Source organism: Cajanus cajan, chromosome 3 (genome assembly GCF_000230855.2).
Source record: "Cajanus cajan strain Asha chromosome 3, NIPB_CcT2T_4, whole genome shotgun sequence".
NCBI classification, from domain to species: Eukaryota; Viridiplantae; Streptophyta; class Magnoliopsida; order Fabales; family Fabaceae; genus Cajanus; species Cajanus cajan.
Window position 1 is genome coordinate 79,999,590 of NC_138519.1, and position 60,929 is coordinate 80,060,518.

Below are 60,929 nucleotides of genomic sequence, written 5' to 3' on the forward strand. Positions count from 1 at the left end.
ACTTTCTTTGCAGCTTTCTAATGTTTCATTCCCGGATTACTTTGGTATCTTCCTAACATTCCAGCTGCAAAACTTATATCTGGTCGAGTACAGATCTGAGCATACATGATACTCCCAACAATTGATGCATACAGAATTGCTTCCATTTATTTTCATTCCAAGTCATTTTTAGGACATTGAGTGAGACTAAACTTGTCTCCTTTCTGAATTGGAACAGGCGATGCTGAGCACTTTTCCATCTTGAATCTCTCTAGTACTTTATTGATATATGCTTTTTGAGACAAGCCTAACAGTCCTTGTGATCTATCTTGAAATATTTCTATTCCTATCACATAGCTTGCCTCGCCCATATCTTTCATTTCAAAGTTACTAGAGAGAAACTTCTTAGTCTCATGAAGAAGACCAAGATCATTAGTTGCAAGCAAGATGTCATCAACATATAGAATTAAAAATATAACTTTACTCCCACTGACCTTCAAATATATGCATTGATCAACAATGTTTTCTTTAAATCCAAAGGAAACAATGGTATCATTAAACTTTAAATACCATTGGCGGGAAGCTTGCTTAAGTCCATATATTGATTTCTTTAATTTGCACACCATGTGTTCCTTTCCTTCAACCGAGAACCCCATTGGTTGGTGCATGTAAACATTCTCCTCCAAATTTCTATTTAGAAAGGCGGTTTTCACATCCATTTGATGTAGCTCCAAGTCATAATGGGCTACTAATGCCATGATAATTCTAAAGGAATCTTTTCGTGAGATAAGTGAAAAAGTCTCTTTGTAATCAATGTCATCTTTTTGAGTAAAACCCTTAGCAACAAGTCTAGCCTTGTACCTTTCAAGGTTGCCATCAGAGTCACGTTTAGTCTTAAAGACCCACTTACAACCAACTCTCTTGCAACCTTCTGGCAATTCTACAAGGTCCCAAACATCATTTTGTTCCATGGATTTTAATTCTTTTTTCATGGAATTTAACCACTTTTCATAATTATCACAACTTACAGCTTGTGAAAATGAAACTGGATCATTTTCATTAATACTTGAGTCAGTTTCTAACTCATGTAGATATACCATATAGTCATTTGAAATAGTTGGTCTTTCTCTTTGTGACCTTCTTAATACTATTTCTTGTGGTTGTTCTACAATAGGTTCATTATGAATCATGAGTTCATTATTGTGTTGCTCTTCTTCATTGTTGTTTGACACAATAGTTAGAGGAACACTTACTTTATTGCCAGAGGCATAAGTCAAAGGAACTTGCATTCTAACTTCGTTGACTTTCACTTTCTGTGGAATTGTATTCCCACTGACTTCACCATTTTCAATGAACCTTGCATTTCCAGTTTCAACAAGTCTTATACTATGATTAGGACAGTAAAACATATACCCCTTTGATTTTTCTGGATAACCAATGAAATATCCATTGATTGTTCTTGCATCCAATTTCTTTTCTTGTGGATTATAAATCCTTATTTTTGCTTGACAACCCAAATATGTAGGTGCCTTAAACTAGGTGTCCTACCAGTCCACAGTTCAAAAGGTGTCGTTGAAACTGCCTTACTAGGAACTCTATTTAACAAATACATAGTAGTTTTCAAGGCATATGTAATACCTATTTTTTTTTTTTATTATTAATTATCAATGGCATTTTCTTAAATTTTATAAAGGTATAGGGGTATTCTTGTAATTTTATTACTGATGACATTTTCACAATTTTAAAAAAATTTAAGGGGTGTTTTGGTAACTTGGAACGGGCCGTTCCAAAAGCAAAACGGGCCGTTCCAAGCTTAAAAATTATACTAAATTTTTTTAGTGAGAACGGGCCCAGAACGGGTCGTTCCAAAAGGAGAACAGGCCGTTCTGGTTTTGGAACGAGCCGTTCTGGAGGGAGAACGGGCCGTTCCGGAGGGAGAACGGGCCGTTCTGGATGAGTCTCGGAACGGGCCGTTCTGATTTTAGAACGGGCCGTTCTGCTTTTTGGGAACGGGCCGTTTCGATTTTGGAACGGGCCGTTCCAGTTTAAAAATTTGCGTACATTTGAATGATTCGGAACGGGCCGTTCCGAATTCAATACGGGCCGTTCCGGGTGACTCTGGTTGCCTATAAATAGGGGCCAGGGGGGGTGAAAAAAAAATATACAGAGGGAAGTGAAAATCTTAGAGAGAGAGAAAGAGAAGAGAGAGAGAGAGAAAGAGAAGGGAGAGAGAGAGAAAGAAAAGAAAAGAGGAGAGAGAAAGAGGAATCCAGTAGAGGAGGTTCTGCCAGGGGAGAGAAAAGAGGAGGGAGAAGAGGAGATTCTGCCCGAGTTTCGGTCCTTGCTTAAGGAGAGAGGTGGAGGTTCTGCCCGAGTTTCGGTTCTTGTTTAAGCAAGAAAGAGGAGAAGGTTCTGCCCGAGTTTCAGTTCAGGTTTATCCAAGTAAGGGTAGTGCTTATAAAATTAATCTAGTGTGTATGAGCATGATAGGAATAGTATAATTTTAATATGCTATTTTATGTGGAGATTTTCATTTAACATAATATAATTTGGATCAATTGATGGTTGTTTTGGATATTTAATTATTTATATTATTATTATATTGACAAATTGGCATGGTTATGGTTATGTTTAATTATGGAATATGCTATGTGTATGTGGTTTGGAAAAGTAAATAGGACTTAAAGGAGTAAGGTTATGGTATGGATTAGATCTCTTGGTGAGATCAGGATATAATCTTTGGAAAAATATGGAATTTGGGAATCCCATGGTGAGGATTCCAATGTGAAACTTTTCCAAAGGTTATATAATAAACCACTTCAGATGTTAGGTGGATTCTGAAGTACTCCTCTAAGTATTCTATTTGCTACCGGTATGGGTCTAGGCCGAGTCATACCGATGGATGAGGTGGCCCCACCAGGGTTACGTGACGACGTAATCCAACTGTATATTTTCCATGAGAGGTTAGGCGTGGGACATGGGTTGCTGACATGTTTCACCGTATCAACACTTGGTTTGGATGGTGTTGAGGCCAACATTTGGTTTGGATGTGTTGGTTACATCATGGATTATACAGTGGTGTGACTTTGTTTTGGATATGGAATATGTATACATATGGTATGGATTGTATACATTGGTTATGGATTATTTTATTATCATAAAATATGTATACATTGGCATGGACGTGTATACATTATATTCTGGGTTGGTCTATATTTAGCTTGAAAATGACTTGTTGGTCTGGATAAATACTGTGGATAAATATTTGTTTAATGATATTTTATTATGATGTACTATGATTGGTTTTATATGTGCTAACCCTTATATTTCCATGATGTGGACTGTGATGATCTCACTATGTGGGGGAGCAGATCAGGTATGAGGCTTTGGGATAACAAGGAGTCTTTTGGATAGCTGCTTTGAGAAGTGGCTAGGTTTAGAGCTTGACCAGCACCTAGAGTGTCTTATTTTGATGTTTTCATGACATTTTAATTATATTATCTTTTTGGATTACTGTATAACTTTACTAAGGATGATGACTCTGCTATAGAAGATTATATTATATATTTTGGAAACAATTTATATGTTATTGTATAATTACACTCTAGCGTAGCTGGCTTTTGCTCTATTTTCTTTATTTTATATTATTTTATTTTGGTTGGTTATTGATGTGACGGCCTAGGGTGGGTCGTTACAGCATACATCCACAAATATATGGGTAAAGTTGAATTACTTAACATACTCCTAACCATATCCATTAATGTTCTATTACGCCTTTCTGATACACCATTTTGTTGTGGTGTACCTGACATTTTATATTGAGCAAAAATGTCACGTTTCTGAAGAAGTTTAGCAAATAGACCTGGGTGTTGCCCCATTTCATTATATCTTCCATAATACTCACCACTTCTATTAGATCTTACAACTTTCACCTTTTTGTTTAATTGTCTTTCTACTTCATTCAAGTAAATTTCCAAGACATCGATTGTTTGAGATTTCTCATGCAATAGTTAAACATAACCATAACGTGAATAGTCATCTATAAAGGTAATGAAGTATTTTTCCTTTCCGAAAGAATTGACATCAAAAGGACCACATATATCAGTATGCACAATCTCAAGAAGCTGAGTGCTTCTTGTAGCTCCTTTCTTTGTATGTTTTGTTTGTTTTCCTTTAATACAATTCACACAAATATTTAGATCCGTAAAATCTAGATTTTGAAGAATTTCATTTTTTTTATTAATCTTTCCATTCTTTCTCTAGAAATGTGACCTAAACGTTTATGCCACAAGAAAGCAGAACATTCCCAAGGAAGTTCTCATTCATAGTCATTCTAAAAGACTTAATTGCTGCAATATTTGTCATCTCAATGACATGCTCATACATAGTACATGAACCATCAAACTTCATGGTGGTCAATGTACTCATTAGTGTCTCAGCAAAAGACTTATCAGTTGTTTGAGAGCACTCTCCCATAAATCCCATAAATCTTTAGCACTTTCAGTTTTGGGAAGAGTTGTCTTAATACTGTCAGCAACAGTCATTCTCATGAACATTAGGCAAAATTTGTTAGACTTTTCCCAAACTTTATAATAGGCTTTCTCTTCATCGCTACTAGAATCAATAATAGCAGCACGTTTCTCTTCCAATACAAAGAAAGGAGACCTCTCAAACCCTAGCCATCACGAAAGATAGAGAGAGTAGAAAGAAAAGTTAAAGGGAGTGAAAACTTGGTTCTCTTCAAAAAGATCAAAGTACTCTAAGGATCAAAGGAATTTTTTACTATGGAGAAAGGTACACACTTTCTTATTATTATGTGAGTATCATGAATTTCAAAGATCCTTTAATTTTCTATAATTGATGTATTAGAAAAATCATAGAACTTACATGTGGTATCAGAGCATGGTTTTGAAATTGAATGATTCTCCGTGAATGATATGTGTTGTAAAATTGTATAATTCTCCATGAATGTTATATATATATACATATATAATGATTTTGCAATGATCCAGAAGACATTGTCAAATTAAGAAATTTCAAGCAATTTTTTCCTCACTGGAAGTGAGATAATTGTACAACAATGAAAAATAAAAGAATATTTTTTTCTCACCAGAAGTGAGATAGTTGTGCAACAATGAAAATAAAAGAATATTTTCTCACCCCGAAGTGAGATAATTGTACAACAATGAAAATAAAAGAATATTTTCTTCACCTGAAGTGGGAAAATATTATGAAAAGTGAAAAGAAAAAGGATAGATAAATAAACGAATATTATATTTGATCCATTGAGTACCACCGGAAGTGGAATAATTCTATCAAGATCATTGTTGCAATATTATGTTTAATTTTCCGCTGCATGTTGTTTGTTTTGGATCATGAATGTAATTCTTAATTTTAAATTATGATCAATATATTAAATCTCACATTATCGAAATCCTAATGACAATCGCAAAAGAATTATTTTCACGAAATCGAGTGATTGAAAGAAAGTTTCCTTTTTTTAAATGCATGAATTAATATTTCAAATTGGAAAGAATTGATTTTTTCCTTTTAGTCAAATTTTGGAATTCATGACTGCGCATTTTACCCTTATGTATTTCAACGTAGAAATTAATATTTCAAATTGGAAATAATTAATTTTTCCTTTTAATTAAATTTTGGAATTTGTGACTGTGCATGTTACCTTCATGTATTTCAACGTAGAATTTCAATGTTATCAATTTCTAAAGTATGAAGTTTTATTTTACTTTCTTTTATGAAATTCATGAATGACTTTAAATTGGGACTAGTAAAGTTTTTATTTACTTGGAATTAATTGTATGATGAATTTGTTAGTCACCAAAGTGGTCAGATTTTATATTTATTTAATTCCAAATTAATGGTGATTTAATTCAATTACCCATAGAATAATGGATGCTAAATAAAATAATTGTTTGTTTATGAGTATATTGAAATTCATTATTATAAGACATTTATGTATCGCCTAAAAGTTGATTAGTTGTTCTCATAATTAATGAATATAATTGTGTGTGACTTATATGTGCTATTAAATTATTTATATACCCAAAGATATTAGATAATTTTAATTGGTGCATGTTTAGTTGCAAAATGATGATTAAATTTATTAGCATCATCATGTTTGTATGTTGTGTGTTGATGTATCACCCAAAGGAGAGCATCAATATACTATTGATTGATGTTTGTATATATTATATGGGTAGCATGTGCTTTATGTCTCAAAACACTCATGTGAAATTTTATTATAAAGTATTTGTTCCTAATTCACTGAATTCTCTTAGAGCGTCTGTTCCAATTTTAATAGGCTTAACTTCTTTGACTGGAATGAGCAAGTCTAATTTCACCTCGGTGTATTGGATTTAGACCTTGCTATATTGGAAGAGAACCAAGATTTCACTCCCTTTGACTTTTCTTTCTACTTTCTCTATCTTTCGTGATGGCTAGGGTTTGAGAGAATACTTTCTGTCAGGGTGTAGACCTTGTCTCACATTAGTGGATATTTATAAGCCCTAAAGATTGCTATTTCCATCAAATAACAATTATTCTCATAAATGTTCGATTAAACCCATTTATGATTTAGTCTTTAGTTATTTAATTATTTATTTATTAGTCCCTTTATATATTACATATTTATCACATGAGACATAATTATCTTACAACCTTCGCTTTCTTGATCAAGTTCATTCAATCATACTCTCTTGACAAAATACCTAAGACCAAAGGCCCAAATGATAAAAAATAATTTTTTTCTCAATTTTATTGAGCAATTACTTGTTATTTCAAGTTCAAATTGATTTTTTTTATTCTTATCGAGCTTTTATTAGCTCATTTTTTTCCCAAATAAAATAAGCATATTGAGATACAAAATGTTTCTTTCTCATAATTATTTGAACTTTCTACGGTCTAGTATGACATGAAAGACTTTTTTTTAATAAATTTTTTATTTTATTTATTTATTTATATTTTAAAAATATTACATTGCAAAATGTATTATCTTTATTTATTAATAACCACTTACATTAATCCAACTTTTTAGTGTACAATAATAACAAAATAAAATTTAAATACATTTTCATGCAAACTACTTAATTTTCATGCAAACTTTTTAGTGAGCTAGGTTAATCCAATTTGAAAACATTGAAGTGCAAAATTTTATTTAACCGTGTTTCGCGAAACCAATTCTTATAATGTTCACAAGTTTTCTAGTGCTCCTAAAATTTAATAAAAGTTAATGGACTGACATAATTGAAATAAATGTAGTACGAGTATTTGTTCAAAAACACTCGCGAGAAAGATGTCATCAAAAAGTAAAAAGCTTTCAAATCCCAAAAGTTGAAAACATAAAGGATGATGATATATACACCTCCATTTTTTTTTATACATACACTTCCTTTTTTAAAAAAATATACTAAATTTCTAAATTATCCTTAATATTATTTGAAATAAAAAAAATTATCCTGAAATTTTTTTTTCGGAGGTGTATTTGTACATAATTATGGAAAGTTCTTTCCGGAATACTAAAATTACTATTCCAGAAATAAATTTCCGTCGAAATAATTCTGGAAAGTACTTTCCGTAACACTAAAATTACTATTGCGGAAAGTTCTTTCCAGAATTATGGTAACAAATACACACACTGTTAATATTCCAGAAAGAATTTTTCGCAATAGTAATTATAGTGTTACGGAAAGTATTTTTCATAATTATTTTGACGGAAAGTTATTTCTAGAATAGTAATTTTCGTATTCTGGAAAGTACTTTTCGTAATTATTCTGACGGAAAGTTATTTTTGGAAGGCTCATGATATATACACTTCCTGTTTTTTTTATATGTACACCTTCTTTATTTTTTTTAAAAAAATTATAAAATATTATATATATTTTTTAATTTTATACCTTTAACTTTCAATTTTCTACTTTTTTCTTTTTTTTCACACATTTTTTTTTTCTCTTTCAATTTTTACATGCTACCAAAATAGGTGAGGTGAAGGAAAGATAACGGGATATATGTAAAAATTGAAAAAAGAAAAAAAGAAGAAAAAAGAAAGATCTGCAAAAAAAAAGTACTAAATTAAATATTGTGAATATAAAATTTAAAAGAAAACAAAAAATTAAAAATATTTTAAAATTTTAATTATTTTCTTTGAAAAGGAGGTGTACTTATAAGGAAAAAAGAGATGTATATATCATCAACCGAACATAAAAGCCTTACGAAGTTTACAACTGATAAATGGGCTTGTTAGTGAAGCCCAAAGACGAGCCCAGCATAGCAACATGGGTAAGCCCAATGTAATTGAAATATCAGAAAAAGGTGGGAAGCATAATAGAAGGTGGAGGGTTAGGGCTTAAGAGTGAACAAGTGGTTCCTTCTTCTACACTCTCTTCTTCTTCTTCTTGTCGAATCGCGATTGTTCTGTCTGCAAGAGAAAGCAGAGATCGAAAATGGCGTTGGCTTTCGACGAGTTCGGAAGGCCTTTCATAATCCTGAAGGAGCAGGAACAGAAGAGTAGACTCAGAGGCTTAGACGCTCAGAAATCAAACATCTCCGCCGGCAAAGCCGTCGCTCGCATCCTCCGAACCTCCCTCGGCCCCAAAGGCATGGACAAGATGCTCCAAAGCCCCGACGGCGACGTCACAATAAGTAAGTTCCACTTCCACACGCGCACACTCGCACGTGCGACTCCATTTCCTCATTTTCGCTCTCTTATTCTGCAGCGAACGATGGCGCCACGATTCTCGAGCAGATGGACGTGGACAACCAAATCGCGAAGCTGATGGTGGAGCTTTCGAGGAGTCAGGACTACGAAATCGGCGACGGCACCACCGGCGTCGTCGTCCTCGCCGGCGCGCTTCTCGAGAAGGCGGAGCGCCTCCTCGAGCGCGGAATTCACCCCATCAGGATCGCCGAGGGTTACGAAATGGCGTCGAGGATCGCCGTCGAACACCTCGAGCGCGTCGCCAACAAGTTCGAGTTTGATGACACCAATTTGGAGCCTCTCATTCAAACTTGCATGACCACCCTCTCCTCAAAGATGTAACTACTCTGATTAATTAATTAATTAATTGCTCGTTGCCCATTACTTGCCTAGTTAACTTGTAACTGCATTTTTTTTTGTTGCTTATGATTTGTTTTTTAATGTTGTAGTGTGAATCGGTGCAAGCGTAGCTTGGCTGAGATCGCTGTGAAGGCGGTTCTCGCTGTTGCTGATCTGGAGAGGAAGGATGTTAATTTGGATCTGATTAAAGTGGAAGGGAAAGTTGGTGGGAAGTTGGAGGATACTGAGTTGATTTATGGCATTGTTGTTGATAAGGATATGAGTCATCCCCAGATGCCTAAGCAGATTGAGGATGCTAAAATTGCTATCCTCACTTGCCCCTTTGAGCCTCCCAAGCCAAAGACTAAGCATAAGGTTGATATCGATACGGTGGAGAAGTTTCAGACGTTGAGGTTGCAGGAACAGAAGTATTTTGATGACATGGTTCAAAAGTGCAAGGTGGGATGGATTTCGTTTAGCTTATTTTAATCTTCTAATTGAAATGCATGTTCAGTTTCTTTACTTTAGCGTGGTGTATAAACCTTTTTGGATTTAAGTTCAAATTAGCCTGCTTGTGACCCGCTAGGCACCCTTTTTGTCTTGCTAGAAATTAGAATGTGTTTGGGTTTATTGGAAGTGACATTGATTTGCAGGATGTGGGTGCAACGCTGGTCATTTGCCAATGGGGTTTTGACGACGAAGCAAATCATCTCCTAATGCACAGGAACTTGCCAGCCGTCAGATGGGTTGGTGGTGTAGAGTTGGAATTGATAGCTATAGCAACAGGTGTGTTTTAATTAAACTATGTACGCTTGGAAAGTTTTTATATTTTCTGTGTAACTGTATATTATGTGGCTTAATTGGCTCTGTATACATTCTTCTATGTCTATTGACAGAGCAATGATCGATTTGTGAATACAGGTGGAAGAATTGTGCCTAGGTTCCAAGAGTTATCTACAGAAAAGTTGGGAAAGGTATAGTTTTGCTCTTGATTTTCTTTTGGGGGTTTTACGAGACATGCATTTCTTTTGCAGTTTGTTGTCATTTTTAAATCACATGCAATTGTGGGGTTTAGTATTTTAAAACATGTAGCAGGGGTAGCATTCTTCTTCCTGTATACTTTGTTGGGGGTGGCATGTTGTGCACAAAAGATTCTCATAATTCTTTTGTTTGTAAATTTGACAGCAAGAAAAGCATCACTAATTTGTGATCTATTTTTTTAGGCTGGTATGGTTCGAGAAAAGTCATTTGGTACAACAAAAGACCGAATGCTATACATTGAACATTGTGCAAACTCAAGGGCTGTAACAATATTCATTCGAGGAGGTAAAGCCATTCTGCTTGATTCCTTCATTTAACTGGTTTTCTTTGAATTTCTTGTAGTTAATTACCTTCTTGGAGGAAGATAATTTTCTATACTTACTGTTGATCAATATTGTATTTATTTCTTTATTTCTTTATTGCTTTGGAGTGAGAATTATGAACCTTTAGGTTATGTTTAGATTGATGGTAAGAAGTGGGAGGTAATGGATTAAAGTGAAATGGAATATAATAGAATAAAATCTGCATTCCATTGTTGGGATATATTATGGTGGAACGGAATAGAATTTTATTCCTGTGCTGGATACTGAATGGAGAACAAATAATTATTTTTTATTGATATATTACCCTTATTTTAAAATACTAAAATGTTGTTTTTAATCGTCATTTGTTTTATTTATCTATAATCCCCACTCCCTGATAAAATAATTTCCTTTTCCTTGTTTCCTATTTAATATCTCCCTTTTGGATAGTTGTCTGTGGTTATTTTATTTATTTATTTATTTTTATCATTCACAATTGGTTTGTTATTTCGATAACATGCTAGGCTGTTATATTTTTTAAGAAAAAATGGGTAGTTTAAAAGAACTCCACAGAATTGTAAATGTCCCTAACTAACACCCATAAACCATAGTGGTAATGAGACACCATTTCAATCTGACGTTTCACCAAACACCTTCCTAACATTTTCAAAACCACCCCAAAACCCTGGAATAATTGTCTAAAAGAGCTGTTTGCACAGCACAATTGGGTATTGCTTGAAACCAGATTTCAAGTTCTGCGCATGCACCAAATCTGTGGCACTTGATTTCATGCACCCTTTCGGCATGTAAGGGTATATGAAGAGGTTTGGTTGTGTGGTTGGGATGTGAAGCATGTGGCATTACTGCAGTAGAGGGTGAAGGTGGAAAGGTAGGTGATAGGATGAAAGCAAAGGCGGTGGTCATGGGGACACAGTATAATCTAGATGTTGGGAGAGTGGATGTGACGTAGTGTGCTGAAGTAGGCTTGGAGTTGCTGGAGATGGTTCAGGTGATTACTATTGCTCAATGACGTTACAGTGATATCATAATTAAAAAGAACAAATCAATTGTGTGCTCTATGCCATACTCTCGAATTTGGGGGTAAGAAACTGATGGGAACACCGAACAGATGGAATAGGTTCCATCACTTACTATTCTATACTGTTGAAGAGAAGGAAAGAGAGGCATGTGAGTAAACAGTAAAAAAATGCACTGCAATGTGTGGTGACCCTTCTATTTATATTTTTAAGTAATGTACATAAAAGCATGTCGGTTTTCCCATACACATACAACTAAGTACTAAACCCTTTATTATAATAACATTTGTTTTTCAATCCAAACAATGGATCTCAAATATTGCTTGGTTTGGCTTTGCAGTTATTAAGTTATGTATTTTTTGTGGAGTTTTTGATATTGACTTTGAAGACTGGTAAGTTGTCTAAGCAAACCTTGACAAATTAATAGTAGCTGTCTTGTTTGGCAGGTAACAAAATGATCATAGAGGAGACAAAGCGCAGCCTTCACGATGCATTGTGTGTGGCTAGGAATCTTATTCGCAATAAGTCTATTGTATATGGTGGTGGTTCAGCTGAGATTGCCTGCTCTATAGCTGTGGAGGCAGCTGCTGATAGATACCCTGGAGTAGAACAGGTATGGATATCATTGAACTCACGTGGTATTAATTTTTATTGCTTGTTAGAATAAACAGTTTTTATATCTTAAGCTAATCTAATGATCCCACCTGTTTAAAGTAGCTATTTAAAGTCACCGTTATTCACTGATAGTGCATTGAGGTGATAGTGTGTTATTTACAATGGATCAAATGTAATATCAATGCTTAAACTAACAATTTCTACGTATGCTTATTGATTACTTTTTCTTCGCTTGCAGTATGCTATTAGAGCATTTGGGGATGCTTTGGAGGCCATCCCAATGGCCCTTGCTGAAAATAGTGGCCTCCAACCGATTGAAACATTATCCGCTGTCAAGGCTCAGCAAATAAAGGTAATAAATCGATCGTGATGATTGTTTTGACCATGTTAAACATCTATTACTTGTATATTATGGCGCTGACCTCAAAACTCTGCCTTCAGGATAATAACCCTCACTTTGGCATTGATTGTAATGATGTTGGCACTAATGACATGCGTGAGCAAAATGTCTTTGAAACTTTGATTGGAAAGCAGCAACAGCTCTTGCTCGCTACTCAAGTTGTCAAGATGATTCTGAAAATTGATGATGTCATTTCCCCATCTGAGTACTGATATTTTTAAAATCATGTTTTACATCAAGATGATGAATTGGCGATAGTATTTTGTTCCATTGATTTTGTTGTAGTCAGAGTTGGTATGTTCACTTGGAATGTAAGATTTTGGCACGGTTTGTATCGGAGTTGGGTGACTTTTCTTTTGTTTAATGCAATTGTCATGCTTTTGATATTTAACATCATGGATGAATTATTTTTTATAGGCCTTTTGCTTTTAACCTCTGTTTGTAGGCCGTGGTTGGAAAATTGTGATCTTACTTTTTAGTCCTATTTTGGGCCCTTTTCAAATGGTTGTTTAATTGGTTGTGCAACTGAGCGATTGTAGGCTAGACGAAAGTGTTTAGGGCTTTAGGAAAACCCTTGATTGTCTTGGAGTTATGGACATTGTGTCCATCGGGAACGTGGTTTATTTATTTATTTATATTTTTAAAAGCATGAAAATTATTTGGGATCGAGTAAATTGGTTAATGAAAGTGAAAATCAGTAAACAATGGCATCCGGTTTAAACATTTTTTTAATCTAATTTTGGTGCATTTTGTTTAGGCCATTGATGTGTAATAAATGTAATACGCAATGCATTACTGTAGCCGAGTGTTTCGGCTCCTGACATGAATGTTCGAAGACTATATGGGGGAATTGTAGTGATTGAAATGCGAATGTAACACCTTTTCAAAGTATAATTTCAAAATGTAACATTTTGCTTCATTGACGTAGAATGGCAGCTTTTACATGTTCAACTTTAAACTATAATCACCCGAAGTCTATTAGAGTGTAGGAAGTGGCGATTTGAGCTATGGAATGTGGAGGCTATTGTAGATTCATTAACTGTGTCAGCAACTGTTACTCTAATATTCAATGTTCGATTTCCAGTTCTACAGCACGGTTCTATCCTTCATTGTCCCTTTATGCGACGGAAGGCACAGCTGATATGTATGTAACATTTTCAATAGGAGAATGGAAATTTTTTAATTGGTTTTCTTGACCCAATCAATACTAATAGTCTAGTGGCATAAGTTGCCCTTCCTGCAACTAAGCACTCCTGCCCCTGCTGTCATTGAAGGAACAAGCATAGGTGGTCGTGCTGCCATGCTTGATGCTCTGTCATACCTAGCAGATGCTCCTGCCCCGGAAGGTGTGAAAAATGCTCCATTCAACATTAGATCCCCTTCAGACATCCAATTCCATTTCTTCCACTCTCTCTCTGATGATTTAAAATGTTTGGTCACCTGAAATCACTCAATGATCACAATTTCAATCACTAATACATCATATTTGTATTGTATCTCAGCAATATTTATTATTAACCAGCCACTAAAGACAATGTGTAGTTCTTTTTTCTTCTCTTTTATGTATCTCTGACCTCTTTGTGGTTTTCATCATCTGGAGCAAGAAATCTATTGCCTTGGCTGTAAATAGTTGGGGATGAACTCCCACCTATTGCGTAATGTTGCCAGTGTGTGTATTCATTGTTCACCACATGGAAGTATCCGAACCTGCATCTGCAAATTGTTTCTTTCCAATGAAACGAATAGCACAAGCTAAACAAGGCTTATATGTATTTTGAAAAGAACAACTTACCTAGGCATTCTCCCCCCAAGCCCTTCTCCAAAATGGTTGAAAGCTATTGTGACTTGCATTTTCTTGTCATTTTTAAATGAATCACTGTGGCCCAAGAGCATGACCTTGTTATGGTGTGTCATGTAATTGTTGGAAATGGTAATGGCCGTTGACCCATGAACGACATCAATTAAGCCATCAAAACAATTTGACAAGGAGCAATGGTCCACCCAAACATGGCTTCCACTAAAGATTGTAATCCCATCACCATCCGATCTTGCACTCAGGCTAACTCTGTTAGGAGAGTCCCTCACGTATCCGCTGCCACCCCTTTTGCAGTCATGGATGTGTATGCCATGAATTATGATATTGGTCTTCTTGTGCACTTTAATGCATGGTCCTCCAGCAATGTGGACAGTGGCTCCTCTTCCATCAATGGTTTTGTAAGAGTTCACGAGGAGATCCATGTGTAGCTTGATCACCATGTCATGCTTGAAAATGATCCACAATGGCTCCTCTTGGATAACACCATATCTCAATGTTCCTGCCTTGGGCTTCACAGGGTGATCACTAGGGTCAGTCACCACATATATTTTACCATCCTTCCCTCCAATCGCATGCTTACCAAAACCAATGCCACAATCTGCTAAACGCTTCCTGTTCTTTTCCCAATTGGGGTCACACCTCCAACAATCATCAATTGGGTTCCCCGTTCCACAAGAAAGATACCTCAAGTTTCTCCTTGAACCATTAATGCTCCTACAGTGAAAAGAAGACTCCTTTCAGTATCATGCATGCTTTAACATGCAAGTGCATACATGTGTGTAATGCGAGAAATTATTTGGTAGTTCTGATTTGTACAGTGACATAGAATCAAAAAATGTTATTAATTTTTTTCTCTCAGTAAATTGGGAAACTTAAATGCATATCTGGCCTATTTAATAATTTCCTGTGTAGTCTTATGAGATCTAGATAGTGAGAATGGAAATCCAATTTTCTCCTATGATAGTCGATGTTCCTACGGAAAAAAAAATACAAATGTGCTGAGGTCGCTACCACATGTTTCACCAAAAAAGATATTTGTGGTCACTAACATGTATTTTTTCTACTCCAAGTGCTGCTTTCGACAATTAATTGTGGTCACTATAACATGCTTCATCACAAAAAGCATGAGGAGAATACTCTGTTTTATTCATTAATGGTAGTGCACCATGGTAATATAAAAAGAGAAATTTTTTCGAAATTATATAAATAATATGCACAATCAGTTTAAAATAATTTGAATATGAAATTTAAGATATATAAAAGAATTTAAAAATCACAGCACTACTCTTTCATATAATTGTTACTTTTTAAATACATAATATCTAAGTTTAACACATGCCGGAAATACTATATATCTCTAAATATTTCTTGTCTGCATTTTCTGGCAATGGACTGTACTAAAATAGTACAAACCAACTGGTAATGCAAGATGTAGTGTATGTGAAAAGAAGAAAAATGAATTAAACAGAAGATACAAGATGTCTGTTTTCCAAAAATAAGAGTTTTTGTAGAATAAGACAGTAATTTTATTTCAAGAGAGAACATTTTTGTAGTGCGATGATCCGATGTATAAAAGATTCCACTGCAAGACTGTAACATATTCCGCAAACAAAGTACTGCATAACATACTTTTGGACTTCCTGGACCACTAATTCAGGGTCTTGAACTGGAGAAGCATAGATCACAGATGGGGCCAGAAGCAAGAACAGGAACATAAATGTGAATGAAAATGCCATAATATCTAGAACTACCTATGGAGGTAAGAATAACAGAAACATTTATAAGGACTAAGGAGGGAAATTATGTAGTTATGACTTGCTCTATATACAAGTGATAGATGATAGAAGTTGAGCTTATATATATATAAGCAGTAATTAAACTAAGAGAGGAAATGATTCTGAATTCCTGATTCAATAAGAAAAGCTTGTTTAATTTCCGGAATTTGTGTTGTGGATTCTGAATGTTGCAAAATTATTTTATAATTTGTACGCTAAATGATCTTTTATGATATTCATGTCACAATGCTCTTATTTGCTGCACGTCCATGAAAGCGTAAATAACGGAATTTATTCTCGTTTACTTGAATGTTTAGTGGTTTTTGGGAGTTATAAATATCTATTGTTTATTGGAAAAAAACACAGAAAGATATTTAATAGTTAATACAGTACAGCTTACACTGAGAAGTGAAGACCAGTGAGTAGAAGCGTTCTTTTTTTCTTCTAAGAATAACACATTGCATGTTTCAACTCAAATTTCTGTATACTCTTCTTATTTCATTTAGTCATCGTTGAATATTAATTTGTTATTGATCGTGTTATATTATTAATTGATAAATAATAATATACATGGTGTTAATTTTAAGGATCATCTAGACCATATTTTTAATAAGCAAGATTTTTTTTTTCAGGAGTCAAGACTATGCACCACATTTGTACCCGTCATATAATTTGATCTTAAAAACGTAAATTTAAAAAGTAACTCTACTAGAAAATTACACTGCCAAGAAAAAAGGTTACATCACACTGAAATTTGAGATATGAATTACAACTGAAGCTGACAGCATCAGAATCTGGCTCTTTCTTTGTCTATCATCCATCAATTATGCTGCATGTTGCATTGGTCGTTAAATGAGGTACAGTTTTGTTTTTTTTGTTGATGATTGATCTATTTCACCATCCTATCATTTTATTTTGATGAATAGTAATATTGGTCCAAGAAAAGTTACATGTTGCTTTCGTGTCAGATGCCTCCGGCTAAACAAACAATTGAACTAATTCGTTGTGACCTTCGTTCTTAGTGAAACGTCCCTATATGCATTTCGTCTTCAACTCATGAGTGAATGAATGTATGTATGAGAATTCCTAGTAATCCTCGTTTGTGAGATATTGCTCTGCATGATTCTGAGTCCCATAGCTGTCTTGTTTGTTGAAGAGCAAACAATTATTGGCTAAAATAGAATTTTGTTTTGTTATTTTTATTTTCTGTTTCAATTTGGTGTCCTAATTTTTTTTTTATTTTTTTATTTTAATCTCCTAAACTTTGTTGGATCAAATCGACCCTTTTGTTCGATTTATCACGCTAATTAAATTAATTTAGTGATACATAACAAGTTTGTGAAGATGTTATATCAGTCAAAATTAATGTTGTTAGTAAAATTTTTTTTGACAAAAATAACTATTTGACTTATTAAGATATTTTAAAGGACTAAAATAAAATAAAATAAAAAACAAAACTGAAACTTAAAATAAAAATAAAGGATCAAAATTATATTTTACTCTATATTATTTTAGTTCATAAAATTGAAAATTATGTCCCATTAGCTTTTAAAATTCAGAAAATATTAAATAAGTTAATAAACTCTTAAATCATACATTTTTTTTTAATTTTAGACAATAATTAATTTACCCTTTTAAAAACTTATTTTACATTATTAGTTTCTAAGGACTAATATTATCATATCATCTAAAGAATTAAAGTGACTCTTTACTCAAATTTATAATTATTAACAAATCATTGTGTTTTTACTTTTTGGGGGCTAAACTGCCGTCTGATTTATCTCAAGAAAAATAAATTATTAAAATTGGCTAATAGCATAATTTTCCAGGAGAATATTGTTAGTAGTGTATGGATTGTTTCACATTATTTTTGTATTTATTTATTGTCATTTTTCTTTCATACTTACTCTCTAATTTTATTTATGAAAAGTTGTTGCCACCAGAAAGACTAAATTTATGTAAAGTTCAACGTCTTCTTTATAAACCATGAAAAGCCGGCGTTGCATATAGTTTATAAATTCTGTGTTTCTTGCCTCTGGCAGAATAAAATGTAACCTTTGATGATCATAAACTAGTGTTTTTGGTGATCGATCATATTATGCATTTATTATTTGAATCCTTTATTGTTTAATGATTTTTTTTTAATTTTATGATTTTTAATAAAATTTAATCCATAAAAGAATGTATTTGAAAAATGTGTTAAAGGATATATTGTTCACCTTTCTTATAAAAAAAATATAGCTAGAAATAAACTTTAGACATAATTTATTTAAAATTTAAAACTAGAGCTCGCTAAGAAGAAAAATTAAAATGGAATTTGAAAACAATGCACCAAGAAGAAAAATTGACCGAAAAGAAGCAAATCAAATTTTCATATAATTGTTCGAAAATGTGGATTAATGTAAAAATACGATACAGTAAAGTGCCATCGTTTAAAAGAACTTAATCATGGCATTATTTTGTAGATGACTATAGAAGAATGACTACACAATCACACTGTAAGCCATCTTTTGTATATGGCCAAACCATTGTGTCTGAAACCCCACTTGTTCATGTGAGCAAATTATTATGTTTAGAGGTTAAGTCATAGGCCCTTTATATATTGAGATGGTTTTTAATAATTATTATGGTCCTGCATGTATAGGATAGGAAATTAGTGCCTAAGTAGGGATGGCCTATAAAAGTGAAGCTAATAGAAAGTAATTAAGGTCATTGATGAGGGTGAAAGCATAGTGTTTATATCTAGGGATAGAAAATGCTCACATTGAACAGTGGTTCTCATCCTAATACTCAATCAACGGAGACTCTCCGCACCTATTGGCTCAACTTCTTCATATCTAAAATGATTTTGTCTATATGCCATTATAGTGTGCTTGATCATTCATGGTTTGATACTAATTCTATTACACAACTTGAACATATCATTTTTCTACTAGATTTTTTTTTCTTGTCATAAGTATAAGGAAAATAATTTTGATATTTTATTATTATTATTATTATTTATTATTATTATTATTATAAAGATGTGATGAAAATTAAACTTAGATCTTTCTACTTCTATTTAAACTCCTTTTTCTCTAATTACTAGACTAATCCTAATGATCTAAATGATTTTGGTCATTAGTATGACAATTGATAACTAACACCTTTAGGAGACATATTGAGAAATTAAAATTGAAAAGTCTTTAGTAAAAATACGAGTAAATGCTCAATTTGATCCTTAAAATGTGGTACAAGTGATCAATAAGTTCTTGAAATTTTTTTTATCATTTGGGTCCTTCAATTTTAACCCCATTATACAAGTTAGTCTTTTCATTATACCTAATTATTGACTCTGTTAGTCTCATGACTAGTATAGTTGATTGTTACATCGACATGGATTACCCCTCTAGTTAACATGCAACAATTATTAATTAAGTAGATTTAGACATGTGATAAATTGAGGTTTAATTTTTAATTTAATTTAAAAATAACTGAAGTGATGTTTAAATGACTCATTTCTTTCCACTCACTTATGTACGAAATGCGAAACTCATTTATATGAGATAGGGGTTTAAGACATTATTGAAGGAGCCAACAACATTAGAGTAAGAAGTAGAGGACAAATGAAAAAAAAATATATATGGTTTCTGGTTGTTTGTGAAATCCTCAACAAAATCATGTTCCACAATAATAAAGACTACCAGTATCACTGAGTTCTTCTTCACTTACACTAGAGTTTTGTGATTAATTAAACATAGTAGAACCATCCATATTCGATTGATGCATCTTTATTTGAGATCTTTCAGAAAGATCACTCATTTTGTTAAATCTCAAATTCAACAATTCAAAGTTTACATTTTTAAATCAATAGTCAGAACAAATAAAGAAATTAAGAATGACGGAGACGAAAAAAAATTCAACTAAAAATCTTATGCAACCTAACAACAACTTTCCATTTTAACTAGAGTACCTGTAGTCAAAATATTTAAACATGATAAAATGTTCGTTGTTGAATTGATCAAAGTATCAAAATCTTGGATTATGTTCTCTATTAGGTGATTAAGAGAGAAAACAACTAATTAGGAAGGGGAATATGTGTCAATTTGATATTTAACGGCCAATTGTTTAAGAAATTAACAAATTTAATAGTTAAGTATAACGGAAAGACTAATTTGCATATTGGAGTTAAAGTTTAGGACTTAAATACCTAAAAAAAATTATTTGAGAAATCTATTAACCACCTCTACTATCTTTAAAGAATTAAATTGAATGTTTAATCTTAAAAAAATACTATTAATATACTTCAACAAAATTTTCAATAAGAGTTTTCTATTATTAATTTTTCTTTACGATACTAGTTTAATAAGACCTTAAGTATTAATAAAAGAGTTTAAGCGATTTTTTTTTTATTTTTATATTTAAGTTATTAGTTATTTTTTAATTGAATTAAAAAATTATTTTTTAATTAGAAACTATTTTATGTAGTTTAATACTGATAAACACATCATTTATAATACATTTATATTGAATATGCATTATTTGTATTGTTTTTTTAATACATTTCCATTACTCAAGATTTTTTTAATGATTTTATATGTACGAATTATTTAGTGACTTTATTAATGATTAGTTTTATTAAAAAAAATTGATTTATTATTTTTAGTTGATCTCTTTTTTAATTATATTTTTTATTTATAAAATTTAAATTTGAGATCCTATTTAAAAACTTAAGATTAGTTTCACATTAAAAAAAAAGAACATGATGTTGGTATTGTATAATCTTTTAATTGTTTATTGTTTCTAATATATATTATTAAAAGAATGAAAAGAAACCCTACCTCAATTTGGGTATAAACAATTTGAACACTTTACAATTTATCTTAGACTCGAAAAAAAATGAATTATTTAAGTTTAACTCATTTATTAAGTGATTTTAATTAAAAGTTTGAGTTTGATTATTAAAAAAAATTTGAAAAAAATAATACACGCATGCATACGACACACCCTATTAAACTTATCCTGACATTATATATACAGTTAGATATTATGAAATAAATTAACGAACACATCGTAAAAAAAGAAAAGTCTAATGTTGTTTGTTGTAGAATTAGAATCAATAAAAGAATTTAAAAAGAAAAGAAAATATGAATCAATAACTTGTGCCATTATAATCATACAGATAGCTGGAAATTATAACAATAAAACAAGTAAGATGCTAAACTAGAATCTGGAGTAAATTTCACCGATCATGAGGACAAAAAATGACAAGTGTATAGTGTGGTATATGCTTAAATGCCAAACCTTCCATTGTGCATTGCAAGGCAAAGCGATCTGAAAATTAATGTTTGGCGGTGACATTTATAGCAACAGTATCTTGACAGAGAGAAAATAAACTTGAACTATTGTCACATTGTATGGGATACTCTAGTGACAGAAAAATTATTTGATGCGTTTGAAACTCATTGGCTTGCATGTGTCATAGGAACATTATTAATCAATCAATCCTTCTAAAAAGTCTAAACATTAGATACTGTGTGTGTCAAATTCAGCAATGCATACACAAGCCATTAAAGATGCTTGTCCCCATGAACCTACATGGTTCCAATTACCAATGAGGATGATAAATCATAAATCTGTTTCCCTTCCACTCCATGTGAGGGGTATCGTCTATGATAAACGCTCCTTCTAACGTGCACATATATGAATATTCATTGATTAATGCTTCCTGTGGAGATTCTTGTTAAAGAATCGATAATAGAGATTTTTTTTTTGTTATAAATTATATTAAGGTGCATTAAAAATTATGGTGAAGTGTATTATAATATTTTTGACTGTTAATTCTTTGATTAATATCTTAGAGATTACTAGTAATAAGCATCAAGTATCTATGTACAATAGGTTAGTTAGGGAAACATGTGTTTGGCTCATAGTTCAGAATTTGAATTGAAGAATGTAGAGTGGAAGGTTCCGTCGTGAGTTCCCACAGTCACGCGCGTGGAGAAAGACGATGCTATCAACCATCGTTTGTGCCTAAGCCCCGCGAGTTTAACCATTTCTGGAAGTGACTCTCTCTGACGCAACAGACGGGAACACAAGAACCATGTACGCAGCCCTCAACTCTGGTGTTAACTGATGCTGTCAACGTCACCATACTGCTACCGACGCTCCAAGAAACACTGCATCATACTCATCACTTTGCAACACATCAACTGTTCGACAAAATGCCCCTGTGAAATCCTACATGAGCTTTGTAATTTGGGATCTAGATCTGTTGCCTAATTATAGACCTGGTTGCTATTAAGTGTTTTCGGTAAGGCTCAAGTGGAACGCGTAATTAGTTACGGAGAAGAAGAGGAAGTGTACGCAAGGTGTTTGACAAAAGATACTGAAACTGCCAGCCTGCTTTCAACTTCACTGGTGCGTCTGGTAAGTTAAGTCTTACCCCCCCTTCTTTTCATCTTCCTCATAAGGCTTCAACAAGGAGGAATGGCGGGTGCTCAAGGAAAGTTTGGAGGACACCTCAGTAAGATTCTGAATAATTCAACATCGTTCTTCTTCACCAATGTGGCGGAAGATCAGGAAATATCAGTGCTGTGGAAAATTTTTCAAAAATGGGGAACGGTAGTAGATGTGTTTATCCCAACAAAACGTGATAAGCAGGGACGGAGGTTTGGTTTTGTACGATTTTCTGACGTCCGTGATGTGGTGGGCTTAGAAAAGAGTCTGAACTCTATTGTTATAGGAGCACGGAGGCTAAAGGTCAACCTCTCTCGTCACTCACGGAGGAAGACAAACCAAGGTCATGTTGATAAGCGGGAGCAAAGTAAAAGGAAACCTGTGCTTGGGAGAGCAAAGCTCATTCAGGGAGCATCGTATGCGGATAAATTGAAAGGAACGAAGAGGTTTGACACTAAGGAGTTGAAGGACAATATTGGTGAACAGGGTTTGGGGGGAAAACAGTGGGTGCGTAAAAAGGAACCGTGGGGTCATCTCCATTTCAAGGTTGATGGTCACGTAATTGAGGAATGTCAGCGATCTTTGGTGGGTAGACGTCATCGCAATATCCAGTTGAAGACGATTTGTCAAGAATTACTACAAGAGGGTTTCCTAGATATCAAGGTGACAACGATGGGTGATGATATGGTACTGGTGGAATCGGATGCGGATGTTCAACTTCAGGATACGGTGTTTATGTATAAAAAGCTTTGGGAAAGGTGGTTTTATGAGGTAGTGGAATGGCATCCAAGGATGGTTTGTGTATGTCGAGAGACATGGGTACGTTGTTATGGCATCCCCCTTCATGCATGGTCGAAGGAATTTTTTATTAAAATGGTTTCATCGATGGGGGATTTCATTCAAGTTGATGAAGATACACGGGAAAGAAGGCGTCTTGATTATGCGCGAATTCTAATCAGTACGACGTATAAGGCGCTGATCAATGACGAGACACGAGTGTTGGTGAATGACTTATGCTTTTCGGTGCGTATCGTTGAGGAACATGGGGGACAATTTATGACAAAAGGATGGATTAGTGATGATAGCACCTCAGAGGATGTCTCCAGTAATCAATCACTTGATTTGGAAGATGTGGAAAATTTCTCTTCTGATGAGGATAGAGGGATGGAGGAGGGTCAACTGGAGTTAATGATTAAAGAAAACAGGAGTGGTGAGGCTACATCGAGGATTGGCAACGATGATAGTGGTGGGAATTGTATTGAGAGGGTAGAGCAAACAGTGAAAGAAGTATCAGAATCCTCTATGGAAGCTACTATAAATAAAGATTTAGTAATGGAATGTTTTAATGCAATTGAAGGGGTGACATTGGATGAGGATGATGAATTGATTAGCAATATGAGTAGGAGGGTGAGTAAAAAGAATGAAGTGCTTAATATAGGGGGTGATGTGATGGGAGATGAGGGAGAGGTGCGATTAGAGGTGGAAATAGAGGTGAATACAGCTACAGTGGAGGTGACTACAACTACCGTTCATCCAGTTGAAGAGGAGAGGTGTATTGAGACAAGGGAAGGGGGGATGTCAATTAACACCCTTCAAGCCAAAACTAATGAGCCAACTGTAAGGAATAATATGAGAAGTGTACTAAAAATAGCAAGAAAGAAAAAGAATAAAAAAAGGGCCTCTCAAGTTTCGTCGTCAATGTCTGGAGATTTTCTGTCTGAAAAGATTGTTGAAGATGGGGTGACATCTAAAGTGGCCTCGTCGACTGAGTCTAAAGGCGTCAACTCAGGGGCAGACCTAGAACGGCGTAATGATGAAGCCATGGCTGATCATATTCTTTCTATCTGTAAGAGTATTGGAATGGAGGTGCGTGGGAATGAAGATGAGGTGCGACAAAAACTTATTTCACTAGAGTTCAGGGATCGTATGGTGGCGATTGCTAAAAGGGGTTCCTCGGTTATGCAATGAAAATTGGTACATTCAATTGTCGTGGTTTAGGGGGTGATGTAAAAAGGCGTCGTATATCTGAGCTAATACGAGCTGAGGAACTTGATTTTATTGCCATACAGGAGTCTAAATTACAGAGGTGTGATCGTGCTGTTTGTGCTCAACTATGGGGATCTTCAGAGTTTGAGTGGCTTGCTTCTCATTCACAAGGTAGGAGTGGCGGTCTACTTTCTATTTGGAACTCTAATCGAGGTAAATTGGTGTTTACGTTTTCTGGTTCTAGTTTCCATGGAGTTTGCTTGCAATGGGGAGATAATGCAAATAGGTGTGTTGTGGTGAATGTTTATTCTCCTTGTCAGTTGGTGGATAAGAGGCGGTTGTGGGAAGCGATTATCATGTCTAAACGTGGTTTTGGGAGTTGTTTATGGTGTATAGTTGGGGATTTTAACACGGTGAGAAGACAAGATGAGAGAAAAGGGGTGAACGATGAATACGGTGTACGGGATATGGAGGAATTCAACTCGTTTATAAGAGATATGGAGTTAATTGATATACCACTAGTTGGGAAGAGATATACTTGGTTTAAAGGTGATGGGTCTATGATGAGTAGGTTGGATAGGGTGTTGATCTCAGAAAGTTGGAGTGCTCAATGGGGTGCTGGATTTGTGGAGGTCATCCCACGTGATGTATCTGATCATTGTCCATTGATTTTGAAACATAAGGTACTAAACTGGGGACCTAAACCGTTTCGTTTTAATAATTGTTGGCTTTCACATAGTGGTATTGAGGATGTGGTCAAGTCTGCATGGGAGAAACAGGTCTCAGGTACATGGGCTGCCCAAAGGTTAAAAGGAAAGCTCCTGAATGTTAAAAATACACTAAAGAAGTGGAATGTCGAAGTCTTTGGTAATGTGGACTCTAAGATAAAAAGTCTGACCAATGAATTAAAGGAGCTGGATGCGAAGAATGAAGATTACTTTCTTACAAACTCAGAAAGGATTAGGCAAAAGGAGCTATTGGATGGTATTTGGTGTACTCGGAGGAATAAACTAAGCTTGTTAGCTCAAAAGGCGAGAGTTCAATGGGGTAAATATGGTGATTTAAATTCCAAATACTTTCATGCTTGCATCAGGGGAAGGCAGCGACGTAACCAGATTATTGCTTTGAAGATAGGCGACCGAATGGTAGAGGAGGTTTATGACATGAAAGAGGGTGTGAGGTCTTATTTTGATGAGCATTTCAAAGCAAGGAGTTGGCTTAGACCACGATTGTCACTTGATGGTTCTCCTGTGTTGTCCAATGCACAAAATGAAAGGTTGGTTGGTGTCTTTACGGAGGAAGAAGTGTGGTGTTTGATTAGGGAGAGCGATGGTGATAAAAGCCCTGGGCCTGATGGGTTTAATTTTGCTTTCTTGAAGAGATTTTGGCCCCTTATCAAAGTGGAGGTGATGGATTTGCTTGCTGAGTTTCATACTTACTTCAAGATTCCAAAGGCTCTTTTGTCTTACTTTGTGGCTTTGGTCCCTAAGGTTCCCTGCCCTCAAGGTATGACTGATTTTCGCCCTATTTCGTTGCTTGGGTGTCTGTATAAAATTATTTCTAAGGTTTTGGCAAATAGATTGCGTGGTATTCTTCCATCAATTATCTCAGAGAATCAGTCTGCATTCATTACTGGTAGACATATGTTGGATAGTGTTTTAGTGGCGAATGAAGCTATTGATTATGCTCAGAAATATAAGAAGTCGATTTTTGTTATGAAGATTGATTATGAAAAGGCATATGACTCTGTGGAGTGGGATTACTTGTTGTATATGCTCAGAGGGTTTGGTTTTGATGAGAGATGGGTAAGGTGGATGGAAGGTTGTGTATGTGGGGGTAGTTTATCAGCACTCGTAAATGGGAGTCCCACGGTCGAAGTAACTATTGGTAGGGGATTAAAGCAGGGAGATCCATTAGCACCATCTTTGTTCCTAATTGCTGTAGAAGGCCTCAGATTGTTGATGACCAGGGCCTTAGATATGAATCTATTTAAGGGATTACAATTGGGTGGAGAAGGTCCATTAATCTCTCTTTTGCAGTTTGCTGATGATACTCTGATAATTGGAGAAGCTACTATGCAGAATTTGTGGTGCTTAAAGGCCATATTGCGATGTTTTGAGTTAATATCTAGTATGAGAATTAACTTCCACAAGAGTAGCGTCGTTGGTATTCACTCCGGGGAAGATTTTACTGAGTTGGCGGCTTCTTTTTTGCATTGTAAGTTGGGTCAACTACCGTTTAAGCATTTGGGATTACCTCTTGGAGCAAACCCTAGGAAGTTGGCTACTTGGAGACCGATATTGGATGGCTTACGTAAACGACTATCCTCTTGGAAGCATAGGTATTTGTCAATTGGGGGGAGGGTAACCTTAATTAATGCAGTTTTGAACGCAATGCCCATCCATTTTTTGTCATTCTTTAAAGCTCCGAACTCGGTGATTAAGGAAATTGTGGCCATCCAACGTGACTTCTTATGGAGAGGTGTCAAAGATGGATCAAAGATACCTTGGGTAAAATGGGAAACGGTATGTAAGTCAAAAGATAAGGGTGGACTAGGAATCAAGGATGTCAGATTGTTCAATTGGGCACTATTGGGGAAGTGGGTGTGGAGGTGTATGATCTCTCCAAGAACGATATGGGCTAAGGTTCTTCAAGGTAGGTATGGGTGCATTGAGTCCTTTCCTAAGACTCCAAATGTGGATAAGAGGGATTCTTGGTGGTGGAAGGATATAGTTTGGGTGCTCCAACAAGGAAATTATTGGTTGGATGAAAAGATTGAACGTTGTATTGGTGATGGGTCTTCAACCAGATTTTGGGAGGATAAGTGGATAGGTGGTTTACGTTTGTTGGATGTCTTTCCTCGTTTGTACTCCTTTGCTTTTGATCCGTTGTCAATGGTGGGTCATAATGGTAATTGGGAGGGATCTACATGGCTGTGGCAGGTTAAATGGAGAAGAGAAACTTTTGTCCATGAAGAAGGAAGTGTGAATACATTAATAGAAATGCTCCAGGAAATTCAAATTTTCTCTTCTAAACAAGATCAATGGAGATGGATTTGTTATAAAGATGGTGTATTTTCAGTGAAAAGTGCGTACTCTTGGCTGCAACACTCGATGGGTGGAGAACTTTCATATTCTTCAGATTTTATTCTAGTCACAAAAAGTCTTTGGAAATGCAAGGCTCCGATCAAGTGCTTGGTGTTCTGTTGGCAGGTATTCATGAATGCATTCCCTTGCAAATCATTGTTACAAGTTCGTGGTGTGGAGGTGGAAAATAACCTTTGCTCTCTTTGCTCTTTATTTATAGAAGACCCTATTCATCTCTTTCTATTGTGCCCAATGGCTTTTAATATTTGGTTATCTGTAGCCAATTGGTTGGAGGTAGAGGTGGTCCTTCCAAATTCCCTAACTTCTCTCTATCTATATTGGACAAATCTTGGTATTTATAAAAAATCCAAGCAGTGTTTTAAAGTGGTCTGGGTGTCTGTAATTTGGTCACTATGGCTTCATCGGAATGGTATAATTTTCCAGCAAGGTGTAATGGATTGCAAGGAAGTGTTGGACAATATTAAAATGCGGTCATGGAAGTGGATTAAAAGTTCTGTCCCTGGTTGTTCTTTTAGTTACTCTAATTGGTATTTTAGCCCACGTTTGTGTATTTCGTAATTTTTTATTAGGTTTTGAAATCTTCTGTAATGGGTTGGAGTACCCCTTGTACTCCTTTTAATCTAATTCTTTTGCTTATCAAAAAAAAAAAAAAAGTATCTATGTACACAGTTATTTTTAATATAAAAATTATATTCTATGACAGAAAATGAAAATAAAACTTATACTTAATAAAAATGCATTCTACAATAATAAAAAAGACTGATATTTTAGCCATTACATTAAAGATAATAATTAATCAAATTGTTTTAAATAATTAGAAAAATTAATAAAATGTATTGAATTTTTTTTTAAGTAATATCTACGTACACAGTTATAAAAATGGTATGATAAAATACAGTATGGTATAACCAGACAACACACAACAGATGAGATAGGGAAAGTATAAGCATTTCATTGAACCTACATTTCTCCATTCTGGTGTTTCATTCATCATTCAATTATATCAACTCATTCGCTTGTGCATTTACATTACTATTTAGTAATGTACGACACCACAAAGTAGATCGTAAACACAAGCCAAGGTTGTCGTCACACGTTAACAAAAAAACAAAACGTCTAAAAGGTTGCCATATACAAAAAAGTTGAATCAGTTTTACCCCACAAAGTAGATACACTTGGCACGCATTATTAGCCTTTATTATTACTATGTAATATTATAATACTGTTTGGGGTTGTGTTTGTTCCTGATTCATCTCAGCAACGCGAACCCTTTCTGCATCTGAGTGATCCAGCTGATGCTGTGATGGAACTCACAAGGGAAGATGGTTTTGCTGCCAAACTTGATGCTCGTGCATAGCTTGAAGATGCACCTGCTCCTGATGCTCTAAAAAACGCACCGTTTAACATCAAATCTCCTGTTGATCTCCAATTCCAATTCTTCCACTTGCTCTCTCCAGCATTCTCCCTCTTTGTCACCTGAAATTAGTTAACAATTTCCATTCTTATATACCACCAACCAAGTGTAACAATGACAATATCCATTTAGATTCTAAAACCAATTATACTCCACAAAAAGTTAATGTCACATAATTTATATCTACTTTAGACGATATGTTCAAAATTTAGGTAGGACTATTATCAATAATAAATCAGAGTATTTCTTAGCCAAAAATTAATGACTATTTTTTTTTATAGTGTTGAGATCTATTTAAGAACTTTATTCCACTTAAAAAATGTTTAATTTTCTATATATACAACAAGAAGTTAATTTCTTGATCACATATTTAAGAGATAAAATTATCTACCAACTAAATTGCATTGTATCAGTTAAACTAGAATGACTTTATAAGGAAAATCTTATTTTTCTCCAACTAACCTCTTTGAAGGTATGGTCATTAGGAGCAAGAAACCTATTGCCTTGGCTATTGATAGTTGGGGCAGCACTCCCCCCTATGGCATACATTTTCCATTGGGTGTAGTCATTGTTCACCACATGGAAGTATCCATGCCTGCATCTGCAAATGTAAAGATGTAAATTCACTTTTGATGATCCAGCATCACATTGAAATATCGGTTACTGTAACTATGGTAAAAACTTAAAGTGAAAAACACTTGTATAGCTAAACTACCCCTAATAAAGTATGATGTGATCTAAAAGAAGATCTATCTTACCTTGGCATTCTCTGCACTAGTCCTTCTCCAAAGTGGTTAAAGGCAATGGTGACTTGCATGTTCTTGTCCCTACTGAAGGTATCACTGTGCCCCAAAAGCATGACCTTGTTATGATGGGTCATGTAGTTGTTGGATATGGTGATGGCAGTGGATCCATGAATGGCATCAATTAACCCATCACGGCAATTGGAGAGAGAGCAATGGTCTACCCAAACATGGCTCCCACCAAAGATTGAGACCCCATCACCATCCGAGAGAGTCCTCCACCCATAGTGTGTAGGGGAGTCCCTCACGTAGGCATTCCCTCCCCTCTTGCAGTCATGGATGTTGATCCCATGAATGATGATGTTGGTCACAAACTGTATGGTAATGCAAGGTCCACCAGCAATGTGCACACTTGCTCCTCTACCATCAATTGTCTTGAAGGAGTTCATCATAAGCTCTTGCTTCAGCTTGATCACCATGTCACGCTTGAAAATGATCCACAATGGCTCCTCTTGGATAACACCATATCTCAATGTCCCTGGCTTGGGGTTCACAGGGTGATCACCAGGGTCAGTCACCACATAAATTTTACCATCCCTCCCTCCAATTGCATGCTTACCAAACCCAATGGAACAATCTGCTAGACGCTTTCTGTTCTTTTCCCAACTGGGGTCACACCTCCAACAATCATCAATAGGGTTCCCAGTCCCACAAGAAAGAAATGCCAAGTTCCTCCTTGAGGCATTAATGCTCCTGCAATAAAAAAAGGACACATGTTTTGTTATGCTCAAATGCATGCAATTATATGTAATAATGTAACTATAAGCATGTTTATGCTTACAAGCGTTTTTAAGATCTTATCTATCGAATAAATTCTTTGTTTTCAATAGAAAAGTTCTGAAAAACTCTTATAAACAAACATGTTTCTTAATAAAAAGATTCTATGTAAACGATCTAAAACAAATGTTGATAATGAGAAAAGTATAGCTGGTTTCCTACTTTTGTACATCTTCGACCACTAATTCGGGATCTTGAAGTGGGGAAGAGCAAATGCAGGAAGGTAGTACAAAAAGTAGAAATAGTAACAGAATTTGAATTTCCATAACTGCTTGATATGCCATCAGAATCAATAACTGAAGAGTAGTACTAATAAGCAAGGAGGATAAAGGAATAGTAAGATTGTGAAGAAAATAAGGACATTTTAGACTATTTATAGGGAACAAACTGGAAAACCGTGCCTCACATGAAATAAAATATTTGGTGCGTAAGACTCGAGATTTCCATGATTTAAGGTAATCACAAATGATCCTTCATACATACATGATTAGTATTCTTCTAAAAATTTTAAGTAAGCTGCCTATTTCTCTGTAATCTGTATTTCCAAACGCTAGCTATAGTTTGTTAATTTTTAAGATCCCCTGGACCACTTCATTGTTTAATGTTGAGTTGAGTCAAATACTCAATTTGTTACAGTGCTCTACGTCTAATCCACTATGCACTATTCGTAATTAAGTGTCTTGGAATGTTGTTTCGAAGTTTAATCACCAATTAACTGTGTGCCGACACTTACAGTTATGTAGATGAAATCTTTGTCGGTAGTTTGCTTCATATGTAGTGAGCTACTCTAATAGTTACAGCAAGCAGACCCCACCTCAGTGACCTTCAACTCATTATCACTTTCAGCTGCATTTGATGTCTATATAGCCGTTGAAGTAGGTTTCTGAAAAAAAAAAAATTGTGGAAACCATTTGTATCTTTTACCGGCCGATCCATCCAAATATCACTACTATAAAAGATAAAGCTCTTCGTCAAAATATTTAACACAACTCAAGACTAAAAAAAACTAACGGTTAATCTAGATCAATCTCATATAACTTGATTTATGCATTCTTAACTTTATACTTTATACACATTACATAAACATCATTAATGACGGGTCATTCCCTTACCAGTTACCAATTAATATCCATGTATTTTATATATCCATCTACACCTATAAGTCTATGACCTATTCCTGTTCCATTTCGCTATAGTGACTTTACTTCCTTCTGCAATTCAACTCTACCATGTATTTATATAGTTTTCTTTTGTTTAGATTTAATTTCTCGAGAAGAAATTATATGCTTTGCAATTATCTTAGGCATTAAACTTTATCAAATGAAAACTGTGCATTTAATTTTCCGTGCCATGATCCATGAGTGGCACGCAAAAGGCTAGACACCTTACCTTATCTAGCAAAGTTATCAGTTATGGATCAGGATAGGGAGGGAAATTAACTGTGACAATCATAAATTTTTTACAAGGAAGAAAATGATGCACTAAATGATCTGACTAGAACACATGCAGAAGCGTGAACTGCGCAGGGAAATGAAATGTGCCGAAATGGAATCTAGCTGATTTTTCCCCTTCTTGTTTCTGACCTTCTGCTTTCAGACTACTGTTCTTTTTAATAATTTTCTATCAATAATAAATAAAAGATGAATACAGTTTCTAGTTGACTATGATAAATTAAACATCAAACATTGCTATCTTTAAATGTAACATGTTAATTTTGTTCAGCCAAAAAAAATATCATACAAGATATTTGTTACTTTTATATATTACAATGAAGTGTTTGCATTCCCAAATTAATGTGAGGTAAAGTTACAAGTTTAATAAGAGCTTGCTTGGAGATAGGTTAAAGCACTTTGACAGTTTTTTTTTTTTTTTTTTTTTTTACTAAAATAAAGAATATTTTTTAATAGAGGAGATCTCAATATCACTGTTACACTTATATTCAAATAAATTCTAACTATGTACCAAACACTTTTACAGTGTCAACTATTCAGAAGAAACTTTATTTGAACTATTTATGGTAATTTGATGCGGGATGACTGCTAGTATAGAGGCTATTTCACTAAATTAATTTATTTATATTTAGTGATAAAAAAAAGGGATAAATAAGAGTGAAATAAAAGAGGTAAGACAGTAGGATTTAAGAGGACACATGGGTGGACCGTACCATCCGTGAATGTGGTGACATGCAGCATAATGCATAGATGAAAAGGCATGTTAGGCCATGTGGGCTGTGTTTCACTTTTGATACTTCTCTAAGTGGGGCCTACTTGTTTAGTGTGAAATCCCTGCCCCTCATTTCTTTGACCTATATCAGCTTCCACAAATTGGGCCAAACTAACTCATTCTGGAGTTTGGGTGACTCACTTTTTCCGTAATACAGTAAGATTCCAATTGGGTGATGGACAACGAAGCTCACCCTTAAATGCTACATCCATTCATGGCCCAAAAAACTTACAAAACAAAAAAAAGGGTTCCAAAGTTGGAAAATGTAACATTGTTCATGAATCATCGTTATCGAAAATATTTGTTTTCGGCTTCTTTCATGTTAACAGAATTATCACGTTGTTTATTATGTTAAAGTAATTGACTTGAGAAAGAAAACAAAATTGTTTGATTTATCATTTAAGTACATATATAGAGTGACAAGAAAGGTATCTTATTACGGAAAGGTTTTCTCTTGTCATACGCTAAATACTCGTCAATTCAATGAGGATACGTTTCAGTTAAATGAAGAAAAGAGCAATTTGATTATTAACTTGCATGGTTGGATTGTATGAGCAAATTAATGTATCCGTGTAATAGTATAATGATGAGTTTGTCATACTATAAGTATAGGGAAATTAGAATAATAATGCATGTGATCCAGATTTGAATTTTTATGGGATGGATGACATTGACTATGATTGATTTTGATTTGGACTACGTATAAACTAAAAGCAAAAAGAAGCAATTGCAATTAATGCGCTCACAAGTCTTTGTACAAAGGCATGCTATGAGTAACGAAAACTTGAGGTAGTTGGTCTTAGTTTCTTGTACTAATCATGTGGTTTGGATGCATGTGTGTTTGATAGATGAATTAAGAAAAGGAAAATTTGTTGTTGATTCAAAGGATTAATGAGGTCGTATAGCACCGTACCCAAGACGTGTACACATCTATGTGATGAGTTTTGTCAAAACGTGCATGTGATGGCATTATTAGATATGGATTAGGATTATATATAACTCGTATAACTTATCATGAGCAAACCATGTGCGCAACTAGCTACCATTCCCATTCGCCATTAATCCATTATGTTACCAAAATCCTATAATATATATTTTTTTTTTCAACTCAATATATTATATTGATGTAGTAGACCAATCGTTGATTGGTGCAGTGGTAGCATGGGGCTGCACTTGGTAGGGAGGTCCGCGGATCGATCCCCCACAACGGCGATTGGGAGGGGCTTAAATACCGTAATCCTTGGACCCGCCCCGAATCCGGATTAGTCGGCCCATTGTGGTTCGGATACCGGGTGGTTATACCAAAAAAAAATATTGATGTAGTAGTTAATCATTACTCACATATTATAAGAATAATTTATTTAACTAAAAACTTAAGTTAAGTTCTTGTCATATATGAAAACTCGTGAAGTTATTAGTAATGACAATATTGTAAATGATATTAATTTATAATCGTTTAGAAAGTACTCGAGAAAAGAAAAGATATTAATTCTTTTATATTGGCACAATTATTACTATAGTTAATGATTAATTATGCATGTCCTGACCCTGCGTACAATTCAATATTCTCATTGATGAACGAAGGTCAATATGAATATGAATATTAGTAGAGTCTCCTCCATGATTATTTTTATTTTCATTTTTTTAGGTCAAACTAAGCTTCTTTTTATAAATTAATTAAATCTACTATTTTTTTCCGTAAGATTTTAAGTTGGTACACATAAGTTTGTTTGAACAAATATTTCATAGATATAAAGCTTGCTTTATCGTATATTTTTATGAAATTAATTTTTGTTGTGTGTGCGATTTTCCATTGATGTCTGCTAGATATCACTCGGTTTTTGTGATGATATGAACAATGATATGGGGGTAATGAATAAGTGAGCAATTATGGCTCATTGAGCATAGATTAAAGTAAACAAGTCCATGATAAATTATTAGATATCATATTATAATATGAACTAATATCATAGCTCTTATATAACTTTCCAATAACCTTTGCTCTTAGCTTTAACAGAGTTCTCTCTCTCTTTTTTTTTTTTTTTTCTAGTGGAATTTAATGCGAGAATATTTATGAATTTATACTTATGTTGCTTGTGAACTAATGTAAAGTCATTAACTAACTGACTTCACGACAAAGATAAATAAATAAATAAATACAAATTGACTTACCGAACATATTACTATATAACGAAAAATATACCATATGCCTTAAGAAAATCATGCGAATAGTAAAGTAAAATTCTCTTTAATGATTGGATCATGTGCTAGCCAATGCAAGTAATTAACATGAGCATGTTTCACTCGTTCAATGAAAAGCTTCAAACTTGCATTATGAAAGAATGCATGCCTCAACGCTTTATATGATTTTATTATTATATAAAAGTTATACGACAAAAAGGTAGAGATGAAAAGAAAAGTGTGGGATAAGACGATTGAAGTGATATAGACAAATAGAAAATTAATATATTATAAAAATCCTTACAAAAAATTTATTCAACGAATAATATAATTCTTGTTAAAATTCAATCGTCGTCATACATAAAGTTAGAAGAAAAAATAATACAGTATTATATTATGCTACTATGGTGCAGAGACTGCATTCTCTATGATGGATTATTTCATGCAAATTGCAAAGTCAAGCCAGAGAAGAAGGAAAGACTTGGGCTATCTCCTTTTCCTTTGCTTAGTGATTATTGGGTCTATACTTTTTATTGGTAAAAGAAATTAAGAATAGCACAATTAAAAATAGTTATTTAAAAAAAAAAAGGCAAAGAGAGGGTAAATTCTCCATTTCTTAAGATTATAAGTTTAGTCATTTATTTTAGAAATTCTCACTTTATTTCCTAACTTTACGAAGTGACGTTTACCTTGGTAAATGCAGATGAAAAATAAAATTAAGATAAAGATTTTTTCTGCTGCAAAATTACATACTAAAGTAAGGATTTTATAAAGTCAAAGTAATCAATGGTTATAGTTTCAAGGAGATCGCTGAAAAGAAGGAATGAATCCCTATTTTAGTCCTTAAAATTATAATTATCTTCTTATACGAGGCATAATTTATTTTAACATGTTATTGTAAAGTGGACTTAGCCAAGTTATAAACTAAAATTTCTTAAATATTTTTAATTCATTTATATATGTCTGTGTTTGTTGGTTTTATTATTATTTGTTTGATAATAAAGGGTCCTAAGCTAGAGGGGGGAAAAAATACACTTGCAAAAATTAACATGATCGAAGAAAGGTAAATAAACCCTTCAAAGGTTGCTCATAATATTAATTAGAGTAGTAAGAAGAGTTTTTTACTCAAATAATATTATTTTATAAAAAAATTATATAAATAGTAACTGTGCAAATTTATTTTCTTAACTAGTTCACGTTTTGGAACGGGCCGTTCTGAAATCAGAACGGACCATTTCGGATTAAAAAATAACACATGGAAAATAAATCAGAACGGGCCGTTCCAAAATCAAAATTAGCACAAAAAAAGTGGAACCAGAATAGCCCGTTCTACTTTCAGAACAGGCCATTCTGACCTAAATTTTCTTTTTCTTCGATTTTCACTTATCAAATATCAAAACTCAGAAACTAAAATCAAATAATTAAATTTATTGAATATTAACATTATATACATATCTAAATAAATTTATTAAAATTCAATACAATAATAAAGATCAATGGTGGCAGAAACTGATTATGTTGTTCTCTAATGTCCATCTCTGTTTTAATCCTGCTGGACTTTGGCCGACCCTTGAAAGTTTGCTTGAGTTCTGGATTTGGCCACAAAGTTGGACTAGTGTAAGTAGGCCAATAATCTTCATATCGGAGCTCTCCAAATGAAATGTTTGACCCGCTGGGAGATTTATAGTAAGGCTAAATGAAATGTGGTATGATTGCGACAAGTTCCAGAAAGGTATACAAATGACAGTCTGGAGAGCTCCAACATGAAGATTACATCCGAGAAAAGTTTGACTTGCTGGGAGATTTACAGTAAGGCTAAATGAAATGTGGTATGATTGCGGCAAGTTCTAGAAAGGTATACGAAGGACAGTTTGGAGAGCTCCGACATGAAGATTACATCTGAGAAAAGTTTGACCCGCTGAAAGATTTACAGTAAGGCTAAATGAAATGTGGTATGATTGCGGTAAATTTCAGAAAGGTATACGAAGGACAGTTTGGAGAGCTTCGACATGAAGATTACATCCGAGAAAAGTTTGACTTGTTGGAAGATTTACAATAAGGCTAAATGAAATGTGGTATGATTTCGACAAGTTCCAAAAAGGTATATGAAGGACAGTTTAGAGCTCCGACATGAAAATTATTGACCTACTTACACTGGTCCAACTTTGTGGCCAAATCTAGAACTCAAGCGAACTTTCAAGGGTCGGCCAAAGTCTAGCAAGATTAAAACAAAGATGGACATTAGAGAACAACATAATCAGTTTCTGCCACCATTGATCTTTATTGTTGTATTGAATTTTAATAAATTTATTTAGATATATTTATAATGTTAATATTCAATAAATTTAATTATTTGATGTTAGTTTCTAAGTTTTGGTATTTGATAAGTGAAAATCGAAAAAAAAAAATTATTTGTAAGTCAGAATAGCCCGTTCTGAAAGTAGAACGGGCCGTTCTGGTTCCACTTTTTATGTGCTAATTTTGATTTTGGAACGGCTTGTTCTGATTTGTTTTTCATATGTTATTTTTTAATCCAGAACAGCTCATTCTGATTTTAGAACGACCCGTTCCGAAACGTGAGCAGTAAATAGTACTAGTTGGGGAAATAAATTTACATAATTTTTATTTAGGTAAATTTTTTTTAAAATGATATTATTTGAGTAAAAAACTCTAGGAAGAATTTGATGGTGGTACCATATTCTAAAGTAAATTCTGGCAAAATTTCAATACAGCTTAATATCCAAAATTGATCCCTATGTGATTAAGCCATGCATTTAGACTTGTTTGTATGCTTAAGGCTACAATCATAAAGGATCTTACTGAATAAAATGTCCACAGAGAAGAGAGAAAAATAGAGAAAATAAGGTGATAAGACATAAAAGAGGAGAGAAATGTATTCTATTGACAAAGTAATGAATGAATTATAAAAAATATTAAAACTGACTAAAATGTTATTTCCCACTGTTTGAAGAGACAAAATGAAATATAATATTTTACATAATTTCATTCACATTACCATTTTACTATACCCAAAAAAAGAAATACATTACCATTAAAATGTGAGTGAATTGAAGCTTCTACATGTTGAGATTGTAGCCGTAGGTGATTTTTTTCTGGCGACCTAAAACAAATTTTGTGTGCAATGTTCACAACGATATGAACATAAGACAAAAGTTAAAAAACAAAAACCGAATTTCATACAGTTTAAAAAAATTAATTAAATATATTTACTTTTCACAATTTCATATAAAATATATATTATATTTCCTAAAATATTATTAATCACAATTTTACATAATATTTTTATTTATTATTTTAAGAGTATTTTTAATTAAAAAGTCGAATGAAATCGACTTTATTAAAATTTGTTTATATTTTAGTAATAAAGTTTCAGCAATGTTTTTTATATGTAAATTTAGGGAGAGTATGAGTTTGTTAGCCTAATAATTTAGTTCCGTGATATGTTGCCCTTCGTTGGTTTAGAAATGATCTAGAGATCCTTATATGTTGTTATCAATTAAGGAGTGAGTTTATGTAAGGATTTTGGTTTACCATTTTTTCCCAATATAAATTGTATTATTTCATGAAGCAAGAATGATAAAAAAAATTATCATTTTGTTAATATGTTATGATTAATATTTTATATCATGATTACTACCTATTTTCTAACTTAGTTTCTTCTTTTTTACTTAATATTTTAGAATTTTAGACATACAAAATGCGCTAAAAAAATGTGCGGTAAAATTTATAGATATTGAACTAGAAAACTTGGACCAAAGTTTTAAGATTAGATATTGAATTATTCTAAACAATATTTTCTTAATATATAAAATTGGATTCACTAGTAAAATTAATTATTATTATAATTTTTTATACTTATATTTGATTACAAAAGAAAATGACGATACCTAATATCTATATGTTACTTTTTTTTTATTATATTGGTATTGGAATAATTATTTTAAATTAGCTCACTGTTTTATAAATACCCATTTGATTAATATTATCAAAGAATGGAACTTAATAAACTAAACAAATTTGTGTTATTTAAGAAAAAAATTATTGTAATTCATATTGTATGTTATTAACATAAACCACCAATATTAATCCATGAATTAGATTTATTGGATCAATTCTCCAATCCACTTATTTTTTGTGTATTTTGATAAATAAAATTATCAATATTAATCTGTCTTGCCACTCAACATGTCCAACCCATCAACTTGGCCGCTCAACTCTCCGGCCGACTTTTCTGTACTTGTTTTATATTTTAAAAAAAAATTATAGTAAATTTATGTTAAATCAATATTTTATTTTATAATTATATATTTTTTAGATATTTATTTTTATTCTATATGAAATAAAAATATATTATTTTAATCACATATTTTTTATTAGTGCATTTTCATGTACTGTCTTTTTATAATAAAAATATATATTATATTGATTTTTTGCATGAAAAATATATTTTCTCTAATCAATTTTATAAATAATAATAAAATTAAATTAAAGTGAAAATATTTCAATTGATTTCCTTTTTAATTTGAGAAGATTAAATGTGAGTTAATTTATCTGCCTATCATTTTAACCTATCAACTTATTAAAATAGATCAATTTGTCAACTAATTATTAAGTGACATGGATTAGAGATTTTTCAATTTATTTATTTTAGTGAGTCAACTTATATCACCCAGTTTCTTTGATGATTTGAACCATTTTATCTTCTTTTATTATTCCTGGTCCATAACAAATATGTTTTTTTTACAGGAAACTAATGTTACATTTGTTAGTGTTTTTAAATATTATTGTATTTAGTTAATTCATAGCATGAAAATGATTGTAGATGATTCATAACACTATTGTGAATTAATATATAGTTTATTTTTATCATGCTTTCTTCATTTATTCCTCTATTATTTGTCGGGAAATCAATATGTAAAATCATCATTTCTATTGTCATTTTTAATTGCTTTCTAAAGAATAATTTGTCTCACGCATCATAAAAATACATGCACGAGTGATTATATTATAGTTAATAAATTTAGTTGAAATAAATATTGTTTATAGATGATAATAACAAATATTATATTTAATTATAAGTTAATGATGTAATTTTAATTTGATATGTTCTCAACAGTTTGTTTATTAATCAAAACATCCATGACTAATTATAACATTGTTTTCTTCAATTTGACTTGCAGAAGCCTTATGGCCAAATTTAAATAAACTAAGGAGACTTAATTCAAGAATAAATGATAAATTATGTAATATCAAAATATTATATATTAATATAATTTATTTTATAAAGTTTATATAATGTCATTTTACACCATCTTTAGCCAAATACATACTACCATTTCTTTTGTATATTTAGACTTCAATTCAGTTTCTAGCATGTTCAACAAATATGATGATTTAAAATGTTATGATAATTTCTTTTTTGTAAATTACTATGACATCTTTATAAAATAATATTTTAGACAAATTATCAAATGGATATTTATTTATTTGTCATATACACATTGGCAAAAGTTAATTAAATTAAATAAATAATTTTTTTCACATATACTTTATTTTTATAAAAAAATGTACATAAAAAATAACTAAAATCACACTCATTATTACAAATTTGAATTCTTACCAATTCCATAAATTAGTCTGACTTTTTTAATTAATGAAAATAATAATAATAATATAATAATATCAAGAATATTATTTATAAGAATTACTAAAAAAGATAAATATAAGAAAATAAACAATTTTATAAAAATATTAAACAAATAATGACAATCATAGCAATATTAATATTTTTATAGTTCACATCTTATTTTAATTTATAATTAGACCATATAAATTACTTAAATTTATTATAACCATTTTGTGAAAATTAAATCAATTGCATAGGCATAATTGAACCATTTTTTTAAATATTTTATATAATTTTAGAGATACTTGAAACTCCAACAGAAATGAAAATAATGACATAATTAAAAGAATTTTTTAAACCACAATTAAAAGAATTAAAATGTTATATTTTTCACTACATTTGAAGCATGAAATATAAAAATATAATTTTTTCATAAATATAATTCAAATGTGTTATAATGATTAACATAATGAAAAAAATATTTATTTATTTAATTTTAATAATAAAAATAAATTGATTAGAAGAATTCAAGTAATTTAAATTTTTATTGTTAAATTAAATTATAAATTTAAATAATGAAAATTCATTACATGGTTTTTCATTCAATCTAGAATTCAAAAAATAAATAAATACATCAATTTATAAATATTGAATATTTAATTAAAATTTATAAAATAAAAATTAGTGTATTTTAAAAATATAAATATAAAAATTCGGGCCAATATTAATAATAAATGTTAAAAATATTGAATAAAAAAAATAAAGAAATGTTAAAAATATTTTCAACATTAAAGTATTTTGAAGAAGAAGAAAAAACTAGGATATCAGTAATTTGTTTCATACCGGCAAATGTAACTAATCTGTGGAAGGGGCATCATTTGTTTAATTTTTTGGTGGGAGTATATCAGTGTTGTTTTGTTGGTCCATTATATATTTGTATTCCGTGAACAAAAAAAAAATTAAGTAGATGGGCCGATCCAAATCGCGTGAGCCCAGTGGGCCGGTGGACTAAAGAGTCAAACTATGGAGATCAAAGAAGATGCTCCTTACTTGTCCAACACTGAAGCTGTTAGTTAGTTAGTTTTTAAGGTTTTTAATGTTTTAAATAAATCTCTTATTTTATAGGGAGCCATTTTTCATTGTATATATGTAACTCTCATGCATTATGCAGCAGTTTAGTTTTTATGTAAACGCTTATATAAGCTTTACATTTTCCTTTGAATAATATACATTCTCTCAGATTAAATATTTGTACGAATATACCTTGATCTCAACAGAAGCCCTATGGTATAACGCTGGTCCTGTGCAACAAAAAGAGAAAGCGCGAGCGAGAGTTCTTGAAGAAGAAGAAAAGAGAAAGGGAAGAAGCAGAAGGAAGGGGAGTGAGTGTGCGAGGGTTTGGGTGTTGAGAATCGAGAATGTTCCGAAACCAGTACGACACGGACGTCACCACATGGAGCCCGGCGGGGCGGCTCTTCCAGGTGGAGTACGCCATGGAGGCGGTGAAGCAGGGCTCGGCGGCGATAGGGCTCCGATCGAAGACTCACGTCGTTCTCGCATGCGTCAACAAGGCCAACTCCGAACTCTCCTCGCACCAGAAGAAGATCTTCAAGGTCGACAACCACATCGGCGTCGCCATCGCCGGCCTCACCGCCGACGGCCGCGTCCTCTCCCGCTACATGCGATCCGAGTGCATTAACTACAACTACACCTACGAGTCTCCTCTCCCCGTCGGCAGGCTCGTCGTTCAGCTCGCCGACAAGGCGCAGGTACATCACCGCACCTAGGGTTTCCGCTTTCCAATTTCTCCATGTCATCGCGTTTATAGTTATTTCAATTGAAACCGGGACTGCGCTTTTAATTTGGATTCTAGGTTGTGCGATTGAATTGTGGCCTTGTTTTCTGTCCGTGATTTCAATGGATGCCACGAGAGCATTTCTGCGATTTAAAACCTTGGTTGTGGTAGGGTTTTGTTGTTGTTACAGATCCTTGATATTGGGAACAATTGCGGACAAATGCAGTTGATATGGCCACAATTGCGGTTGTGGAAACCGGGAAGGCCTGATGTTGAGGCCGTGATTGTGGTTTTTGATGTGTTGCTGATCGATTTCGGTTCTTTGTAATTGGTTGAGTGTGGATTTTCGTTCTCTGATGTGGGGTGAACTTCTGTTTTATTTGAGGATGTTCTTGTATTAGGGAAGAGGTTGGGTGTGATTTAGTGAGCATTGTTGCGGGTTATAAATAGGATGCTGTGGTGGTGTTATAGCAGAGTAGCAGAGCAAAGTGGTGTTAGGCTGCTATGGATTCAGAGTTTCAAATAGCAGTGGTTTCCAATAGCGGCCAATGCAGCCAGAATATTCTGGCTTTTCTCATGCTAGAGCAGTGCTGCCAAGATATAAGCTCCAAAACCCCATATTTTTTAGCAAGTGTCTTTAGTGTAAAATCGTGATTTCTTCCCTATTCTCGAATGCATTTTTTGTTTCAAAAACATAATAGGATTTGAAACCCTTCTTCCTTGACCATTCCATAAAAAAGTTATGGCTGTTTTATACCTCTGTTCCTTCATACTTATGAGGAGTATTTTTTTCATGTTCAATTTTTTCTTCTTATTTTAGATTTCCCAATTCTCATTCTACTTAGTTGTATCCGACTTGTTGTGCTCTTTTTCTATTGATCTCACCATAGTCTCTCATTTTAGGTTCATTATTAATGTACTCCTTATTTCTCCTTGATTGATGTTGATAGTGTGCAAGTATGAATTGTTATTTATCAGAATTTTCATTAATTTTTTTGTTGAGAATTTATATGTGTAGCATAAATTATTTAGTTTACATTATAATATTTAACCTGCTTCCCACAATCTTGCTATAGCATTTTAATAATTGGCTGCAAAGCCTGCAATATTGATACGTGTATATATAATTTTAAATAAATATGCTTCCTCTATTGTGGTTGTGTATATATAATTTTAAATAAATATGCTTCCTCTATTATGGTTGTGTGATGAAAGGCCTTGCCATTTTGGGTCCAGTTTCTGTTTGAAATTTGAATAGCTCATGGCTTTGCCAGGTTTCTGTTTACTGTGAGGAAATCCTGAAGGATGGTAGTATTTTTGGTGACGTCTTTCCAAGTTATGTATTTGTGTCATAGTTAATACGTCATGCAAATCTATGCTGAGATGGCTGTTTCACAAAGTGAAGTGGAATGCGGATTATTGTTATGTTGAAGTTGATGTAACTTGTAAAGGTCCTAGTTGAGTTAGGTTCATGTTATCGAACAGTTTGTGTTCATTCAAGAGATAAATGTATTTTGACCTGGATTCTTCTTACTGGGGTTTACAGATATTTAAGTAGATATAGAAAGTCCGATGAACAACATATTCTGGAGTAGTAACCATCCTTTCCCTCGTTTATTTTATTGGTTTTAGGTTCTTTCAGGTGGTTAGTAGTTACATTATTGGAAACTGATGTTTAGTTCACGATGAGGAAGATATTAGATTAGCTAATCTATATTGTTTTATGATATACAAGTTATACTTGTGTTTTAGTTGTAGAAAATTGAATGAATAGGGTATGGGAGGCAAAGCTTGTGCTTGTAACTGCAGAATTATGTGGCAAAAGAGGGTAGAAAGAAAAATTTATCTGCAAAATTTATTAAAACTGAAAAATGTCTTTCTCATCAGTATTTGTGATGCAATTTTGAGTTGCAGGTTTGCACACAGCGATCATGGAAACGTCCTTATGGGGTTGGTCTTCTGGTTGCTGGATTAGATGAATCTGGGGCTCACCTCTATTACAACTGTCCCAGTGGAAACTATTTTGAATATCAGGCTTTTGCTATTGGATCTCGCTCACAAGCTGCAAAGACATACTTGGAACGTAGGTATGAGAATTTCATGGGCTCTTCACGAGAAGATCTGATCAAAGATGCACTTATCGCAACTAGGGAGTCCTTGCAAGGTGAAAAGCTCAGGAGTTCTGTATGCACTATTGCTGTGGTTGGAGTTGGTGAGCCCTTCCACATTTTGGACCAGGAAACTGTTCAACAATTGATTGATACTTTTGAGATTGTGAAGGAGGAGGAAGTCCCTCCAGCTGAAACTCAACCAGCCACCGAGCAGGATGCTGCTGCAGAACAGGGTTCTGGCGCAGATCAAGGTGGTGCTGCTGGAGAACAAGGTGGTTCTCCTATGGAAATTTGATAATTTAAAATCAAGTGCTAGAGGTGTTGGACAAACTGATTAAACTCTATAATTTTTATGGGTAACATTGTTTCTCAAGTTATGAAAAATACTGGGGTGAACAGTGGCAAATAAAAACAATATCAACGGGACTAAATTAAAAAAAATAAAATAATTTAAATAAACTGTTTTTTTCCTCCCATTCCCGTTTCTCTTTCTCTCCTTAGCAATGTCTCTATGCATACCCCGCACCCATATTAACCCTCCCCCGACTCAACTCATCAAACTCCCAACTCGTTGAACAACCCCAAAATGATGCACCGGAGCACCACCATGTGAATCCTACAATTTTTTAGTTGCATTGCTCTCTGATTCCTCACAGCCAACACTAATATTGTAGGTGTACTCCCGTCCATAGGATCATAGCAACAATAACCAACTAGTAGGAGCACAAATGGAAAGGGAGGGGAATGCATAATTTAGTGATTACAAAGGTGGTGGGTGGTTTAAGAATGTACCCATACAATCCGGGGTTTACGGGTTTGAGGGTCATTTTAGTTTGTGATTTTGGATGGTGTAAAGGTGTTTGATAATGTTTGTGATTATTCCACGCCACTCGATGAGTGGCTTTTTCATGACTCTGTTAAAAGTAAAGATGCTGCTATAATAACCATTTTACTCAACCGTAATAACGATTTTCATATAGAGCATTTTTTGTCTATTAGGTGAAATTTATCAAAATTATGCCCCTTGATGACAAGCGGGGGTGTCATCATGGGAGGGTTAGTATATATTATTCTTGATGGATAATATGCAATTATGATTAAATTTTTCTCTTCAAAAAAAATACGATTAATTTTTTCATTATGCTATATATGAAATTTTATCTGTATCTAATGATTTGTAAAACTTTCACCATTTTTTATTCACATAGTCTCAATAGATTTTAACAATATTGTTTTACTTGCATTACGTAATGATTTAAAGATTCTTATGATTGATAAAGAAAACAACGTCCCCAAATTTCTGATACCTTATTTTTATATACATGTACTGGATTTTTTTTAAAATTTATTTTTTATTATTTTATGATATATACATGCAATTGTTATTCATTATAACACTATTTTTATGCTTATACATACAATTTAAGTTAATTCATAGCATGAAAATGATTGTAGATGATTCATAACACTATTGTGAATTAATATATAGTTTATTTTTATCATGCTTTCTTCATTTATTCCTCTATTATTTGTCGGGAAATCAATATGTAAAATCATCATTTCTATTGTCATTTTTAATTGCTTTCTAAAGAATAATTTGTCTCACGCATCATAAAAATACATGCACGAGTGATTATATTATAGTTAATAAATTTAGTTGAAATAAATATTAAGGTTTATAGATGATAATAACAAATATTATATTTAATTATAAGTTAATGATGTAATTTTAATTTGATATGTTCTCAACAGTTTGTTTATTAATCAAAACATCCATGACTAATTATAACATTGTTTTCTTCAATTTGACTTGCAGAAGCCTTATGGTCAAATTTAAATAAACTAAGGAGACTTAATTCAAGAATAAATGATAAATTATGTAATATCAAAATATTATATATTAATATAATTTATTTTATAAAGTTTATATAATGTCATTTTACACCATCTTTAGTCAAATACATACTACCATTTCTTTTGTATATTTAGACTTCAATTCAGTTTCTAGCGTGTTCAACAAATATGATGATTTAAAATGTTATGATAATTTCTTTTTTGTAAATTACTATGACATCTTTATAAAATAATATTTTAGACAAATTATCAAATGGATATTTATTTATTTGTCATATACACATTGGTAAAAGTTAATTAAATTAAATAAATAATTTTTTTCACATATACTTTACTTTTATAAAAAAATGTACATAAAAAATAACTAAAATCACACTCATTATTACAAATTTGAATTCTTACCAATTCCATAAATTAGTCTGACTTTTTTAATTAATGAAAATAATAATAATAATAATATAATAATATCAAGAATATTATTTATAAGAATTACTAAAAAAGATAAATATAAGAAAATAAACAATTTTATAAAAATATTAAACAAATAATGACAATCATAGCAATATTAATATTTTTATAGTTCACATCTTATTTTAATTTATAATTAGAGCATATAAATTACTTAAATTTATTATAACCATTTTGTGAAAATTAAATCAACTGCGTAAATATTACTGAACCATTTTTTTTAATATTTTATATAATTTTAGAGATACTTGAAAAAATGTACATAAAAAATAACTAAAATCACACTCATTATTACAAATTTGAATTCTTACCAATTCCATAAATTAGTCTGACTTTTTTAATTAATGAAAATAATAATAATAATATAATAATATCAAGAATATTATTTATAAGAATTACTAAAAAAGATAAATATAAGAAAATAAACAATTTTATAAAAATATTAAACAAATAATGACAATCATAGCAATATTAATATTTTTATAGTTCACATCTTATTTTAATTTATAATTAGAGCATATAAATTACTTAAATTTATTATAACCATTTTGTGAAAATTAAATCAACTGCGTAAGTATTACTGAACCATTTTTTTTTTAATATTTTATATAATTTTAGAGATACTTGAAACTCCAACAGAAATGAAAATAATGACATAATTAAAAGAATTTTTTAAACCACAATTAAAAGAATTAAAATGTTATATTTTTCACTACATTTGAAGCATGAAATATAAAAATACATTTTTTTCATAAATATAATTCAAATGTGTTATAATTGATTAGAAGAGTTCAAATAATTTAACTTTTTATTGTTAAATTAAATTACAAATTTAAATAATGAAAATTCATGACATGATTTTTCATTCAATCTATAATTTAAATAATAAATAAATACATCAATTTATAAATATTTAATATTTAATTAAAATTTATAAAATAAAAATTCTTGTCAATATTAATAATAAAATGTTAAAAACATTAATTATAACAAATAAAGAAATGTTAGAAATATTTTCAACATTGAAGCATTTTGAAGAGAGAAAAAAAACTACAATGATAATGTTTAAACAAGGAAATTATGTAAATCTATGTAACCACTATTGAAAATATTAAATACAAAACATTAATTCTAAATAAATTAATAAATTAAACAAACTAACCCACTAAAATTGGTAGAGGAAAAAAAAATATAAATAGCGTACACAGTTTTAAATTCAAATCTTATTAATCTAGTAAACAATTATGGCAATGTAGACTAAAACAAATCTATTGTAACATCAAATTAATTATTTGTTATTATTTTGAATGAAATAAAAATGTTTCTAAAAAGAAAAACTATTGTCACATAATGTTAGTGAATCTCTACATGACAACTAATATAGTATTTAAAAATGTAGTTATGTAAATATCTACTTAAACTGCATAATTTTATAAAATTATTGTATGTGTTGGTGAATCATGACAACTAACACATTATTATTTTTAAAATTAAAAAAAATACATATATATATATATATATAAAAGATTCAAATAATAACTATATAATTTTTATTAACTATCACACTACTCAATAAATTTATATTAAATATAAATTTTGATCATCTAATTATTAAATTAATTACAACTTTATATTATATTTATATCAAATTTGTGTTAAAATTAAACAATTTGAAGATAATTATAATATTTATATTTTAAAATAAATATATTATATTAATTTTATTTTATAAGAATGAAGTATAAAATTAACAAATTAATATAAAATTATATATATATGATTTAAAAATAAAAACTTTTGATATAACAATAAATTTATAAAACATCACATTTAAATCAAAATTATTTAACAATATAATAATAAAAATAACCCTACTAAAAAAAACCACATAATAGAATACAGATAATTCTATAAAATTATAGACACAATGTCATAAGGGATGAAAAAATAAAGTTATGATTATAATTTTCACATTTAAACATTTAAAATGAAAATTAGAGTTTAATTGATAAAAAAAGAAAAAGAAAAAGAATAATTAAGATCAAATATTCTAATCACCATTTGTCTAAAAAAAAAAAAGATGTAATCTATCAAAATTATAAACATGAGACATTCTATTCATGTAAACACCTCTTTAATCTCAAGAAAAAATATTAAAGACCAACTAAAATTAATCATTTTAAAAATTAAAACCAAAGATAAAAAGTGAAATTTATATTAATTATCTAAATAATTTAACTTTAATTATTCAATGTGAAATATTTAATAATTCATTCATCCCTCATTCTATCTATCGAGTTTGTCATCACTATCAAATTTTAAAATCAAACAATGATATATGAATATTTTTTATGCAATTTATTTATAAAAAAAATTGCATATCATCATTTGATTTGAAAACTTAATAATGTCATAAAAAAAATCTTCTTTAAAGTTTGTCTTTAAAACAACTAACACCTATTCTTTATCAAAGTAATACAAAGATTAAATAATCCAAACCATGATGATTTTGATGATAAATGAATGCTAAATTTAACAAACTGTTTCAACTAAACTATAAATGAACCTTCACCAATGTATCAACTATCAACAACCGGATGAAGCCTAAGAGTGATGATATCAACAACCACAGTAGCTAAGGCCCTTGTTAGCTTTTACCTACCTTGGACCTTCAGGATGCATTCTTTGATTATATTTACAAAATAGACAAGGAATTTAAATACTAAATGCTATGCATGACCATAAATTAGATGACAAGCAAAGAATTAAGGCACGAACAATTAACCGAGATCAATTTCAACCCTTTCTGGATTTCCCCTTTCAGTTTGGTTAGCAACAAGCTCAATTCCCAGTTGTCCTTTATCTCCGGCTCCAAATGCATACAGCTTCCCTGATTCAGTGAGGGCAAAGGTATGAGCATTCCAATATATAGAATTTGTCAGACTAATCTGCACCACCCGTTCATTGATCTGTTTCAGTGAGGTAACAAGTTCCGGACTTAACACATTTGCATGTCTGTTACCCTGTACAAATACAATCACATTATAGTTTACTTTATGTGAAGTGAATATAATTTATAATTGAAAATGTTAAAGAATACAAAGCATATAATTTATAACTTCTACAAATTTCAATTATTGTATTCACTTGCTAGAGCTCATGGTGTTATGATTGTGCAAAATCAAAAAATAAGGGAAAGAAAATGTGTCAAACATGTCAAACATTTTAAAAGGCAGAACAAAACAGACCTGTTCATCATTTCCAACAGCATTGTGTCCAAGACTAGCAGATTCTCCACACCCAAATGAATACACATCACCATCATTAGACACTACAAAGGTTGTATAATCTCCTGTGGCAACATGAACAGCTTTGACATTGTTCAATGCTTCCACCACCTTAGGTGCTGATTCACACTCATCATTCCCATGCCCCAAGCAACCATATCGACCCCATCCCCATGTGCAAACACGACCATCCCGCCCCACCACAGCAGCATGCCAAGCACCTGCTGCAACAACCATGGGTTGGAGGTTCAGCAACCCAAACTGTTCAATCAATCTAGGGTACTTTTCATCCGTTCTTGATCCATGTCCAAGCTTGCCCCCCAAGCCACACCCAACAGAATATACTGACCTATAAATTTTAAGAATAAGAATCAGCATATTTATAATTAGAAAAATTGTATTTTCCCTTTGACAGATTAGCATGCTTTAAAGAATTTTCAAATTTATATCATATAATTTAACATTAAGAGTTATTCTTTTAATTTTTTTAAACAAAAAAATAGCAATATGAAAGAAAAACAGAATATAGTTGGAGCTCACATTCCGCTTGGTTGACAAGCCAAACAAAGCAAGTAGCAATATCCAGCAGCAATTTGCACTACAGGTATGTCTTCAAGAGCACCTAATAAAGGGCGAGGTTCCACATCACTTTGATCAGTGTGGTGACCAAGTTTGCCATCACTACCCCACGAAAATGTATAAACCCTGCCTTCTCTCGATAATACAGCTGTGAAGAAATTACCAATTGCAGCTTGAACAACAAATATGTTTTTAAGAGACTCCACTAACTGCGGAGATGTAACCGTTTTAGAACCTTGAACTCCATACTCAGCTTCCCCAAATGAGTCTTTTCCAAATGCATACACCTTTCCTGAATCACTAACCAACATTGTCCTGCCAGCCCCTGCTGTAGCTTGTATAATTCGAATTCCTTGCAAGGTTCTGAAATACAATGCAGTTCCATTAATTATTTAAAATCAACTAGTTTACTTAACAGTGACCCTTAAGTTTACATGGTAAGTTGCAATATGATCCACATGTTCCAACCTTATTGGTCGAGGTCGTGATTCCTCTTCAGTGGTACCATGTCCAAGTTGTCCTGAACTATTGGATCCAAATGAATAAACAATCCCTTTAGATGTCACAGCAATGCTGTGACCAGGACCTGCTATAGCCTGAGACTTCTCCCTCCTGCAACATGCCTCTCCAGCCATCAAATACCTCAGCACCAGCTTCCAAGAACCTCCACACCTTCGCTTCAAATCTTGGCGTTGTTCTGTTGTCATTGGCTTGAAGATGGCTCTCTTCTGGCACATGTCTAGTGCAGCAAGCTCGGATAAGGACAAGTCCAAATCCGGAGCAAAGTTTGCAGGCTGCCTGAAGAAGGAACATGTTGCCTGCAACAGGCACGTCAAATCAAAGCTAGCATTATTTTCACATTGGTTGTTTGGTAATTTTTAAGAACAGTTCACAACTGAAATGGAAGGAGAAATTATTTCATGATTGAGCACCACCATGTGGCTATGATCCTATGGTTCTGGTCATACTCTTCATGATACATAATTGAGTTTTTTAGTTTATATAAGAGTTAATAAAACTCAATTATGTCATGAGGAGATTAATTAGAACCATATTTGTCTGAACCATGTAATAATTTCTCGTGAAATGGAGATAAGCACAGAAAAAGCATAGTGGCACTTGCCTCTAGTTTAGCAAGGTCTTGAGGGTCCAAATTGCATGTTGTGAGGACATGAAGGACAATGGAAGGATTAGCAGACAAGGGAAACTCTCCAGGAGTGGAGTCCCCAAAGCAATGGCGTTGCTGCCTTTGAAATGTTGGAAGTGGAGAGGCAATAATGGCAGTAATTGGCTGATCAGGGATGTTATGGTATTGGATAGTAGGGGTTCCGCTGGTTGTGGCATCCATGGGCACTGCCAAACCTTATGCAGTGCCCAAAACTTTTGCAGAAGGAAAGATCTAAGCTTCTGCTAATTATGAAAATATGTGCAAATTTATTACTACATTAATTGATTTATCTTTTTCTCTAATTTATAGTAACTGAAAAACTCTTCTACTAGTTTGCAAAAGTGTGTACCTCAAAAACACAATTGACTAGCAAATCTCAGGTCTCAAACCTACAAACAAAAACATACTTACATAAACCCATTATGTGACACAAAAAAGGAAATTGAATTATATGACCACTTGTCTTCACTTATTGTGACATTATCAATTATGAGCTACAATCACCGGAAGGCATGCATTTACACCCACAAATCATGATCCTCCTATGAGAGAGGAAGATCAAAAAGACCAAAACAATTAAAAAATCATAACTACCAAATAAAAAAATTTCAGAGCCAAAGAAGGAAATCCACACCGATAGTTGTATAAAATTCTTGATTTAGGTATTAGATGACCCAGATGAAAAAAAAAACATGCAAAACCAGAAAGTAAACAGAATATTTGAAAGTGAATCCAAAGACGAAAACTTTGAGGGGAAGTATGGTATTCATTCCCCCAAACGGTGGGATATTCCAAAACAAAAAGAAAGGAATTTTCCAATTTTGTTATCAAAGTTAAAAATCTCTCTTCACGTGAAGTCATCGCAATTCATCAAGGTGAGATCACCCCAATCAAAACGAATAACCTACCCAGCAAAAAAATCGTCCATGACCAAACACCAAGAAACAGGGCTTGCAATAGGAACCACTCTTGCGATCAATTATTCAAGGGTATGTGAAAAAAAAACTTTTAATTTTTCTTTTGTTTTCGTTGTTTTCTTGTGACTTTCCCAGATCATATAATTGTTTCAACAAGTACACTTGCCGAATACGCAACCAGAAAGGAAAAAAAAAGGTAAAAGAAAAAAGAGAAAAAAGCAAAAAAACAGAGGATTAGGGGGAAGAAGAACACAATCACATGATCAACAAGTTTCCGATGAGTGGCATTATGATCGTCACAGATCGAATGAATAAAAACATGGAAAGGGTGATTACATATAGCAGACACACACGATTCCTGAAATTCAATCTGCATCGGTGGAGGAGAATCCCAGGAGAATAATTTTTCACGTTTATGGGTTTTTGATCGGTTTACGTTGGACAGTGTGTGGTGGGGTGCTTGCAAGGTAAGGAGATTGAGAGAGAGAGAGTTTTGTTGAGAGTGAATGAATGAAATGAAATGAATGATTTTAGCTTTTATCTTCTCTTCTCTATTATATCTACTTTCTTTCTTCTTCTTTTTTTTTTCATATTATTTTAATATATATATTTTTTCTATTTTTTAAAGAGAGTAACTACGGTACCCTCAAAGATCGAGGGGTTTCAATACATTTTTATATGTAAATTTATAAAAGATTTTAAAAAAATTAATTTAATTATAAAATAAATAATTCAAATTATACTTATAAAATAAAAAGTAAGATAAAATTATAAACTTTAAAATTATAAGATTTCAATAATATTATAAAATATTAAAAAAGAAAAAATTAATAAATAGTAGACATAAAAAATTATTAAAATTAAAATATAGAAATTCAAAAATTTAAGACAAAAAGACAAAAAATATACTTAACAAATTATTAAAATTAAAATATAGAAATTCCAAAATTTTAAGTGAAAAGATAAAAATATACTTAAAAAATTATTAAAATTAAACTATTTAAATATATAATAATATTATTACAAATAAATTAGAATATATAAAATAAAAATAAAATGATAAAATAATTTAAAAATTAAAAGAATAAAATATCATAAATATTATTTAAATAAATTATTAAAAATATAAAATATAAAAAACTGTACCGGTACCCTCTCAAATAACATGGGTACTATAGAATTTCTCTTTTTTAAATATGTATATGAAGTGGTGATGACGTGTCGCTCTAACAGTGAAATAGGAAATGCTTGCATCCTAATATTTATATCAGTGTGGGTATCTCACACGTAAGCTAACCCTTTTAGACTTCCTATGCTACAATACAACTATAACCCTGGTTCAGCTCAACTTCAACCAGGTTTGGTAAACCCTAACTTAATATTATTTTAATAAATAAATAAAAACTTAATACTTTATTTTAGTTTCTTTAACAAATAACTATGTTGTGCAACTACTATCTAGATGTTTGTATCACTATATTTTAGTATGTGTAATCTATATATAAAATAAATTATAATAGATAAATGTATTTTTAATAACTAAATCATATTATTGATTAAAATTTATAATATAAAAAATTGATTATGTAAACTTATTTTATATTTATAATGAATAATTTATATTATGATATAAGGTTATTTTTTAAAATATTAATAAATTTTTAAAAACTATTAAACCAATTTCTTTATATAAAATATGAAAGGTTATTTTATGTTTGATTTTCTTTTAATTTTTCTTTGACAAGAAGAATTTTAGAAAATTTTTAAATTTATATCTAATTTAATTTTTATTTATCATATCAAATCAATCTTTACATATTAAATATAAACATTTATACTGTTTGAGAGAGTTTTAGCAAACTTTTTTTTTAGGTTTTTAGGGATTTTTGTTCTTATATAATTTAGTTTTATTTATTATAATTATTTATAAATTAGTTTTAATATTTTTAAAATAAATTATCAATAATTAAGAATTATTTTATATTATGATGTAAATTATTTATCATAACTATAAATATAACTTATATATTTAAATATAATATATATATATATATAATTTACTATAAATTTGAGCTATACACAATAAATATTCATTCTATAAAATGCTTAGACTAAACTAATATTTTTTAAAAGAAAAATAGTTAAAAATAATAATTAAAGATATATAATAATTAAAAATACTATCATTTAAAATTAATATTTTAATTTATATTAACATAATACAAAAAATTTATAGAGCCCATATTGTAACATTCCACCATGATCAATACATTTAATAAATTCATTCCTAGCAATGAAAAATAATTAATATACATAAGATTAATATATTGATATCACCTAAATATATGTATCATGACAGATATGTAAATACAAATCAATTGAAAATACACACATATTATATATAATATCTTTATAGTGATCCACAAATTGTGAAAAATAAAAATTTTAATTTATCAGTCAAACAACATCTATACACCAACTACATCAGGTAATCTAAAAGTCTCAGCTCCACCATCAACCAACATGACCTTAAGACCTGACAACAAACCTTTAGCCTAACCTTGTCATGCTCCCATGTAAACATGGTCATCGTAGTTCAATCACAAGAAAATATGTAAGGTAAACTAGTGTTCAAAAAAACAAGCATATATAAACCAATTATAGAAGGAAAACAATTATACTTTAATCACTAACGTGTAAACCAAACAACATACACCTCATGGCTTACATCATAGCAACACAACATAACACCGCAACATGGCATTCCACACCTTACGAGTAGAGCTGTCAAAACGGGCCAGCCCGGCCCATATGGGCCGGCCCACTTTGGCCCACCTAAAAAAGAGGGTCAACCCAACCCGGCCCACTTTATATTTTTTCAGAATTTTTATGGCCCGGCCCGGCCCACCACGGGTTGGTGGGTCAAACGGGCCAGCCCACCAACCCACCAAAAAAAAAATTAAAATTTCAAATAACATAATAATCATAAAATTAACATTATTAATAGTCATAAATCATAACTCATCATATAAAATTAAATACAAACCATGCTAAAAGTCCAAATAAAAAATATCAATGTTCCATCATACAAAATTAACTACAAACCATAATCAAAGTCCAACTCCAAAATAAAAAGTTTCAATGTCTCATCATACAAAATTAACTACAAACTATAATCAAACTCCAAACTTCAAAATAAAAAGCTTCAATATTTTTTCATACGAAAGTCTTGCAAAATAAACTTAATTAGAATCTTGCACGGAAATGTCAATAACAATTTCTTCTCTTTGCACATCCATTTTATCTCCATCTACAAATAGGGAAAAAAAGTGTTAGGATGAGTTATTGTAAAAATAAATAAGAAATTTTCATTATAAAAATTACCTAATTCTTCAAAACCATGTAACCAATTTTGAGTTAGAATGAGTAACTCTACATTTTCAGGAAGAATGGTAGAGCGATACTTAGTTAGCACTCGAGACCCAAGACTAAAAGCAGATTCACTAGCAACTGTAGTGATTGGAATACTCAGCACATCACAAGCCATCCGAGAGAGGTTTGGATAACGATCATGACGATCCCTCCAATAAGCTAACACATCTAACTTTTCATGAAACTTTGGATCAAGATTTCCTTCCTCCAAATATAGATCCAATTCAGATTTTCCATTAGCAGTAGCATTTTGGCTCAAATAATCAACATATTCCTAAGAGATTACAAAGAAAAATAAATTCAATATTCATTATTCAATGATAATTACTAAATAAAAATGAAATTAAATAAAGTACTTAAAAAAATTATTAACTTACATCAAAGGTATCAAGTACTTGCTCATCATCTGTATATGAAATTGGTTGTGGTGGAAGAAGAGACACATTAGAAGTTGAAGCATTTGACTCATTTGATTTTACTTTTTCATACTCTTCAAACAGTTCATAAATTTTCTTTCTTAAAGCACTAATTTTCTCTTCAGAAGTTGAAGGCTCAATTTTTCTATAAGCAAACTGAATAGCTCTAAACTTCATTCGTGGATCAAGAATAGCACCAATGGCAAGAATCTCACAATAATCATGCCAATACTTTGAAAACTTAGTCATCATTTTTGAAGCCATCTCTTTAATCACTAGATCTTCACACATAACAAATTCACATAACAATTTTTCAATTTTCCAAACTTGCATAAAGTACCGATTAGATGTTGGATAAGTGGAGTCTGATATCAAATTTGTCATGACAAAAAAAGGCTTCAAGAACTCGCACATTCTTGCAGCCCTATTCCACTCATCATCTGATGGGCAATGAACATAATTCCTATCTCAAATAGCCAACAACCAAATGCACGTTTGTATTTAATTGCACTATCAAGCATAACATAAGTGGAATTCCATCTAGTGGGCACATCCATTCTCAAACCCACCTTAGTATCAATACCCCTCACTTGAAGCACACATTCTTTAAAAGCAATCTTTCTAGCTTCTGATCCTCTTACATATTTTATACTCTCTCTAATTTTTTCAAAGCACCACTAGCCACCCCAAAACCCTCTTGAACAATGAGATTTAGTATGTGTGCACTACATCTCACATGAAAATATGAGCCATTACAAATCAAACTATTTTGCAAATTAAATTGTGCTTTCATGAAATTTACCATTGTGTCATTGGCACTTGCATTGTCCAAAGTAATGGAAAACATTTTCCTATCTATCCCCCAATCAAGCAAGATTTCAAAGATTTTTTTTGCCATTTCATGACCACCATGTGGAGGATCTAACTTAGAGAAGGCAAGAATCTTACTATTCAGTTTCCAATTAGAATCAACAAAATGAGCAGTTACACAAATGTATCCTTCCTGAGTTATGCATGTCCAACAGTCAGATGTTAAGCAAATCCTACTATTAGCTTTACGCATTGCATTTTTCACCTTTACTTTTTCTTCATCATGAATCCTCCAAAGGTTAGAAACAGTTGTATTCCTACTAGGAATTCTTAACCCAGGATATAAATACAAAAATAACTCTCTAATCCACTTATACTCAACAAAACTAAATGATAACCCATGTTCAATAATAGCCCTTGAAAGCAAATCTTCAAAATTTTTTTGATCTATTTCTCTAGACCTCAGCTTGCCAGCTTGATCAATTATCATATTTCCAATTTGTGCAGATTTTTGTTTTTGCTTTAAGATGTCACACTTTTGCAAATGACGTAACATGGATGAAGTTCCTATTTTTACACCACCATAAACATATTCATTACCACAATGGTTGCATTTAGCTTTTTCTTTACCATCTTTTACCCCAAGTTTAGTAAAATTATCCCAAACTTTAGATGTGGTTGTTTTAGGCTTCTTAGTTGGCCTAGAATCATCAATATCTTCAATAATAGGAGAAAGTTGTTTATTTAACCCAACATCAATAATTTTCTCATGGGTTTCAGATTCCATTCTGTATATTGAAAGCATTAATAAAAAGGAAGTTACTCATACAATTAAACACCAATATATCACTGGTAATAATATATAGCAAGACATTAATAATATATAACAAGACATTAATAATATATCTATACAATTGAGTTGTAATATAGACCCCAAGCATAAGGTCTTTAAATCGCAAAATATAGACCTTTCCTACGTGATACCAACATTTTCCATCCATGCTAAGACATAATTTTATTTTTCCAAAGTCAATTTTGCAAAGAAAGAACAAAACATAAAATGAAATAAAAGTTCATATGGCAAAAGCACGGGGCACGCATCATCATTTGTTAATTAGAAACCGAAGCAAACATGCTTTTAGTTGAGGAATATACAGCTTCACCACATAATAAAACTATTTTGAAAAATAATAATAATAATAATAAATAGCATAAAAAAAACCAACAAAAAAAGAACTGGTGCTATAATAAAAGATATTATGAATATATTTTTAAACATATATAACTTTGTTTTTGCCATCCTAGCCTTTGAAAATTACTATCTAAAGACTAATTTATATACTAAAAATTAATCTTATTTGTAGTAGCTGGGAGGCATTCAATACGCTATACAACAGATGGCACAAACACGTGTAATTGGCTGTTAATTTTAAATTTGGTGGAAAATAGAAAATATATTTTTATATGTTGCTGCATCTGCATGTGGTTGCAGTGCGCGCGGAAGATGATAGGAGAGGAATCTAACCTAAACGGCTAAACCCCAAATTACAAAGTGAGAAAAAAAAATGAAACACCAAATTTAGCAACAGAGTCAGAGTCGTGAAGAAGGGCACCTTCGTTAAGTTGAAGCAACTTGCAAAGGGAGAGTCAGAGTTAGTGTAGAGGGGCACCAAGATGAAGCAGTGAAGCAGAGAGAGCCTTCGTGAAGCCGAAGCTGAAGGCGAAGTGGCGTGGCCGCGTGGTCCCTTCCTTGCTAGAATAGGGTTTTTAATTTTTCCCCTTTGGGTTGGCTCTCTGTTCGGCTGTTCCTATTTAGTATTTGGGTTGGCTCAGTTGTAATAAAAAAAAATAAGTGGGCTGGTGGGCTGCCCGGCCCACCACGGGTTTAGCCCAAGTGGGCCAGGTAAAAGTGGGCCGGGTTTAAAGTTACCCACTTACCATAAAATTGTTGTTTATTTTGGCCCGGCCCGGCCCGTTTTCAAGGTGGGCCAGGTTGGCCCACAGGCCACGGCCCATTTTGACGGCTCTACTTACGAGTTAAGCAACTTACAAGATAGGATAAATCATATTTCACCACATTAATGTCAATCAACCACATACACAACAAGCATATGAACAATCACCAAAAACAACATCTCATATGTTAACACCTCAATTAATGCATCATCATGTATTCACCTACAAAGATCCTTTATAACATCTGAGCAGTTTAACTGACTTGATCCTACTGAATCAACCTGATCATTTTCACATCTTATGTTTTCGCTAGGTTGACAGTTAAATTGGAATACTAATTCCTATAATCTGATTTCTTGAATGCTATCACTTAGATTAGCAAAATTCAATACTACCGTTAGGTTAGGTATAATATAGTTTGAGTGTGGGTCTACTATGACCTTAACATGCATTAACTAAGTCACATGTGGGATTAACTTGCTAACTATCCTTATAATACTAAGCACCTCTCCATTAATCGATTAAGGGTAGCCTTCGACTTCATACTTTATTTCGATATTGACTAAGAACCTAAAGGAGATGCAATAATCCACTCCAAGAGTTATCACCTACTCAAGGAGGGTTTTCAACAAATGGTCTCCTAGAGTGACACACCAACATCAATATTATAGAATATTCAACTTACAAAAACACTTTCCTCTAATCTTAAGTTAATCAACATGTTTTAATGCTTATAGCATTCTCAACATCAACACCTAAATAATCATCATCTATATGCATTACCCTAGGTCGATGGATATATAGATCTAACAACATCATTCAATACATAGCATACCAATGCATCTAAACCGTAATCATAGAATCATCTATTCATATCATCCTAGATTAATATATATATATATATATATATATATATATATATATATAGAGAGAGAGAGAGAGAGAGAGAGAGAGAGAAAACAACATCATCAATCATCTTACAACATGTAATAGATTTACCAACCACATACATGCATGTTCACCAAGTAATCATATAAATAACAAGTATTTTCAAAACTAATTGCACCTAGTGCCATTAAGGTATGGAGTTTTTTGTCTCACCCACACCTAATGCCATTTAACTCGTGCTCGACATGGTTAAGGTATGAAACACCTGAGACCTCACGTTTGGTGTGGCAAAATCCCATGCTTAGCCCTACGCCAACCTAAAGCGATTCTCTCACCTCTCACTCAATGTCACTCCTTTAGCACTTGACGTCAATCTAAGCAAAAATAATTCTCTCACCTCGCGTTCGACACCACCAATCCTCACCAGATATGAGCAAGATAAAGTGCTTTTTAATGAACCATGCCTGATGCCCTAAGGCATGTCTGGCGTGATAGTGTGTTCTGCACTTGGCAGACTCACGAAGAAGAAGAAGAGACCTTATATATTCCTCTCCTTATGGCTAAATTGGACATTTGTCTATACAGATCATTTAAAACACCTAAAGACTCCTTATATACTCCTCTTCTCATGGTCAAATTGGACCTCTGTCCAGAG

General features: G+C 32.3%; 5 protein-coding genes and 1 long non-coding RNA gene across 9 annotated transcripts; 3 read left to right on the forward strand and 3 right to left on the reverse strand.

The window, feature by feature from the left end:
• Positions 1-2,150: 2,150 nt before the first annotated feature.
• On the forward strand, positions 2,151-4,566 carry LOC145956609 (uncharacterized). The gene is made up of 3 exons (XR_014432849.1): positions 2,151-2,260; positions 2,300-2,421; positions 3,351-4,566. It is a non-coding gene; the product is annotated as an uncharacterized LOC145956609 (long non-coding RNA).
• Positions 4,567-8,320: 3,754 nt separating this feature from the next.
• LOC109798177 (T-complex protein 1 subunit epsilon) lies at positions 8,321-12,817 on the forward strand. The gene is made up of 9 exons (XM_020358431.3): positions 8,321-8,637; positions 8,712-9,030; positions 9,142-9,490; positions 9,685-9,817; positions 9,953-10,005; positions 10,255-10,357; positions 11,858-12,024; positions 12,265-12,378; positions 12,468-12,817. Exons 1-9 carry the CDS (start codon positions 8,439-8,441, stop codon positions 12,636-12,638), a joined length of 1,608 nt encoding a protein of 535 aa, XP_020214020.1. The 5' UTR covers positions 8,321-8,438; the 3' UTR covers positions 12,639-12,817.
• A 534-nt stretch (positions 12,818-13,351) lies between these two features.
• On the reverse strand, positions 13,352-15,978 carry LOC109800671 (putative pectate lyase 5). The gene is made up of 4 exons (XM_020361497.3): positions 15,872-15,978; positions 14,219-14,956; positions 14,001-14,139; positions 13,352-13,866 (listed from the first exon to the last, which is right to left on the reverse strand). The coding sequence occupies exons 1-4, from the start codon at positions 15,976-15,978 to the stop codon at positions 13,642-13,644; spliced, it is 1,209 nt and encodes a 402-aa protein (XP_020217086.1). The 3' UTR covers positions 13,352-13,641.
• A 12,497-nt stretch (positions 15,979-28,475) lies between these two features.
• LOC109796470 (putative pectate lyase 5) lies at positions 28,476-31,004 on the reverse strand. The gene is made up of 4 exons (XM_020356143.3): positions 30,705-31,004; positions 29,721-30,458; positions 29,425-29,563; positions 28,476-29,024 (listed from the first exon to the last, which is right to left on the reverse strand). The coding sequence occupies exons 1-4, from the start codon at positions 30,824-30,826 to the stop codon at positions 28,803-28,805; spliced, it is 1,221 nt and encodes a 406-aa protein (XP_020211732.1). The 5' UTR covers positions 30,827-31,004; the 3' UTR covers positions 28,476-28,802.
• Positions 31,005-41,749: 10,745 nt separating this feature from the next.
• LOC109800646 (proteasome subunit alpha type-1-A) lies at positions 41,750-44,975 on the forward strand. The gene is made up of 2 exons (XM_020361448.3): positions 41,750-42,362; positions 44,303-44,975. The coding sequence occupies exons 1-2, from the start codon at positions 42,012-42,014 to the stop codon at positions 44,792-44,794; spliced, it is 843 nt and encodes a 280-aa protein (XP_020217037.1). The 5' UTR covers positions 41,750-42,011; the 3' UTR covers positions 44,795-44,975.
• A 4,330-nt stretch (positions 44,976-49,305) lies between these two features.
• On the reverse strand, positions 49,306-53,301 carry LOC109792933 (Regulator of chromosome condensation (RCC1) family protein). 4 transcript variants are annotated; one of them, XM_020352414.3, is made up of 7 exons: positions 53,109-53,301; positions 52,205-52,244; positions 51,811-52,094; positions 51,156-51,505; positions 50,649-51,050; positions 50,070-50,457; positions 49,306-49,844 (listed from the first exon to the last, which is right to left on the reverse strand). In XM_020352414.3, exons 3-7 carry the CDS (start codon positions 52,033-52,035, stop codon positions 49,602-49,604), a joined length of 1,608 nt encoding a protein of 535 aa, XP_020208003.1. In that variant the 5' UTR covers positions 52,036-52,094; positions 52,205-52,244; positions 53,109-53,301; the 3' UTR covers positions 49,306-49,601. The 4 variants fall into 4 exon arrangements, with proteins under 4 accessions (XP_020208003.1, XP_020208068.1, XP_020208132.1 ...); XM_020352479.3 differs by having other exon boundaries at positions 51,811-52,097; XM_020352543.3 differs by lacking the exon at positions 52,205-52,244.
• Between the last annotated feature and the right edge of the window lie 7,628 nt (positions 53,302-60,929).

Excerpts from the sequence above, each read along its gene's own strand:
- LOC109798177 (XM_020358431.3), top strand. The coding sequence starts at position 8,439 with ATGGCGTTGGCTTTCGACGAGTTCGGAAGGCCTTTCATAATCCTGAAG. Across the intron at positions 9,818-9,952 it reads ATTGATAGCTATAGCAACAG|GTGGAAGAATTGTGCCTAGG; the intron begins GTGTGTTTTAAT and ends TTGTGAATACAG. Across the intron at positions 10,358-11,857 it reads AACAATATTCATTCGAGGAG|GTAACAAAATGATCATAGAG; the intron begins GTAAAGCCATTC and ends CTTGTTTGGCAG.
- LOC109800671 (XM_020361497.3), bottom strand. The coding sequence starts at position 15,978 with ATGGCATTTTCATTCACATTTATGTTCCTGTTCTTGCTTCTGGCCCCA. Across the intron at positions 14,140-14,218 it reads CTTGGGGGGAGAATGCCTAG|ATGCAGGTTCGGATACTTCC; the intron begins GTAAGTTGTTCT and ends AACAATTTGCAG. Across the intron at positions 13,867-14,000 it reads ATGATGAAAACCACAAAGAG|GTGACCAAACATTTTAAATC; the intron begins GTCAGAGATACA and ends GAGTGATTTCAG.
- LOC109796470 (XM_020356143.3), bottom strand. The coding sequence starts at position 30,826 with ATGGCATATCAAGCAGTTATGGAAATTCAAATTCTGTTACTATTTCTA. Across the intron at positions 29,564-29,720 it reads CTAGTGCAGAGAATGCCAAG|ATGCAGGCATGGATACTTCC; the intron begins GTAAGATAGATC and ends TTACATTTGCAG. Across the intron at positions 29,025-29,424 it reads ATGACCATACCTTCAAAGAG|GTGACAAAGAGGGAGAATGC; the intron begins GTTAGTTGGAGA and ends AACTAATTTCAG.
- LOC109800646 (XM_020361448.3), top strand. The coding sequence starts at position 42,012 with ATGTTCCGAAACCAGTACGACACGGACGTCACCACATGGAGCCCGGCG. Across the intron at positions 42,363-44,302 it reads AGCTCGCCGACAAGGCGCAG|GTTTGCACACAGCGATCATG; the intron begins GTACATCACCGC and ends TTTGAGTTGCAG.
- LOC109792933 (XM_020352543.3), bottom strand. The coding sequence starts at position 52,035 with ATGGATGCCACAACCAGCGGAACCCCTACTATCCAATACCATAACATC. Across the intron at positions 51,051-51,155 it reads TCACGACCTCGACCAATAAG|AACCTTGCAAGGAATTCGAA; the intron begins GTTGGAACATGT and ends ATTGTATTTCAG. Across the intron at positions 49,845-50,069 it reads CTGTTGGAAATGATGAACAG|GGTAACAGACATGCAAATGT; the intron begins GTCTGTTTTGTT and ends GTATTTGTACAG.